The 71034-nt window shown below is 42.4% G+C and overlaps 5 protein-coding genes across 6 annotated transcripts; 1 reads left to right on the top strand and 4 right to left on the bottom strand.

Annotated features, from left to right (window-relative positions):
* The first annotated feature begins 13578 nt into the window (after window positions 1-13578).
* LOC146689041 (uncharacterized) lies at window positions 13579-16030 on the top strand. Its single transcript, XM_085437147.1, has 3 exons — window positions 13579-13795; window positions 13905-14186; window positions 14679-16030. Exons 1-3 carry the CDS (start codon window positions 13579-13581, stop codon window positions 15707-15709), a joined length of 1530 nt encoding a protein of 509 aa, XP_085293273.1. The 3' UTR covers window positions 15710-16030.
* A 75-nt stretch (window positions 16031-16105) lies between these two features.
* LOC146689040 (uncharacterized) lies at window positions 16106-19163 on the bottom strand. Its single transcript, XM_085437148.1, has 6 exons — window positions 18778-19163; window positions 18554-18654; window positions 18025-18145; window positions 17230-17777; window positions 16797-16980; window positions 16106-16542 (listed from the first exon to the last, which is right to left on the bottom strand). Exons 1-6 carry the CDS (start codon window positions 19153-19155, stop codon window positions 16228-16230), a joined length of 1647 nt encoding a protein of 548 aa, XP_085293274.1. The 5' UTR covers window positions 19156-19163; the 3' UTR covers window positions 16106-16227.
* Window positions 19164-28818: 9655 nt separating this feature from the next.
* LOC146689039 (uncharacterized) lies at window positions 28819-31790 on the bottom strand. Its single transcript, XM_085437554.1, has 2 exons — window positions 31032-31790; window positions 28819-30975 (listed from the first exon to the last, which is right to left on the bottom strand). Exons 1-2 carry the CDS (start codon window positions 31788-31790, stop codon window positions 28819-28821), a joined length of 2916 nt encoding a protein of 971 aa, XP_085293680.1.
* A 7959-nt stretch (window positions 31791-39749) lies between these two features.
* Window positions 39750-46865, bottom strand: LOC146689038 (uncharacterized). 2 transcript variants are annotated; one of them, XM_085436513.1, is made up of 9 exons: window positions 46768-46865; window positions 45810-45881; window positions 45540-45641; window positions 45225-45330; window positions 43465-43535; window positions 41399-43364; window positions 40942-41100; window positions 40807-40863; window positions 39750-40377 (listed from the first exon to the last, which is right to left on the bottom strand). In XM_085436513.1, exons 2-9 carry the CDS (start codon window positions 45864-45866, stop codon window positions 40130-40132), a joined length of 2766 nt encoding a protein of 921 aa, XP_085292639.1. In that variant the 5' UTR covers window positions 45867-45881; window positions 46768-46865; the 3' UTR covers window positions 39750-40129. The 2 variants fall into 2 exon arrangements, with proteins under 2 accessions (XP_085292639.1, XP_085292640.1); XM_085436514.1 differs by having other exon boundaries at window positions 40807-40860.
* A 157-nt stretch (window positions 46866-47022) lies between these two features.
* Window positions 47023-52553, bottom strand: LOC146689037 (uncharacterized). The gene is made up of 8 exons (XM_085437553.1): window positions 52013-52553; window positions 51194-51319; window positions 50948-51110; window positions 50637-50829; window positions 49214-49315; window positions 48255-48326; window positions 47985-48086; window positions 47023-47109 (listed from the first exon to the last, which is right to left on the bottom strand). The coding sequence occupies exons 2-8, from the start codon at window positions 51294-51296 to the stop codon at window positions 47023-47025; spliced, it is 822 nt and encodes a 273-aa protein (XP_085293679.1). The 5' UTR covers window positions 51297-51319; window positions 52013-52553.
* Window positions 52554-71034: the final 18481 nt, after the last annotated feature.

Below are 71034 nucleotides of genomic sequence, written 5' to 3'. Positions count from 1 at the left end.
TTCCCCTCTTTTATTCTCTGCTTCATCCATCCAGTCTGATATGTATGGATTCATGTGCATGTACACAGAGTGTAGATTTTCCAGCTTAAAATGATATAAAAGTCCCCATTTGGAAGCTGGAAGGGCTACTGTGACCTGATTTATATTGTGCCTCAAAGTAATGAAAAGAAGAAGAGACTGCTTTTGTAGGTTTTGTGTGTGTGTGTGTGTGTGTGTGTGTGTGTGTGTGTGTGTGTGTGTGTGTGTGTGTGTGTGTGTGTGTGTGTGTGTGCGCGCGCGTATTAGTTTATCAGTTTGGCTTTTTGGGTCGGTTGAGAGTTGTATGAAAACAAGTTTTCACAGGACTGTACAATCCTGTCAAAAGGTAAAGACTCTATTTACTTCCCAAAATATTCTACCGTCAAATTTAGGCCGTCTGTCCAATAACATGACCCAAATTTGACTAATCCTCAGCCAAATTTGGGTCATACAGGACAGGACAATGATCCCAAGCAAAGAGTCAAGGTTTGCCAGATGGACCCAAAGTCAAAACCAGATGAAATACAGGCAGGACCTTAAGAGACCTGTGCATAAACAAATCCCAGCAAGTATACATTTACACATACAGGGAGTGCAGAATTATTAGGCAAATGAGTATTTTGTCCACTTCATCCTCTTCATGCATGTTGTCTTACTCCAAGCTGTATAGGCTCGAAAGCCTACTACCAATTAAGCATATTAGGTGATGTGCATCTCTGTAATGAGAAGGGGTGTGGTCTAATGACATCAACACCCTATATCAGCTGTGCATAATTATTAGGCAACTACCTTTCCTTTGGCAAAATGGGTCAAAAGAAGGACTTGACAGGCTCAGAAAAGTCAAAAATAGTGAGATATCTTGCAGAGGGATGCAGCAGTCTCAAAATTGCAAAGCTTCTGAAGCGTGATCATCGAACAATCAAGCTGTCATGGTTCTCAAGATCTGGAGAGGTCGTGGTGTGTGTATTGTTTGTCTTAACCTCTCCCACCAGGGCGGAACTGGACCTTGGTTCCCCGCCTCTGAACCCACCCTGAACACACACCTGTGGCTCATTCACACTGATCCTGGCAGACTACTTAAGATGGCAAGAGAGGCTGCTTCCTCGCTGGATCGTCACATTACCAAGTGTCAGTGTAGTGTAACCTATGAAAATGTTCCTTTGATCCCCTAGAGTTTCCTCCTGACTTTGTTTTTTCCTCTGTGTACAGGCCTTCTAGACTCCCTGCCCGTCTTCCCTGCCGTCCGGATTTCTGTGGCTGTGTGTGAGTGAGCGTGAGCTTCTTAGTGTGGACATTTTTGAGTTACGGATCGAGTGGAAGAAGAGCGTGTGTGTACCCCCGTCTTGGACCTTCCCTTCGGACCCCGCCCTACTCCCTGGAGCCCCGTGTTATCTGTTCCACTGTATATATGTATATATTCTCACTTGGTGTCACATTTCAAATAAACCCTCACCCTCTCTCTAAACTTCAGAGTCCTGCAAGTGAGTCCTCTGCCTACTAATCTGTGACAGAACGATCCAGCCACTATGGACTCAGCGGATTCTGACCCTGTTCAACGGGCTCTCCTCACTCAGGAAGCCCTGCTGGAGCGGCACGAGAAGATGCTCCACCATATCAATAAAGAGCTCTCCGCTCTTACACAGGCTCTCGCCCAGCGCACACCCCTGGTAAGCTCGCCCTCTCCGAGCGTAAACCCATCTCCGCGTGTAAGTCCCTCTCCATCTCCGAATCCCCAGGCCGCTGCTGCACCCCCCGACCCTCCCGCTGCCTGGCTAGAGGCCCCGGGGAGGACGATGCCTAGCCCCGAGCCGTTTACAGGAGAGCTGGAAAAATGTTCGGGTTTTCTTGCCCAAGTCTCCCTGTTTTTCCGTCAGCAGAACAGGACGTATGCCAGCGACGGTGCCCGGATTGCTTTCTTTGTTCAGCTATTACGAGATCGCGCGCTCCAGTGGGCTCAGGCGCTATTGAAAACCCTGCCGAATATCTCCTACCTCGACTTCCTGACTGAATTCAAAAGCGTGTTTGAAAGGGATGGCGGGCCCTCTGCTGCTGCACAGCGTCTACTAAATCTGAAACAAGGTAAACGCACTATGGCTGACTTCTCGGTTGACTTCCGCATTCTCGCTGTAGAAACCGGGTGGAAAGAAGAGGCAGTAAAGGAGGTTCTGCTCAACAATATTGCGGAGGATTTGAAGGATGAGCTCATGACGAGGGAATTACCATCATCTCTCAGCTCATTAATGTCCCTGTGCATTCACGTTGACGAGCACCTGTGAATGCGCCGTGGGACGCGCCACTCAGTTTCCCAGAGTGCTCCGCTCAGTGTTGGGATTTTTGCCGGTAGTGCTGCTTCACCACAACAGCCGGCCTCGGTGGATGTGAGCCCCGGCGAGGCAGAGCCGATGTAGATTGGACGTGCCCGGCTTACACCAACGGAGAGGCAGCGCCGTTTCATGGCTGGTGAGTGTTTATACTGCGGCCGTCACGGACATTTCATCGCCGTCTGCCCCGCACGAGCAAAAGGGCGTGCCCGCCAGTAGAAACGGGGGTACTGGTGGGCGAAATAAACATCTCTCATTCCCCTCATCTTTTGTTACCAGCTAAGCTCACTGCTCACGCCACCACTCACTCATTCAAGGCTTTGATAGACTCAGGGGCCGAACAGAGTTTTATTGATGCATCACTCGCTAAGAAACTGGGCCTAACTATTGAACCTCTGCCCCATGCTCTTCGAGCCTCATCTCTGAATGGACAGCGTTTGCCTGATGTCACCCATGTTTCTGAACCAGTCACCCTGTGTTTGTCTGGAAATCACACTGAATTAATCAGTCTGCTTGTTTTCAAAGCTCCGCTGACGCCTCTGGTTCTGGGCTATCCATGGCTGTTGCAGCATAACCCACTGATTGATTGGCAGGCGGGCTGTGTGTCTAGATGGGGGGAGGGTTGCCATATGACTTGCTTAAAATCAGCCATTCCATCCATTGGCTCCTCCGCATCACCCCCGCAGACTCCTCCGGACCTAACAGCAGTTCCTTCAGTGTACCATGAACTAGCGGAGGTGTTTAGTAAGGATCGCGCCCGTTCCCTTCCCCCACACCGGCCTTATGATTGTGCCATTGACTTGTTACCAGGAGCTCCGTTGCCTACTAGCCGACTCTATAGCCTGTCACGGCCAGAAAGAGAAGCCATGGAGGAGTACATTACTGATGCTCTGGCTGCGGGACTCATTCGGCCATCTACCTCTCCCTTGGCATCAGGATTTTTCTTCGTGGACAAGAAGGACAAGTCCCTCCGGCCATGCGTTGACTATCGGGGCTTGAATGCAATCACTGTCAAGAATAAATACCCGCTGCCCCTGCTGACCTCAGCGTTTGAGCTTCTCCACGGGATGAAAATGTTCAGTAAACTCGACCTCCGCAGTGCTTACCATTTGGTTCGCATTAGGGCAGGGGATGAGTGGAAGACTGCCTTCAACACCCATCTGGGACATTTTGAATATCTTGTAATGCCTTTTGGATTAACAAATGCCCCGGCAGTCTTCCAAGCCCTCGTAAATGACGTCCTCAGAGACTTCCTCAACCACTTTGTTTTCGTCTACCTGGACGATATACTCATCTTCTCCAGGTCAGTGTCAGAGCACGAAAGACATGTCAAACTGGTGTTACAAAGATTGTTGCAAAACCGCCTTTTTGTCAAAGCAGAGAAGTGTGAGTTTCATGTAACCACTGTTTCTTTCCTTGGATTCATAATTGAGCAGGGAAACTTGAGACCGGATCCTGGAAAGGTCAAAGCGGTTTTGGAGTGGCCCACACCCCCAAACCGCAAACAGCTTCAACGTTTTTTGGGGTTTGCAAATTTCTATCGCCGTTTCATCCGTGACTTCAGCAAAATTGTCTCACCTCTTACTCACCTCACTTCCCCTAAGGTTCCGTTCCAGTGGGGACAGGCAGCCGCGGAGGCGTTCATTCATCTGAAACAACGGTTTGCCTCCGCTCCCATCCTCTCCCAGCCGGATCTCAACCAACCCTTCATCGTGGAGGTGGATGCTTCGGATGTGGGCGTGGGGGCCGTCCTCTCTCAGAATACTGAAGGTAAACTCCATCCATGCGCTTACTTCTCTCGTCGGCTTTCACCCGCAGAGCAAAACTACGATGTTGGCGACAGGGAGCTACTCGCCATCAAACTGGCACTTGAGGAGTGGCGGCATTGGCTAGAGGGGACGGCACAGCCTTTCATTGTGTGGACCGACCACAAGAACCTCGCCTACCTTCAGGCAGCAAAACGCCTCAACGCACGTCAAGCCAGGTGGGCGCTTTTCTTCACCCGTTTCAATTTCTCCATTACTTACAGGCCCGGGTCCCGAAATGTCAAACCAGATGCTTTATCACGTCAGTTTTCATCCTCTGAGGGGGATCGGGAGGTGGCGTCGATCTTTCCTCCGGGCTGTGTCATAGGAGGCCTCACTTGGGAGATTGAGTCAATGGTGCGGCAGGCCCAGCGTACCGAACCTGATCCGGGGACAGGACCCCCGGGGCAGCTCTACATCCCTTCGTCCGTACGATCCCAGGTGCTCCAATGGGCCCACACAGCAAGATTCTCATGTCACCCTGGAATCCAACGCACCATTGCCTTTCTGGAATGCGCCTTCTGGTGGCCATCTTTAGCCCAAGATGCCCGAGAATATGTTAAAGCCTGTACTACCTGCGCCCAAAATAAGTCACAAAACACTCCTCCCGCAGGCTTACTTCATCCACTCCCTACCCCGGGTCGACCATGGTCACACATTGCCCTCGACTTTGTTACTGGACTTCCACCTTCGGCAGGTAACACAGTAATTCTGTCTATTGTCGATCGCTTCTCTAAAGCAGCACATTTTGTAGCATTACCCAAGCTTCTGTTAAGGTTCAAAAATATTGGGGATGGACACCAGAGGAAAAACCCACAATAACAACACTGGTCCGGTCGGGTTGAGTCAAACGATGATTTAATGATCACACACGTGGGAGATGGACACTGTATGCAGACAGTCTCAGATCTCATCTCAAAAAGCACATCACCATAGTTTTATGAAATCAGGGTATTAGAACGCCCCCTCATGCGTAGTGACAGGTGTAATACAATCAATGTTGACAATTTTATTTAACACAAAGAATAACATTGTCTCCTTCCCGAGGGCAGACGCTGACTGCCCCCGTCTCCTGGAACCGTCTGTACCCTGCTAAGACACAACATGGCAGCTACAAGGACTCTTTCATTTGTTAAGACCATCAGTGTGTATTGCTCTAAATCAAGTATATAATATTAAATGAATATTGCTGGATCAGCTGCTTCTACTTAAAACATATTAAAACATGACTAAGCACAAAATCACCAAGAATAACATCTTATAAGTGCTGTGTAAGCGCGTGCGGCCTTCCAAGCTCAAAGCCTTTGCCCTCCATAGATCAGCCAGACTCGCGCTGGCTGTAGCTTTTAACCTTTAATTACCTTGAGCACAACTCTAGAATAAGCAACAAACTGCAATGTGTATGGAATGATCATGGTTACATCTGCAATGGAAAATCATGTTATTATTCTGGTACCTGTAAGAAAAGATCAAACTAAAGTTATCACCATCACTGTAATGCAAAGAATAATGTAAGGTCAAAAACTTCAATTTATGCTTAATGCAAAGCTGGTTATATACTTCTAATGAACTAATAATGCCATATTAAAATATTAAATGATAATGAGAAAAACATCCCCTCCTTATTTTACAATTCCCTCTGTTGACCTCTGGAGAATCCAGAGGTCACAAACAATTGTGTCCCTCCTTGGCCTACACATTCAGTTCCACATGCATCATTGGCATCATGGACATTGGAGTAATGACTCCAGGGTCCACTGCCCTCACAGACATACTTTTGAACATTCTTCTGGCACAAGGGATGAGACAACAACAAATAACCATAATACCCACCACAACAGACAAAGAAAACATGACCGAAGCGATAACCCCCTTCCACCGTCCGAACACTGAGGTCAGCCAGCCTTCTAACGGATTACCAACACCGGAGTGATCATGCATAGTTTCAGAAAGGCTCTTTAGGCCCTCCAGAGCCTTGGTTACCGACCCATCTGGAGCAGTATTGTTTGGAATAAAGGTGCAACACTGGTCAGCAAACATAGAACACACGCCCCCTTTTTCCGCTAACAACATATCAAGGGCCATTCTATTCTGCACTCCCATTAACGAGGTCGGACCCACCTGCTCCGCCAACCCCTCCATGCCGTCTCTGGTCAGGTTAGAGAGCCTCAGTACATTGTAATGAACATAATTAATCCTATCTACATTCTTGTTTGGGGTCACTGGAAAGAAAGCAGAAATTATTGGAATATTTTCAAACCCGGCTGCTATTTGGTCAACAAGTTTAAATTCATTTGGAACCCCCCTGGGCACTCCAATGGAGTCGATCCAGGTGGGGGAATTCATTCTAGGGTCATAAACATTTATGTCATGTATTCCTCTCTTCCTCAAAATGTGTCTTTTGCGCCTGGCTGCCAAAGTGCGCGTATTGTGTGAGGGAATTGATTTTACCTTATTTCCGATTAGCATAAGTGGCGCTCCTAGTCTCACCATCGCGCATGTCCCCACGCTCCCGAGAGGAACTCTGACCAATAGAGTCCTGTGCCCGCAATAGTAATACAGCCCGCTCCTAGCCCAAGTCCCAATTAGGGTGGCTGCATCACTCACATTGTTGGTGGTCCTCCCCGTCTGGGTGACCGAACACCAACTGGGGTCAATTTCCCCCAACCGATATTTAACTTTATCTGTGGTAAACTTAAAGCACGTATAATTATCTTTCCGGGGCATAAACGGCCCTACTTGCGTGAGCTTGCCAATAGGGGGAAATAGACTGGACAACACAGTGCAGTTCCCCGTATTCACAGCTCCTCTAGTTATTTGCAACATACAATTATAGCCCCACTGATCCTCTGGATGCAGAGGTGCAGGCTCTATAAATAAACGCGGCCTTGCCGAAGCGCAGGCTACACAATTAGCCACTTTTTGTTCTCTAGCATTTTGGGCTATCCAGTCCAGCCAGATGTTACTGTCACTGAACCCGGTAGCGCGTTCAATCAAGTCCTGAGGTTTCAGGGTGGTGTAGTCCACCGACACTACTCGCCTCTCCCTTGGTTCGTGCTCCTCTGGTATAGCTTCCGACGACCCGCTCCCTTCTCGCCCTGTAAAAGATGCAACAGAGCTGGTGGGAGTAGAAATCACATGAGTTGTCATTTCTTCTCTACCTGACAGTACGCGATTAGTTTTTTCTAGGAAATTAACCTTAATTAACCCTTTTGGATCAACCCCCGCTATTTCCACCCCCAAAATTAAATACATAGATTGTTTGCGATGCCAATTCCCCAATGATAAAGTTAACGCGTTTCCAGAGGGGCTAAAATCCCTCTGTAGTTTAAGCCCGTTTTCTGATCCTGATTCTAACGGTTCCCAATTTTGCCCAGTGTAACCCCTTACCTGGTCCCAATTACGGCACCAGCTGTCATAAGGACGATTTCCCCTCTCGCAGTGCGTACTCACTGAATAATCCCAACAGACCCACACATTGTATCCCCTCCAAGCACTGCCGACGTCCCTGCAATTAACAACATCACACAGATCAAACGTAAAGGAAGTTGTGGCGCCAATAACATAATCTAATTCTAAACCACCATATGTGCTGAGACACTCATCCTTTTTACCAGAGACCTCGCGCTTCACTCTTGCCCGCAACCTTAAATCACTATGGACCACGCATGATGTACTTGGTGTATCAAACAACGCCGGACTGGCATGGCCTCCGTGCTCAGACTGGTTTCCCGGGTCGGTCTGCAACAAACAAATCAAAAAACAAATAGCCATGATTAGCAACATAGTTAACATCAAACTCATAATAATTTTGAACATTGTGATGGCTTTTGAAACTCTTCTTTCATCACCAGTGTCTAATTGTTGTGATGGCATGGTGGTATGTGAATGTTATGGTGTAGTAAAAAGTTCAAAGCCCTTTATCAGAGCCTCTCTCTTGTTTTAGGTGTTCAGTATGGTACCGCTCCTTTTCGTTGGCGCGGCGATCTCCTCCTTGACTGCTCTTCTTTCTTCGACCTTCCGGGTAGACCACCGGTCGGCCCGTTGCACAGGTGTGAGGGTTTATTCTGCCGCTCAATTTCACCTGTGTTGGGTGGAGATTGATCCTTCCCCACCAAGCCCTCGTGCGCGGCCGCGCACTGCGTCCAGTGATACCAGGTGTCGCCTTTCCCCTTCAGTTGGACCGCTGTCGCCGTCCGAGCCGATACCTCATATGGACCAGTCCAGCGGGGCTCCTTCCACTTTCGTTTGATGACTCTCAGCCACACTGTTTTCGCGTCCGGGACCTCTCCTTCTCCTGTGGGCCCTTTACAAGCCGCCTGTTTCGTGAAACTGGACACTAGCGCCTTTAGCTCGTTCCAGTAGTCTGCGTGGGACCGGTTCCCCTTTTTGTCCCGTTCAACCGAGCCCACCGTCCAAGGTGCCGGAAACTGTCTCCCGGTTTGCAGCTCGTATGGTGTAAAACCTGTGGATTGATTAACAGAACATCTTATGGTCATCAACGCAACCGGCAGGGCTGCGACCCAATTTAGCCCTGTTTGCGCGCAGATTTTTGCCAATTTGTTTTTCAAATTTGTTTGTTGAGGGGGATCGGGAGGTGGCTTCGATCTTTCCTCCGGGCTGTGTCATAGGAGGCCTCACTTGGGAGATTGAGTCAATGGTGCGGCAGGCCCAGCGTACCGAACCTGATCCGGGGACAGGACCCCCGGGGCGGCTCTACATCCCTTCGTCCGTACGATCCCAGGTGCTCCAATGGGCCCACACAGCAAGATTCTCATGTCACCCTGGAATCCAACGCACCATTGCCTTTCTGGAACGCGCCTTCTGGTGGCCATCTTTAGCCCAAGATGCCCGAGAATATGTTAAAGCCTGTACTACCTGCGCCCAAAATAAGTCACAAAACACTCCTCCCGCAGGCTTACTTCATCCACTCCCTACCCCGGGTCGACCATGGTCACACATTGCCCTCGACTTTGTTACTGGACTTCCACCTTCGGCAGGTAACACAGTAATTCTGTCTATTGTCGATCGCTTCTCTAAAGCAGCACATTTTGTAGCATTACCCAAGCTTCCCACAGCCCTAGAGACCGCCCAGCTGCTTACCAACCACATGTTTCGCCTTCATGGAATTCCCTCTGACATCGTCTCTGATCGTGGGCCGCAGTTCACATCCAAGGTATGGAAAGAATTCTGCTCATCCATTGGTGCCCAGGTCAGTCTCTCTTCAGGGTACCATCCCCAAACCAATGGGCAGACGGAGAGGCTGAACCAGGAACTGGAAACAGCCCTGCGATGCGTGGCCTCGACAAACCAAAACACCTGGTGCTCGCATCTAGCCTGGATTGAGTACGCTCACAACAGCCACACCTCCTCCGCCACTGGAATGTCGCCTTTCGAGGCCTCGCTTGGATATCAGCCGGCCCTTCTCCCATCTGTGGAAGGTGAGCATCTCGTTCCCTCTGTGCAGCACCACCTCCGCAAATGTCGGCGACTCTGGCGAGCTACCCGTGCCGCCCTCCTTCGAACCAAGGAACAGAATCAACGGCTAGCTGACCGTCGGAGGTTGCCCGCACCCACCTACACACCGGGGCAAAAGGTATGGCTCTCCACGAGGTTCGTCCCTGTCCGCACTGAGTCTAAGAAACTCACACCCACCTTCATTGGACCCTTTACCGTCGAGGCTGTTGTTAACCCAGTCTCGGTCCGTTTGCAGCTCCCGCGTAGCATGCGTGTCCACAACGTGTTCCATGTGTCTCAGTTGAAACCACACCTGTCCAGTCCTCTGTGCCCTCCTTCCAGGCCCCCGCCACCCGCCCGGCTCATTGATGGCCTGCCCGCGTATGCCATTACGCGAATCATGGACTCGCGGCGCCGTGGACGGGGAGTTCAGTATCTGGTGGATTGGGAGGGCTATGGCCCGGAGGAACGCTCTTGGGTCCCTAGGTCAGCCATCCTTCACCCGGGTATGGTCCGGGATTTCCATCGCGCCCATCCGGACAAGCCTGGTGGGTCGCCTGGAGGCTCCCGTTGAGGGGGGGGGTACTGTCATGGTTCTCAAGATCTGGAGAGGTCGTGGTGTGTGTATTGTTTGTCTTAACCTCTCCCACCAGGGCGGAACTGGACCTTGGTTCCCCGCCTCTGAACCCACCCTGAACACACACCTGTGGCTCATTCACACTGATCCTGGCAGACTACTTAAGATGGCAAGAGAGGCTGCTTCCTCGCTGGATCGTCACATTACCAAGTGTCAGTGTAGTGTAACCTATGAAAATGTTCCTTTGATCCCCTAGAGTTTCCTCCTGACTTTGTTTTTTCCTCTGTGTACAGGCCTTCTAGACTCCCTGCCCGTCTTCCCTGCCGTCCGGATTTCTGTGGCTGTGTGTGAGTGAGTGTGAGCTTCTTAGTGTGGACATTTTTGAGTTACGGATCGAGTGGAAGAAGAGCGTGTGTGTACCCCCGTCTTGGACCTTCCCTTCGGACCCCGCCCTACTCCCTGGAGCCCCGTGTTATCTGTTCCACTGTATATATGTATATATTCTCACTTGGTGTCACATTTCAAATAAACCCTCACCCTCTCTCTAAACTTCAGAGTCCTGCGAGTGAGTCCTCTGCCTACTAATCTGTGACACAAGCGTTTCATTCAAAATAGTCAACAGGGTCGCAAGAAGCGTGTGGAAAAACCAAGGTGCAAAATAACTGCCCATGAACTGAGAAAAGTCAAGCGTGCAGCTGCCAAGATGCCACTTGCCACCAGTATGGCCATATTTCAGAGCTGCAACATCACTGGAGTGCCCAAAAGCACAAGGTGTGCAATACTCAGAGACATGGCCAAGGTAAGAAAGGCTGAAAGACGACCACCACTGAACAAGACACACAAGCTGAAACATCAAGACTGGGCCAAGAAATATCTCAAGACTGGTTTTTCTAAGGTTTTATGGACTGATGAAATGAGAGTGAGTCTTGATGGGCCAGATGGATGGGCCCGTGGCTGGATTGGTAAAGGGCAGAGAGCTCCAGTCCCACTCAGACGCCAGCAAGGTGGAGGTGGAGTACTGGTTTGGGCTGGTATCATCAAAGATGAGCTTGTGGGGCCTTTTCGGGTTGAGGATGGAGTCAAGCTCAACTCCCAGTCCTACTGCCAGTTTCTGGAAGACACCTTCTTCAAGCAGTGGTACAGGAAGAAGTCTGCATCCTTCAAGAAAAACATGATTTTCATGCAGGACAATGCTCCATCACACGCGTCCAAGTACTCCACAGCGTGGCTGGCAAGAAAGGGTATAAAAGAAGAAAAACTAATGACATGGCCTCCTTGTTCACCTGATCTGAACCCCATTGAGAACCTTTGGTCCATCATCAAATGTGTGATTTACAAGGAGGGAAAACAGTACACCTCTCTGAACAGTGTCTGGGAGGCTGTGGTTGCTGCTGCACGCAATGTTGATGGTGAACAGATCAAAACACTGACAGAATCCATGGATGGCAGGCTTTTGAGTGTCCTTGCAAAGAAAGGTGGCTATATTGGTCGCTGATTTGTTTTTGTTTTGTTTTTGAATGTCAGAAATGTATATTTGTGAATGTGGAGATGTTATATTGGTTTCACTGGTAAAAATAAATAATTGAAATGGGTATATATTTGTTTTTTGTTAAGTTGCCTAATAATTATGCACAGTAATAGTCACCTGCACACACAGATATCCCCCTAAAATAGCTAAAACTAAAAACAAACTAAAAACTACTTCCAAAAACATTCAGCTTTGATATTAATGAGTTTTTTGGGTTCATTGAGAACATGGTTGTTGTTCAATAATAAAATTATTCCTCAAAAATACAACTTGCATAATAATTCTGCACTCCCTGTATATAAATACAAACATATATTTACAAACATACAGGACTGCACAGAATCCAGTGACTACACTTATGGTATAGTCACTGAAAAAAGGATTCTACCTCTCTTCCACAGCATGTATTTTGACCCATCTCCCTCCCATCACACCCAACCAATCACAGTAGAGTGCTGTCCATACCTGAGCCTACTTCTCCAAGAGATTTCTTCTTTTAAAAAGAAAAGAGAGTTTTTCCTTCCCACTGTCGCCAAGTGCTTGCTCATAGGGGTCGTCTGACCGTTTCTCTGTATTATTGTAGGGTCTTACAATACAACCATACAACATTAAGTGCCTGATGCGACTGTTATTTTGATTTGACACTAACATTGAAAGATTTGAAAAAAGGTCATGGCTTTTGGTTAACCATCTGTGATCTAAGTCATCATTTTTTTTTTTATTAATCCTTTATTTATCCAGGTAAAAAATCTCATTGAGATTAAAAATCTCATTTCCAAGAGAGACCTGGCATCATAGCAACAAAAGTCACATACCACATAGGTATATAACATTTAAAACAAATATCATTGGTGACAACTCCAATCCAACCCTATTCCTAACTCCTCGCTATACAGTCAGGAGTGTAATTTTTTATTAAATAGTAGAATACATAAAAAAAAACTTTTCACAAGTGTTAAAATCCACAATCTATGGAGACTTGTACAACAGTTGCAACTTGTTCCAAACTCCTATTTCTTTTGCCAAGAATATGCATCAATCTTAAGGTTCACTCATACTTCCCACAACATACTTTCTATTAGCTGCGAAGTTATCTTTCAAATTCCTCATGTATACAATCAAAGGGTTTCAATCAAATCTTTTTCATTTCACATTTAGCCATGAGACTTGGCCGACAGATATCACCCCTGATGTGTCATCTAATAAATTAAGAACACTTCAACTCCTTTAAAACTGTCGACATGATGACAGTTAGCAAGTTGCTCATTGCCTTCATTTGTCATTCTGTGGAGAGCATTAGTGTTCACATGTAGTGTTTAATCATCATCTGCATCATCTGCAGTCACTTGGTATGTAGATGCAATCTTAGCCTATCAATAGCATCAAGATCAGCCAGTTCTGTGGATTGAGCTCATAATCCAATTTAATATGTTAAAGTTAAGACTTTATATTGCTTTCAATAGTTGCTTTTTCAGGTTTTTATGTCAGAGGTCTTGTATTGTATTGTACCCTATCTAGGTCATACTTTTCAGGTAGTATCCTAATGATTAGACAGACTGAGAGGAATGCATTCAGATGTTTCAAACCACAGTTTTAACGCTGATGCAAGAACTGATGCAGAGAGTAGTAGTAATAGTATTCATTTTTGATTTTAACTCTTTTTTTTCATTTGTCATAACCTTTATAAAGCTGTGCAATGTTTTTCTAACTGTAAAATAGGTTAAAAATACATGAGGCTATGTGGCTAAAAGTTTAACCTTAATAGCTGGGTTTCATTTGACGTAGACGTGACGTCGACGTAAAGCGCGAAATTTGACTGGAGGGCGGAAGTGAAAAAGATCAGCGCAAAATCACAGACAGACAGTACGCAAAATGCCTTTGTCCTGTTGTGTTTACGGATGCTCCAGTAGGTCGACCCGAGAAACTGATAAACGGTATTTTAGGGTACCAAAAATAGCCCAACGAAGAGGAGAAAAATGGAAAATTCTAACCGAAAAACGTAGGAAAAAATGGATTTTAAATTTACGTTTACAGTCGGGAGGAGCAGAGTCTGCCAATGCCCGTGTCTGCAGCGACCACTTCGTCAGAGGTAATGTTATGTTTGCAAACGAACTTATTAGCATTATGTTGTCGTTAAATTCTCGTTTACTTAGTGCTTTTAAGTTAGTAGTCTAATATTGACTTGATTGGGACTATAGGCTGCCCAAGTGCTTTGGATGACGAAGAGTCGGAGGACTGGGCTCCGACGGTCAATCTCGGCTACGAACGAAAACCCAGATCGGAATCAGTTCTCAAACGAGATAAAAGAATGAAGCTTAAGGCAGAACAGCATCGATGTGCAGAGGCGATTTTGGATATGCAACAGACGGCTGAGAGCCCGGATTTGAGCCTAGTGACAGTGGAGAACCCCGAACTGCAGCTTCCAGCTGAGAATCCACAACCAGAAGACTTCAGTATGAATGAGACATTCACTTATCCAGGTAAGATATTGTGCTGAGATGTAAAACAAACAAGAATCATGTCAAAGAGAAAAAGATGCCATTATCTGTAATGATTATGGTCCAAGTTACATATTACATGTTTGTGATTTTTTAATCACAGAGTAAATCCATACCATTTTATTCAGAAAAAAAGAAAAAGTGGCACTTATTACCGTCAGGCACACACCACAGGTTTTTGTACACTGCTGTGGTTCTTATATTGCCAGATTCCAGACAGTCTCCTTTCACAGATAAGTAAAGATATCCGTAATGTAAGGTTTCTGTGGTGAGAAACATATAAATATATTTTTTGTTTAGACGCAACATGTTTTTTTGTTGATTAAAAAAAATAATTACATTAAATTAACATAGTGAATTAAACACATTACACCAGATTCTAATAGCCCACTAAAAAACTCCTACAGTGAAAATGAGTAAAAATTGAGGTTGCCTCTATTATGCTGATTATGCTCCCCCACTGTTATATTGCAGGCTGTGCGGATGCTGGATGCCAGACAGAGCTGACGATGGATGACATCGAGAAGATGGAGGATGTTTTGAGACAGAACACAGCAGAGCTGGTTGATCTTCGGAGCAAGGCTCTGGACACACAGTTCAGCCAGGAGGCTTTTGAAAAAAATGAAGACAAGACAAAGTTCTACACAGGGCTCCCCAACTTCTTAGTTTTAATTCAGATTTTTGAACTGTGCGAGCCCTATATCACCTCGGGACCTATGTCTTTGTTGTCCAAATTTGAACAATTCATACTAGTTTTGCTGAGGCTGAGACTAAATCTGCCCCTGAAAGATTTAGCTTTCAGGTTCAATATTTCTCTGTCCACTGCTTCTAGAGTTTGGCATAAAGTAATTGACATACTTCATAAAAGGTTAGAGTTCCTAATTGAGTGGCCAGAGCGACATGTTCTTCAAGCTACGATGCCACTGAGTTTCAGACAGGCATTTGGATGTAAAGTGGCTGTGATTGTTGATTGCTTTGAAGTCTTTATTGAGAGACCATCTAATCTTCTTGCACAAGCTCAAACTTGGTCCAACTACAAGCACCATCACACTGTAAAATTTTTGATTGGTGTTGCCCCCCAAGGCTACGTCACTTACATATCTTCTGCCTGGGGAGGGAGAATTAGCGATAAGCAGATCACAATAGAGAGTGGCCTCCTAAAGAACTTGTTACCTGGAGATATTGTCCTTGCAGATCGTGGGTTCAATATTGGCGATAATGTGGGGTTTTACTGTGCTTCACTACAGACACCGGCATTCACTAAAGGGAGAAAACAGCTGTCAGCCTATGAAGTAGCAGAGACAAGGAAAATAGCCAATTTGCGTATCCATGTTGAGCGAGTCATAGGTTTAGTCAGGAGGAAATATCAAATTCTGCAGAGCAGGGCTATGCCAATAGAGAACATGTCCACAAAGCCAGGTGAGACACATGCATTGATCGACAAGATTGGGGTAATTTGTTGTGCCTTATCAAATCTCTCCGAGTCTGTTGTCCCACTGGAGTAAGGGGGGTGGGTGGTAATCAATCAGTTAAAAAAAATTAAATGTCTTGTCACTGTCACGGCTCACAGAAGGGGGTGGAGAGGAAGAGTAGTGTCCAGTATCTGCTGCTTGGCTCTGGTGATAAGTAGAACAGGGTAGAGTAATAGTAGTACCTAAGTCCTGACTCCTGATTAGTCTGTAAATGTTTTCAAATGAAATATTTTTCTCCAACTGTCATATTGTGCTGGCAGTTTGTACAGTATTATACTGTGAGATGGATTGCAATCTATTTTGTTTATTTGTTTAAAAGTCTAATCTTGTAAATAAACCACCAATGTATTATTATGCTGCCTCAATAGCATTTAATCATTGTGTAGTGTTACACAACACTTAAATGACACAATTAAATGTACAATAAAATTAAATGACAATCTGTGCTCTAATGCTACGTCAGAGCAAATACAATAGCCAGAACTCATAATGACTACCATCAGGTCATAACAATATTCAAAATGTCATTATGTTGTCGTCCTTTTATCACATTACACATGTATGTTTGTAACTTGCTGTCCCAGTATTTCTGGGAGTATACTGTTTCTAAAAAAACACTCAACTTTAGGAATCGCATCATCCCAAAACTCAAGGTCAGGCAAAATCCTTTCAACAAATATGTCATTGCGGTTCCACACAACAAAGTCACAGTACTCTGCATTTGCAATGTGAAGCTGTGCCTGAATTTGGTAATAGTAGTCATGAGTTGGGTCCAGTGTGACATTATCCCCGTCACTGATGAGGCAGAAGCCCTTCTCCCCAGCACGCATGCGCAGGTTGACCGCATCTCTCTGAGAGTGTGGGCACTAAAATCACAGTGATGAGAACAACAATCAAGATTTATCTGATGAAACAGTGAAGGATGGGTGTGGTCTGTGTTATCATAATCTCTCATTGCCCAAAACAAATGTCTATTTGAGACAGACAATAAAGCCTCATCTTATCTTAATTGAACAATAGATTAGAAATTAGAAAAGGTATTTCCTGCATTTTTACTCAGTTCACTGATTCTTATGGAAAGATGTCACACCTATGGCCTTGACTACAACAGAGTCAATACCTTAATCTCGCAGATGCCAGTTCCATGACAGTCACAAGTGACTATCCCATCAGGGGTGGACCCCATGTATGGCCACTTGGGGTTCAGCCAGAGACCGCTGTCCATACATGAGAAGCCTGCATGCTCCTGGCTCATAAGCTTCTCATATGCTCCTCTGGCTTGTGCTTCATGTTTGCATCCATAACTATAAACAGTACACATGCCAAACATGAAAAGGAAATTATTACTTAGTATTGGATGTGTAAAACAGTAAAGTGATGTATTATACAATATGCCATTACCCTAAACTATACTTAGTTCTTACCCTGTATAACCCTAGCCGTATAAGCCTATAACTAACCTCCATCTTCATAACACTTTTTTAGTTACAGTTATGGACAGTTTCATACCCCAAATCTTAACTCTGCCTTACCCTACATCAAACCCTAAATACCTTGTAGCAGCTGTGGTGAACCTATATGCCTCTGGATAGCATATGGCCTTGATCAAGCTCTTTGATGGTTGCTGGGGGTTGGTCTTAAGAACTTGTTTCAGCTTAGAGGCAGTTACGCGTCCAGCTCTTTGCCTAAACCAAATACTGCTTGCACTCTGACTTCGAGTCGCCCTCTCTACAGCCTGGACTTGGGACAGGGTGAGCTCTTCAAGCTGGAAGTCCAGGCATAGCTCTTCAAGGTCTTTGGGGGGGAGCTGCAGTGTCTCTGGTGTTCTGTACTCAGGCACAGTTTTAGGAAGCATGCTAGACTGGGGGACAAATTCTTTGTGGTAAGGTTCCCTAGACATCAGTGCTGCACTCCTTGGACAGTTTTTGCTTAAACTCTCAAAAAACCTACAGTATGTCTCTGAATCTCTCTGCACTCTTGGGCATGGAAGTGATTTCCCAACCTTTTGTGTACTTGTGCAGCCATCAATGGAACACTCAAGCTTTCGTTTTTTTGACTTTGCTGAAGAGAAGTCAATCAGAGTTACTGGGCAAGCAGGAATCTGGAAAAATTAAGCCAAAGAAGATCATTAAAATTTAAAAAGCTCTTTTCCAAAACGCTATATATGCCCGGCTTGATTAGATCTACCAGGAGCTTGAAGCCCCCGCCGGTATAGCCTACAGGGTCATTGAGGCACTCAAGCTTCCCCACCACGACAAGGTAGCAGTATAGGGGAAGATATTTTATCCTACTGTCACATGAAGTCCCAATATAACATTCTTTATCCTACATTTTGCTTTTTGGCTTACCTTTTTAACATGAGATGGCATCAGCCACTTGCACTGCTCTGATGTGCATGTCGCTCTCATTTTCACCCCAGCTTCAACTGCAAAAAGAACAGCTCCAACGTGCGAGCATGATTCTGATAGTCTGGAAATAGAGCACATAATCTTTTTAACATGAAATGCAATATTTACAGTACATTTTGATGATGCATAGCTTACTAATACTAATGTGCAATGGCACTTTATTTGAAGTAACATGTTTATTCATTAACTCTTTCTCAACAGCCTATAGAGAAATCATTATCTAGGTGATGACATGACTGAATAGTTCTACCCTCTATCTGAAAAATGCATCTGAGTGTCATGAGGGATCTAAGGCAATCACACAAATTCTTAGCTGATGAATTCTTAGCTAAAAGAAAACACTCTCTCCCCACTACTACTGAAGTACACCTGCAAAATGCTAGCAGTGCCCTATGCGTATATGTGTGTGTGTGTGTGTGTATGTGTGTGTTCTCATTGCAATAACATCCTACTTAATTAGGCTACTAACCCTGCCATACAATTGCAATGGGCTGCAATCACTTCTCCATCCTCCTTTGCAATTACCCAAGTCTTCAGAGGTGTCTCGTTAGACCTCTGAGAATGGTTTACCTTGAAACAAACAACTGTCACTCTCACGAAGTCCTAAGGATTTGGCATGTTTGTTGACGTTAAAGCCGCTAACGCTAACTGTTAGCGTGTTTAAGATAAAGCAATATAAGAACAAACACTCACCCTTGCAAACACCAAACTGTATCCATCACGGAGACGTTTTGTTCCAAGGTTGTGGACCCACCCGCTGACAAAAAAATTGTACGCCTCCAGACTCTTGAAAGCTTTCATTTGCTCCCTAGTGTAGTAAGAAGTCTGGAGGACCAAGTAGTTGGTGATATCCACAGCGTCGATAGTAGGCAAATCCTTTACTTCTGTGGTGTATTCGGACATTTTCAAAGAATACGGATCACGTCCGATATATTTTTTAACTATCTGTTTATATCTCTCCCGAGAAACGGGGTCTAAAGTTGCACAATAGCTGCTCTCCTGACTCTCCACAGTGTCCTCCATGTTTACTTCCGCCCTCCACTCAAAAATCGCGCTGCCTCCGCACGTCATCAGAACCACGTGACTGCAACCCAAGTATTGGAACATGTATTTGATTTCCCAAACATCCACCTCTCAAAGTCAAAGTATATATAAATAAATAAATGCTTGAGCTAAAATCTAATAAAATGTCCTTGTTTGTAAAATGTACCAAACTAATGCAGTTTGACATGTAGTGTTGACTCTGTTATAGACTTGTTGTTGTAGAAAATTGCATCAGCAACGTTGGAGGTGAAAAACAATTTGTGGCACTGTGACCTTATGACAAGAAAGACCTGGGTTTATTGCCTCTCATTAAAGAAGGAAATGCTGTTTAAAATGTAAGTAGAAGAATAATTATTTTCCAAACCATTTAAACTGATACGTACTACATTCTCAATCTTAGGCTTTAGAGGAATTCTGGGTTTTTTTAGCTCTTTAATATAATATTATTACACTTTCAACACCGCACTTTTCATGTGTGTATGGTCTAATCTAGACTGGGGAACCTTGGCTTAATGTTTTGAGTTGATGACCACATTCGTGTCATTCACTTCAACAGATTGCCATTGTAAGGTAAGTGTGGCCAGATAATGAAAAGTTACCCTGCGTTTGCTGTGTAGTACAGGCCTCTAAATTCACGTTTTCCACATTTAAAAACTATATGAGACAGAAAGGCCCAACCTACCAAACAGCTGAAGTCTGATATCAAGCAAAGAACTGAAAATATTTAATTTTCAAAACACAAAGTGCAAGAAGGGGTGAATCACAAAGGTAAACATGGCCTTGGCTCCATCTTTATTTTCATTGTATTGTTAGTAACAAATTAAAAATATATTTAGAAGTTATATTTCTCAGTTTCAATATTTGATATGTTGGCTTTTAAAAAGCATTTTCAAATAAATATTGCGTTGAGTTGGACTGTAAACCAGTCCAACCAAGCTTTTTATGTGAAAAGTGAAAGTGGATTTGAAAGTCTAATCTAGACTTCAAATAGATATGGCTTGTCCTACTTCTAAAATAATCACAATGTATCCCCCTATAGGGCTCATTGAGTGGTAGAGGGCAAGGTGAATAACTAGATGTCAAGGTGTTAAGTTACATAGGGTTGTGGTAAAAAAATATTTTAGGTATTTCTAAGAATAGGTTGACCCTTTAAACTTAAGAACTAAACCTTTGTGGCAATGCCTGGGCCTAAACAAGATTAAGATACCTACTGCATTTTCCATAATTTGGATAAATTTGGCCTATTATTAGTCACATCAGGTTGGTTTCCAACCCATTAACTTAACCCAGGGTTTCCCCTGCACATTCACAATGAATGAGATGGTGCTAGCAGCCTCTAATGCATCAAAATTGGTTATAAGCATACTATATTTGCTTAATAAAATTTAACAAATAGATCAAAGATCGTGGCTTTGGAAAACCATCTCTGGCCTAAGTCATCATCTGTGACAACCCCAACTCAAATCCTTAAATGTAGGCAGTCAAAATGCGTCATTTTTGGTTTTCATTAAATAAAAGGTCACACATAAAACATTCACAACTGTTCCTTTCTCCAAATTTTCGAGCTAGGTTTACAAGCTACAGTATGATGACTTAGATTTCAGAATTAAAGTCAAACAATTGGTACTTGTTCCCAACTCCAACTGTATTTATTCTGCCAGAAATATGCATCTCTCTTAAAGTTCTTTGTTCCAATTGAGAAGGAAAACCCAAAGGTGCATCTACCATAGCAAGAATAGCAACAATGATCAACCATGTATCAGACTGAGACTGGAAATGTGAAAGAAACATACCTGCATCAGCTTTGGAAGTCAGGTGAGCAGAAAATGGGAAGTACCCTTCACAAGAGCTAGAGAGAGTTCAGATGACTTCTACCGAATATTATAATCCAAAAACTTTTGATAACTTGCCACTGAATCTCAAGCAAGGTAGGCAAGTCGGAGCTGAGTAAAGCAGACAGTGGATATTCATTCTGATTGGTGTGCCTGAAAGACTCAAATCCACTATTACAGTGTTCAGTACTTGTCTCGTAGAGGACCATCCATCAGCCTTGTATAGATGTAAATGCAATTACCCAAATAACATTGTGTTATTGAGTACTAAGTGATCTCTGAAGCTGTAGGCAAAATAAAATGAAGCTGCCATGTATAGTCTACTGTGTGAATGACTGTTTAATGATGACCTGGAGGTGACATACATGTAAAAATATTCTGACACTGTGACATTGAAAACTACACTCAACATACCTTACTAACCCATTTATGTATCTCTGTAATTCACCTCTCAGGTATAGCTGATTATAAGCCACGAAATAGGCATAAGCCCATTCACAGCAAGATCTTTATGTGATGTTCGGATGTCTGGAAAAATTCAATTTCAAACTTTCATTTCAAAAACTAGGAAAAAAAAATCTTAATCCTTCTTGCTAGACAAAACATTGCACTGCTTTCGTGTGTCGGTTTTCAATCCCACTGACTCCTTGATTCAGTCTATTATATACAGCATTACAGTGAATGTATTATTCGTGCACTCGTTTGCATTACATTCAATGATACTGTGAAAATCTTTAAGTTGAATTTATTGTAAAATTAACCATCCTAACAACAAGGCTGACAACAAATTAGCTTTTAGGTCCATGACTTTCTTTGGGTCCTTGGTTAAGTTCATGTCACTCAGTGTGTTAACCCAGACATGACGTAAAAGTCACAAGACATGCACAAAAACATTTTTTAGACACTCCAGGAAAGCAAAAACGAGCTGTGACTATTACACTGACTTACTGTTGCCACTTAACTTGTTAGCAAACAGCTGGCTTTTAAGATGATTATGGGGCACAAATATTTTTTTAGAATTAATTTTTATTTTTTAAGAACTCATTAGGGAAAGATTTTATTCCTCAAGTGCCAAATGCTGCACTCTGTCCAGAAGCTATTTGCCATATGTGTTTGTCATTGCTTAATTGCTCAGGGTTGTTTGTTATCAGCTGAGCTTTTAATAACCAAAGTTGCATGATAGACAAATAATTTGAAGTTTTCCATTATAAAGATATTAGCTACAGATTCTGTGTTGACCATGGTTCATTATTTTTAAAAAATGTTAGCTCTTTAATATTAAAAAAATGTCTTTTCAGCTCTGCATATCTAAAAGAGTAGTTCTTTATTATTCATATTTTAAAACAGTCCTTGTAATCCACGTATGCTCTACTTGGCCTCAGTATAACCCTCCTTTCTGACTGGTTGCCGCTATTAAAATGACTTTGAACAGGAGGTGGGTGAGGCTGTTGTGCTCATAATCAGAGCTTTGACTGGCTGTATATAGTACAAAGCCTGTGTTTTTGTTTTGCCAGGATTACCTGGACACATAATCGACCTACTATTTGAAAAAGGGCATGTTTATGAGTGTTTAAGCTGAGCTTCTACTAGCATAGATGCTAGTACAAGCACAACAAGGGCCTATTTTTCGTTGTCCAACATGTACTGTGCTCCGAAATTTGAATGAAGAGGTTCTATATTTTGCAATTTTTGGGGGGGTCAAGATGTTCTTATTAGCCAAGTCATACTGTAGTGTTTTATTAAGAAGGTGAAAGAATATCTTTCAGGTTTTTTAAATAAATCAGTTTAAGTAACTTTATTTCGAGGATGACATTCCTGTACTCTGGTCCCTAATATATAAATATTGCATGTGCATATATTTCAAGCAGAGCTTTTTCCATTTGGCCACTGCATTATGCCTTCTTCTGAACTGCACTACAGGAGGTGCTTAAATTACAGGTCAAAAGACATTTTGTCACTAATGGAGGGCATGATTTGTGGGGGACAATGTGTTTACTTCTGCCTTGTTTATATTTACAAAAGAAAATATATTCCATGTTGATATAATTTGATGAACAACCACTTAAGGGTGTCTGTTGCTGGTGAGATATCTTTGGCACAAAGAGGCTTTGTTAACTTTTCCACACATAGAAAATTATTAATCACGTTGTCAGGAAAGTCCTTTTCTGCTGTTGCAAGCATTAGCAATCATAAATTCAAGTTGATGACTGGTGAAGTTCTAGTTTTTACTTTAGCAAGGATGTGTCAACTTGTCTTATTAGTTGATGATATAAACATTATTCTTTTTCGACAGTAAATTATTTTTATCATTACTACCATTGTAGCCATCTATCATGTTAAAGTCTGCTGTGCATATGCTAGACCAATTTTATTTCCTACCTGTTACAGTTATTTTCACCTGACGCAAGCCCTTTGTAGTGACTGAATAAGCTCTAATTATATGTTGACACAGATTCCAAGGTACCAGATGTTTTGGTGTTCAGTGTTCAGGCATGTGAGCACATTCCTGTGCCTGAAAAAAGGTAGATGTTAGTCAGCTGTCTGTCAAATTAGAAATCCCTAGAAATCCCTGATGTTGGAATTATGCTAATTTGATGCTTTTTTTTTTCAGTTAAAGGTGGGAGGTATGCAGTTGTCTATTATTGTCTTGGAATGTGATCTTGTAATTTATTAAATAATAATGATTTGCATAGCAAAATACTCTCAGAAGGCAGACTGTTTTGAGGGAACAGCATAGTCTCTAATCAAATTTCACTATATCTATAGTTCAGGCTTCAGTGCTTGAGGCAAGAATGATTAACTTAGTTTGTTATTCTTGTATTATAAACAAATATTGATTATTAACTGCAATATTGGTACCATTTTTACACTGCAATGCAATTAGGATTGGTTTTAAATACAGACCCAATATTTTGTGTCTTTTACTTTTAATAGTAAAAGAAGAAACTCCATATAATCTCCTTGAAAAGTAGAATTATTACATTCACCATGACTAAGGGAGTCTTCACATATGCTCATTTTAGTTTGGCTAAATTGGACTCAACCCCTTTAGTTGAATTTGCTTTTCAACCTGAGGAAGTAGACTTATGGATCCATTCTGGATCATTGTACGTTATACCACAAACAGACAATAAGGAAGAAAAACACTTAAACCAAAATGTATGAAAAATGTATGAAAACATGTTAATACAAAATATGTTCATATGTTACTGAAATGTGACAAATTCATTTATTACTTAATAGAAGTAATAATAATAGTTTTAACAAAAAGAACAGGCCTAGCTTAACAGATTCATGGCATTTCTAAACAGCAATGCACCATCTGCTGGCATATGGCTGCATGACACTATTGCACCAGCACTGGACAAAAATTAAAATGTAAAACAAACTGACTGAACGACTTGTAGGTCTAGTACCGACTAGTAACAATAGCGATGATTAGTCATCTAGTCATTCCTAGCTGTTCACTTTGAAGCTAGGGTTAGTGGTATCTGGGAAGTCCCTCCATTTTTTTTAAAGATTAAATAGTATACTATGTTTTGATTGAGAGATTTCTGAAAAATTTAAACGTACAGCTCTGCTATTACTTCCGACATAAATAAAGACAGAAAACTAAACAGTAATCACATTTGTAGGGTTAGTGAAGTTGGACTAGCGGGCATATAATGATGTGCTACGTGATCACTAGCTACACAGCTATGGTTAGCATAATATAAACACATTAGCACAGTGAAGCTTGAGGATAAACGCTAACCTTTTTCCACTCGATAAAAGTTAACGCGAGGGTTACTGGTGGTTAGGGACAAATGCAACAGCATGGCAGGATCCTGTAAACAGACCAAACTTCAGTCAGGAGAACTACTGAGATTATTCATCCACCATACGAGACGAGGTTAGTCATTAATATACTGCTGCGTGGGCTGGGCTGTTTTAAAAACTGAGCTTTAAAATGAATAGTGGTAGGTAAAACCAAGAGAGGAGAGGCCGACAGTGATCACTGACTGTTTTTAGGAGCTTGTTGAGATTAAATGAACAAGATACAAAACATTACAACATGTTAAAAACATGTTAATAAACGCAGAGTAGTTTGGACCCAAAAGCAGGGTCCAAACTACTCATCACTTAAAGACCGGATATCCCACCTCCAGTGAATGGTTTAATGCAGTACAGTTGTTATTATTATCACTTGTTACATCCTGTTTATGATAGTTAAATAACATTCACATAAGCAATAAAATTGTCTCTTGTAAACTGTATGTGGTGTTAAATAGACCTATACTACTGCGCTTGAATGTGGTATTTTAAGAGCCATATATCTTTTGAGGTGGTATTCATCATGAAAAGTTTGAGAACCACTGGTCTACGGTACTTTCTCCTCATGATGCTACAAGTGGGAAATTAATTCCTCGGTCCAACTGTGAACCAAGGAGAAGGTTTTTTTGACCTTATAAACTGCTTTGGACCAGAGCAACAACACTGCACTTTGGACACCTCAAAACGTAATTTTACGCCCATTCACTTTATGATGGGAATGCATTCATTTTGTTAAGAAATAGATTTTCTTTAAAATAAAATTTAAATTGCACAGTCCTGTGTGACGACAGCTTGCACCAATCCAGTGATGATCTGACCTTTTCCTTGACAACTCCAAAATGGTTAGTAATTACTATCGCTGACTTAGTGAATGAAAGATATATATCATTCTGTTACAGCTACTACAAGCTCAGTCCCTGAAGTCTACAATCCACCATCTTGAGACAATCTGGCATGTGCTTTTTACATGAAGCTGACAGCTTAGGCTGCACAGCCAGGAAAGGAGAGGCATTTTTTTAATTGCTTTTACAAAGCCCTGGAAAACCAATCAGAGACCGAAAGGTGTTGTGAATTCTGATTTTAGGCAATTGGTAATGGATGAAAACCTTAAGATCATACATCCATGATGTTCTTGGATGCATTACAAAAGCCCTAATAGTGGTTATAACCTTTAGAAACTTGCGAATTTGAAGAACATTGTTTAGTTCCGCTGTATTTTGCAAAATGGGATGCCATGTAACTACAAATCAACTATTAACCCCAAAACATGTCTAAGGTTTTGAAGAGACACTTTTAATAGAGTTGGAAGTTATAAAATGCTGACTTGACATTTGAAAGTTGTTTGGATTTTTTTGTGGTTGCAATGTTCTGTCTCCTACAAGTTTTTTTTATTAAATGTCACAATAGACAATTTTACTATGCAACCGACAAATAAAAAGGCATTATGTCTGATACACTCTACCTCGAAAAATAATGGTTAAAATCATTGCCAATTCATGTCAGCGTGTCAACATGTGATGCTAATTTCTTCATTAGTTGAAGGATCTAATAGCACAATCAAAAAAATGCATGACTGTACTGTGAACTACTATATTGTTTTCTTAAGTGTTAATGCGAAGCACATATTAAAATATAGATGCACACAAAAAGTGTGATTATCCAAAACAATATGTGCTGCCTTCCACCTCCAGCTTTTATTTGTTAATTTCACACTATTTACCAATAAAAAAAAAAATTGCCATCTATTCTTTCAGATAATGTCTGTTTTTTATGGAAATCACTGTTATAAATGGATGCCAAGTCACGTCTTACTAAATAGAAGCATTTGTATATACATTTCATGCCTCATAAAAACAACAGCATGATGTTCCTTGATTTAAAACCGGCCAATGTTGTTTGTCAGGTCAAGGGCTATAACTTCTTTTCTTTTTACTTTGGAAAATGCAGAACTCGGACATAGGACTTTAATAGCCTTTCAGTGCTTTGTCTTTTGCTTCAAAATGAGTGCCATACAATAATAATAATGATAATAATGAAGCTTCATATACTGACATTGGAAAGTAAAATCACTTCTAAAGAAAAGCAGCTTCTTCCAGTGATTCATTTGAGTCACGGGGCCCTGATAGCAAAGGTCCAGTGTCATCAAGAGGTAACACAGCTAGAAAACAAACTATTGTAACGTTCACAAGAACCAGACGGTTGGGGTCTCAGTTTGTCCGTTTATTCGGCACATAAGCCAGCGGGTTGTTAACTCAGGGGGAAGCGCTCTCGAACTACACCTCTCTTCAGCCTGGCACCCACACAGAACAACCAGGTCCCCCCCACCCCTTCCTGTACACCACCCTCACTACTTCCTGCAGCCCAACCAAACATGAATCTTAAAGGAACAACAACAGTGTGCAGAGAAAACCAACATGTCACTGTCCAGTAACACTTAACCATCGTTACACTGCCCCCCCAGCAATAAGTTCCTCGTCCCCGAGGGAACGACACAGTCTCTGAGGCGGGGCGGTAGCCTACGTTCCCTCCTTGACCTCCTGAGCCCCTGAGGAGGACGCGGAGCTTCGGGGCTTTGGGGTGAAGAGTCCGAGGGGGGGGAACGCAGCCCCGGTCGGGGGCCCCTCTGAGCAGGGTCATGGACGCTCTGTACACGTCCCTCTGGAAAGGAGGGGAGGGACTGTCCTCTGTAGGGGGCCATCCGGTCTCTGTGCAGCGCTACTATCCTCCCCCTAGGAGGCAACTGCACCCTGTAAACAACCTCCCCCACTCGCTCTAGGACGCTGCAAGGCCCCACCCAGCTGCTATCCAGTTTAGGACACCGTCCCTTCTTCCTCTTTGGGCTGTAGACCCACACCAGCTCCCCAGCACGGAAGTGCCTCCCTTTAGTGGTGATGTCGTAATTCCTCTTTTGGCGCAGGCCTGCCTTCGCCAGCTGCTCTCGGGCGTAGGAATGTGCAGAATCCAGCCGGTCCTGCAGCTTCCTTGCGTAGTCCCGGCCCGGTGGTGCCTCTGGCGCGTCCGGGGGTTTCCCAAAAGCCAACTCTGCAGGAGTTCTCAGCTCTCTCCCTAACATGAGCAGGGCAGGCGTACATTGGGTGGAGTCCTGCACTGCCGACCTGTAGGCCATGAGGGTAAGGGGAAGATGGTAATCCCAGTCCCGTTGGTGTTCTGAGGTAAGGATGGCTAGCTGCTGGGCCAGCGTCCTGTTAAACCTTTCCACCAGCCCATCGCTTTGGGGGTGAAGTGGGGTGGTGCGGGTTTTCTTAGTCCCAAGGCGTTCACACATGGCAGCAAATACCTTGGACTCAAAGTTACGCCCCTGGTCACTGTGGAGGGTCTCTGCTGTTCCAAAGCGGCTGAACATCCCCTCCACTAATACATCAGCGACCGTCTCAGCCTCCTGATCTGGGATGGCGTATGCTTCCGGCCACTTGGTAAAATAGTCCATGGCCACAAGAACATAGCGGTTTCCTCTGTCTGTGCGAGGAAATGGGCCCATGACGTCCACAGCTACTCGCTCCATTGGGGCTCCTGCTGGTTGCTGCTGAAGCTGAGCCCGGGACTGGTCTTGTGGCCCTTTGTGTGAGGAACATGCATCACAGCTGCGGCAAAAGTCCTCCACATCCCTCCGCTGTTGACCCCAGTAATAGCCCTGGCGGAGGCGGCGAAGAGTCTTGGAGACCCCAAAGTGGCCAGAGCCAGTGCTCCCATGGCAGGCTCCCAGCACAGCTGACCTCAGCGACCTTGGCACCACAACCTGCCACCTCTCCTCCCCCGTGGCAGGATCCTTCCAGGCACGCTCCAACACCCCCTCCTTCAGCCTGAGAGCTGCAAACTTGGCCCACAGCCCCCTGGTACAGATGGAAAACCCAGTGACCTCATCCCAAAGGGGTTGCTCCCCCTTCTCCAGCCACTGCAGGACCGGCAGCAGGTCTGTGTCTTGTTCCTGCCGTGCCCTCCACTCCGCTGCATCCACCACCAGAAGAACCCTGCAGGCGAGCTGTGCTGCTCCGTCTATTGTCGTGAGTTCCCGCTCTATTTCCTCTCACTTCTCACAGTAACGGCAGCCAGCTGCAGCACATGGGCGGCGAGAGAGGGCATCTGCGTTAGAATGGTGCGTCCCTGCTCTGTGCTCCACGGTGAAATTGAAGGCTTGGAGCTCCTCCAGCCAGCGAGCCACCTGTCCCTCTGGCTCCCTGAAAGACATCAGCCACTGAAGGGCAGCATGATCAGTTCTGACAACAAATGCTGTGCCGCACAGGTAGTATTTAAAGTGTCTCACCCCCGCCACCACAGCCAACAGCTCTCGTCGTGTGACACAGTAGCGCCGCTCGCTCCTGTTCAGGACCCGGCTGAAGTACGCCACCACCTTCTCCCCTTCCGGTCCAACCTGCGACAACACCGCTCCCAGCCCCACATTACTTGCATCAGTGTCCAGGACAAAAGGCAGGGCGGGGTCAGGGGGGGCAAGGACTGGGGACTCTGTCAGCGATCTGCGGAGGGTGTCGAACGCCTGCTGACAGTCCTGGGTCCAGATGAAGTCACGGTCCTTCTGCAGCAGGTGGAAGAGTGGTGCGGCTATGGAGGAAAAGCCCTTCACAAACCTCCTGTAATAAGACGCCAGTCCTGGGAAGCTTTTGAGCTGTTTCTGGTCTGCTGGTGTGGGCCACTCGGTAATGGTGTGAATTTTTTCCTCCAAAGTGCTGATGCCCTCACGACCCAGCTTGTGGCCCAGAAACTCCACCTCCCTCCTCATGAAGTGGCACTTGTCGGGATGCAGCTTCAGGCCTGCAGCCGCCACCCTCTCCAACACTTGTCTCAGGGCATCCAGGGCAGCATCAAAGGAGCTCCCGTGCACTAGAAGATCATCCAGGTAAACCAGACACCGTTGCCGTGGGACGCCAGCCAGCACACTGTCCATGAGCCTCTCGAAGGTCGCAGGAGCGTTGCAAAGGCCAAAACTCAGGACTTTGAACTGCCATAGTCCCCTGTTAGTGCAGAAGGCTGTCTTCGGTCTGGATTCCGGGGACAGTGGCACCTGCCAGTAGCCACTCCGCAGGTCCAGGGTGGAAAACCAGGAGGACCCGGCTACTAAGTCGAGGGACTCATCAATCCTGGGAAGGGGGTAAGAGTCTTTCTTCGTCACTTTGTTGAGTGGTCTGTAGTCCACACAGAAACGCATCCTAGGACTTTTTTTCTTAGGCACCATCACCACCGCGGAGGCCCACGGGCTATCAGATGGTTCTATGATGCCCGCCTTCATCATTTCACACAGCTCCCTGTCTGCAGCCTCCTGATGAGCCAGGGGCAGGCGGCGGGGGCGCACTTTAATAGGCTGGGCATCCCCGGTCTCAATGACGTGCTCTACCAAGTGTGTCAAGCCAACATCACTTTCTTTCAGGGCAAAAATGTCACTAAACTCTTTTAGTACCTGCCATAGACTCTCTTGCTGCTGTGGAGTCAGCCCCTCACAGTTCTTTGACCAGATACTCCTCACTGCTGAGAGCCTCTCCTCCTCCTCCTCCTCCGCTCGCTGTTCTGCTGGCGGGTCTGCAGGGGTCTCTGCGGTGGAGGTGGACGCCGCGGCAGATGCTGTGCAGACCGGGGGAGGAATAAGCGGCACCTTCTTCCCATCAGGGAGTACGAGGAGGCCTTTGCCTAAGTCCAGTACACCACCAATGGCTCGTAAAAAATCCAGCCCAAGGATGCAGGCGTCCTGCACGTCAGCCACCCAGGCAGCATAAGACACACCGAGGTCCCCCACCTTGAACTGGAACACTCCCTTCCCTCTCATTGGGGCCAGATCACCGGTCACAGTCTTAAGTTGCACGTTAGTCGGTTGTACAGCAGCTCCGGTTGGGACAATATCGGGTCGGACCAGCGTTGCATTGGATCCCGTGTCCAGCAGGGCCGTACAGGACACCCCCGCAATCGTCACTGGAACATGGCAAAAGCCGCCAACCTGGGTCCAGCCCACCGTGATGGCCGCACCGGGTGGAGGTGGCGGTGGTGTGGGGATGTCGTTCTCCCAGGCCCGTGTACTCCCGCCTACACGGGCCCGTGGGCGTTTCCCTGAACCGCTGCAAGCTTGGGGCACTGCCTGATGAGGTGTCCGACTTGTCCACATCCCCAGCAGCTCTGAGGTCGGCGGTGTGGGCCAGCCCGAGGGGAAGGCGACTGCAGCGAAGCTGTCTGCACCAAACTGCACAGGCCCGCTGGCGTCTCCATCTGTTCCACAGGTGCTGACACAGCCCTCACCACGTGTGCGTCGTCAGCGCCCCCAGAGGATCCTGCAAGCATCTCCCTCTCCAACGCTAGCTCCAGGGCTGCACTGAGTGTGGCCGGCCGAGCAAGCTGAGTTTGCATGCGGAGCTCTTTAGGGCTCAGGGCCTGCAGGAACTGGTCCCGAGCTAACTCCGCCTGCACTGATGGTGGCATGCTGTCATACGCCCTCCGGCAAAGGCACTCGACTTCATGGGCCAAAATGCGGAGGGGCTCACCTGGCAATCTGCGTCTGTTGTGGAACTCCGACCTCAGCAGCACTGGTTGGTTATACTGCCCGAAGCGCCTCTGAAGTGCTCCGACCAGAGCATTATAATCTCCCCTCTGCTCCTCGGTCAGCAGCAGCAGGCATGCAGCTGCATCCTCACACAGGCACAAAGCCAATTGGAGAGCTTTATGTTCCTCAGACCAGCCAGCTGCAACAGCTAACAGCTCGAACTGTGCGATAAACACTTCCCATGGCGTCTTGCCGCTGAACTTAGGCGTTTTTATATTCGCTGCAGCTTGCTGGGCGCCGCCATGTTTGTTTACATCACGTGACGGCGCGCCAAGCGAGGTCGACTCCTTCCCGCCGGAATCGCGGCCGCTGTGCGAACAGTTCCCGAGCCTAGTCAAACCTGGAGAAAATCCAGCCTCGGCAGACAGCCGCAGCGCCGTTTCCCTCACTCCATGGGCGGGCGAGCGCGGACGAACCTCCCTCTCCTCCGTCTCCTTCTTAATCCTGCCCGGCAACATCCTCGTCTCGTAACGGCAAGCGTCGCCGGCAACAGGGTCTCGGGCGTTCTGGGGTTCTTTTTTCTTTCTTCACTTCTGACACCAATGTAACGTTCACAAGAACCAGACGGTTGGGGTCTCAGTTTGTCCGTTTATTCGGCACATAAGCCAGCGGGTTGTTAACTCAGGGGGAAGCGCTCTCGAACTACACCTCTCTTCAGCCTGGCACCCACACAGAACAACCAGGTCCCCCCCACCCCTTCCTGTACACCACCCTCACTACTTCCTGCAGCCCAACCAAACATGAATCTTAAAGGAACAACAACAGTGTGCAGAGAAAACCAACATGTCACTGTCCAGTAACACTTAACCATCGTTACACTATTGTGTAATGGTCAGATGTGATAGGTTGTCTGAAGTATAACATTAGCTTTGGATTTGCTCTGTTTGCTAACAAATCCTGAAATTAACCAATGAGTGATTAATTAAACCATAAAAATATCCATAGCAAGTAAATAGCAAGCAAAATTTATTTTAGCAAGTAAAATTTATTTTACTTGCTATTTGGTCACATTGCTTGAAAAAAAGATGCTCAATTTAGGGGGAGCACAAAAACCTATTGTTTATTTTCTAGGCTGTCAGACTTAATCATAGTTGAAGGAAATTATCTGACAGCCAATCCACCCCTGAAAAAGCCATCACAAGCAATTATCAAACAGGGTTAAAAACCAGATACAAACTACAACAATTTGATCAGGAGTTTTTGCTTCATTGACTATTTTTTATTTATTTATTTTTTAAATCAAGGTCTTTAGAGAGTCAAGGTGTACATTCAATTGTATGACCATTTCTTTTGTGCTTTCTAAATCATTCTGTTCTGTGAAAATATTTTCTATTATCCCAAGCCTGAGAGATTTTTTGGACCTCTTACTTTAAAGAGGTACTATTAAGTCTGGAATGGCTGTTACCAAAACCACCTAAAATGTTAGTTGTGGATTTAGGTGGTCTACAAATCAGAATGCAGAATTAGGCTCATTACATGCTGCATAATCTAAGTCAAGCATGTTTTGATGAAACACTGAAATTTTATTGTTTTATTACGCTTTAATGCCAGAGATCCAAAGGTATTGAGGGGTACAGATGAGGATATCCCAGATTGTTGCATCTTGTGGATGCAGTAACTCAAGAAATAAGTCACCTGAGATTTTCAAATTGATAACATAGGTGCATCTACTAAAACATTTGAATGATTTTGAATCTCAGTTACCTGAATCTCAATGTCAGAGTAAGTTTTCTGAAAATCTTGTGAATGTGATAACTTGAGAACAAGGCAATGTAGGATTTTGAAATTGACACCATAGGTGTGTCTGTTAGGAGTTTGAGGGGCGCACTGGCAGTATTGTTTACATTGTTGTGGAGGAATTTTTGAGTCATTTCTAGCGTTGCTTCAGTTCTTTCAGGTTCACAGGTATTTGTTTATGCATAGCTATCTTAAGGTCCTGCCACAGCATTTCAATCATTTTGAGGTCTGGACTTTGACCACTATTGAATACCTCAATTCTTTTATTTATTCTTTTTTTTTTTAGCTATTGTGCTTTAGATTTGCTGGTATTCTTTTAATCATTGACTTATTGCACAAGGACCAAGGCATCTCATGTTTGGATGTTATGCCTTCTTCTGTAGTAAGCAGGGAGCGAGGAACACTGTCACATGCCACAGAGTGCTGCAGCTATTAGCACTGTTATCTCACAGCAGAAAGGTTCTGGGTTGAACCTTTATGTGGCTTTTCCGATGGTGCTCCCTGTATCTGTGTGAGTTTATATGGGTGCTGTGATGTTTTTCTATAGTTCAAAGACATCAGTGCATATGTAGAAATTGATAAATGTGGCTTGTAGTGAAAAGAAAATATTATCTAGGCAAAGTAGAAAGGTTTGTTTACACCTTATGACCACTGAGACCCAGGTGACTAGGGGCAGATACATTTATTGCATCCAACTCCACTAGCACCCAGCAGGATTTGTCCCTGCAGGAGATAATTGTTTGAGCCTTCAGTTTGTTGGAAATCTTGTATAAAACTGTACAGCATGAATTCCACTGGGTTAAGTGGAGGCATGACTCTGAATAGATAATGCCCTGAAAAAATGTCCATGCCCAAGAAGTCAAGTCCAAAATAACACTGCATAAAATTCCCAGTAAAAGTGTGAGGCAAGCTTATAACCACAAGGCTAAAACAATCCTAACTAAGACAGGTATAGTTCAAAGTTTATTCATGAAATGTATAGTTCAAAAACCAAGCATGCAAATTTCATGTTTGTGCTGAAATTGGACAAATACTGATTTTCAACAGTGCTTTTCAGAGACACAGTCCATGCCAACACATCCTTACATATTGTGTAAAAACATAAGAGCATTAATAATGCAATTTAATAAATTATGAATAACTGATAATAGCAGTATTGCTTGCCCTACAATTGCTTTGCAGAGTCCTTAACAAGATATACAATTAATACTGCATTCACATTGTGGTTTGTTCTTTCTAATATACTTTATTTATTTATAACCTTCATAAACTAGTGTAAAGAAGAGCATGGTCCTGGCACTGAGCCTTCTGAAAAATGTAGTCCTTCATTAGCTGCTTTTTTGATATGAAAAGTCAAAAATGCTTTTAGGAAAAGGGGTCAGTACAGAAAGCTGATAAAATGTTATTTCAAAAACCATGTGTTCAGCCACATTTAATCCACTTGCCTCCAAAACAGTTCAGTTCACATGGGTTATAGGGTGGAAGGCAGGTCAATTTCATGTTTCTGAGGCTGTTCCAGAGGGGTCTTTTGGAGCACTGTGGAAGTGCCCGGGAAAGCTATTACCACCTACTGTTTGCCACCTACCTACATTTAAGAGTAAAATCTACATGAATGTCAGAACCTGGGGTAAAAATCTGTGTTGTAACAAGGTGATAAATATTACTTATATAGGGAGTGTTTTTAACATTATAGTTCTCTGTAATATCAATTCTTAACTAGAGCAGTGAGCTTGACAAAAGTTGCGATAATCAGATTCATGCAATCTATCTTAAGTTCCACAGATATTTGGAGGACTAGCGAGTGATATTTTGGAAAAACACTCAACTCTGATAATGGTTTTGAGAGCCCACTGTGTATCATTAGTACTGATTTGCATCAAGAGTGCTCAAACACCAGAAGAAAAACACCCCATATTATTTATTTATTTATTTTGGTTCTGGTTTTCATCATGAACACATCCATTGAGCTAAAACATTAGCCCGTTCAGGCACTTGAGCAAAGAGAAGAATAAAGAATGGATGTCTGGACTCACTCACAAATTCCACGTGCTTTGCACAAGACAGGACAAACAGAGTGCAGCACTTCACCTTTGTCAGCATTTTCTTTTGTTGTGTGTTCAACCATTGTTTTATATGTACAAAAAACAGAGAGGCTGCCTATTGCTTTCTTTTAACTGCATGCTGACAGGGCTTTTGCATGTGCATCCTCTTGGGACAGAGCTCTCCAGCTAGGTGGTGTTTTACAGACTTTGCAACTGAACAGCTCTAAACCCCAGGGGCTCTCAAGCAGACACAAATCTCTCTGACATCGTTTGTTTCCTTTTTACATACAGTATAGGATACACGCATTTGGAAACTTGACCGATATCTCATAATGCATCTTGGATTTTAAGCAGTAATTATTTTGAAAATCACAACATTATTCTGCCTGTCATACTGATTTAAATGTTCAGATTGTTGGTTTCCGTTACACAAATTAGACACTGCTTGAAAATGACATGCTGCATTTGCACAGCTTTTGGCTCCCTTGGGTTTACATTAGTTCAGTTTGTATGTCACACAGTCTTCCAATTCCTGCTGCAAATCCAGCACAAAATACTTGATCACAGTGCAGCCAGCACAGTAATATGGGAATTTGTGTCATGATTTCAGCAGGAAAGAGAGAGAGATTAATGTGGAAAAAATCATGCTGGAAGCACGGGAGAGTACACCGCTGAGTGCTCTTTATGTACTCAGTGCCATGCTTAGTTCAGTGGCGTTCTTAATGTCACCACTAGCTTCCTGAAAGAGTTTTAACATAGACGTGCACAGGACTACTGAAACAGCGTTTCGTGAAATATTGTGTTTGAAATATTTCAAGTCATGTTTTCTTTCAATCTCCTTATCTTGGATCGCTTTCCATATGCATGGCGTCGTATCATGCTGTTTGGCTGCCACTGTATAAACATAGCCTATGATCTGCAACACAGCTGTAATGCTTTAGAGGAAAACATGTTTTGGAAAATAGTGAATGCAAAGGTTTTATTTTACACTGAACACCAAATAGAAAACAGGCTTCAGACTTCCGCTTCCCGATAAAAGTATCTTGCAGGATGTATTAAATCATTCTTTCGTTAAATGGTTCACCAAAACATTTTATGAGGAAAAGTGAATGACATGCAGGTTTACAAGACAAGACTTGGAAAAAAAAATCCATGACATTTTAAGTAAAACTGACATATCAGACGGGGACCCCGAGAATAACAAGCGCCACTGTTCCTTTTTAAAATCTACAGGTCAACAACTTAGAGTTAGAGTTATACATTAGAGCGATCCTGAATCTCTTTTTATTTTAAATTATGTTCAGTATTCCTTTTCTTCAACTGCTACATAGCAGCCTTGTAGCAAATACTATGAATAGTGCAGACAAATGTTTTACAGTTAATGCAAAAATTAAGAAGCCTTCATGGCAGCTATTCATAGCTGACAAATAAGCGTTCAATGATGATAATAATAATAGTACATATAAAATTAGTTTTAATGAATATAAATTTAACATATCAATACACACTGCTTGTAACCAGAAAAATAAAATATTCAAAAATATTGATCATAAGTTTCATTTAAAAGCTGATTTGTGTAATGTTGTGTAATGTGTCTACTACAATATGTGTGTACATATGTTATACTCACCATAATAATTACACATAGATTTACAGCAATTTCATTACATTTGTTTAACATTAATTTAGTCCACTCCACAGTGGACAGCATTTTAAAAAAATACTTGAATAATAAATGAAATGAAATAGAAACAAATTTACCTTATTACCCTTACTAAATTTCCTTTCACATTGTACCTTTATTTTTGACAATGAATTTCTTGACAATGAATACTAGAGATGCATCGATTGCCCAGCCAGTGCCCTGACTGGTAACTGGCCACTCAGCCTCACATATGATCCAGCTCTTTTCATGCATGTAACCAAACACCCAGTATCATTGCTACTATCAGACCAAGCAGCTGGAAAATGAGCTGATCAGAGGTAACCTATTATTAGATTAGCTCATTTTAATTTGTTGAAATATAATGCTAAAACTAAAAGCTATGGTAGACTTTTAGCTTTTTTTTTTCTTTGCTTGTTTAGTTCCAATCATAAACAATGACAATGTTCCCGCACCAATTGTAACCATTATTTGTTTTTCAACCATATGGTAAAAAATGGTAAATGGCCTGTATTTGTAAAGCGCTTTTCTAGTCCCTAAGGACCCCAAAGCGCTTTACACAACCAGTCATCCACCCATTCACACACACATTCACACACTGGTGATGGCAAGCTATATTGTAGCCACAGCCACCCTGGGGCGCACTGGCAGAGGCGAGGCTGCCGGACACTGGTGCCACCGGGCCCTCTGACCACCACCAGTAGGCAATGGCTCATTATCTCCATTATAGTCTGGAGATAATGAGCATCTCCAGACTATGCACAAATAATTTAGAAGTGAGAACTAAATGATCCATTAGATAATCTGGCCTGAACACCTGATCTACACACATCTAAAAAGGGAATTGCAGATGAGAAAAACAACAATGAAGTTTTTACCTGGGAATTCAAGACTACAAACTCGTCACATTTAGCAGATAATAAAGTCACTGATTGGTAAGGTTAACTAGCCCAATAGCTAGAGGTTACTTTGAACTGAGAATTGTCAGTTGCTAATTAGTGTACTGGAATTGTCTACTGACACAAGTGCATTGAATTCTTTTTCATGTGTTAATTGCCCTTTTGGTTTTAATAATAACAGCTTTCTCACGTTCTACTGTGCTTTAAGTGGTTAACAGATTTAAAGCATCAAGACATCTTTCATAGACGGACTAAAACCCAGAGTTATTTATTTGGCTCACTGCATTTCTTTTTCCAAATTTGCCCGGAAAACATCCGATAAGTGACCTGTGAATGCATCTTTGCTAATTCACTATGAGTAGAATGTGTGGTCAAAGATGGACATTACAAAGATGCACACACCACTGCTCTTTTATTCTGCTTGATCTTTCACAATTTCCACCCTGGTTGCTAATTATGCAAAGTGACCCATTTCATCAATATGATTGTGTAGCACATATGAAGTGAACTCAGCTATGTTGAAGAGAGAAATTGAAAGAAGTAACTATGACAGCTATAAAAACACCACTAACCAATATGTTTCAGCAATGGATGTGTCATTTTTATTTTAATATTGATGTTAACATTCTCTTATACTGCTCTTCAGTACATTTAAATTATCATCCAACCACAGTCCCTCATTTGCATACTGTGTGAGAGGCGTTTGAGTGGCTTTTCTTTGTCAGATGCTAAAATGCTGTTGCCTTCAGATCGATTTCATCATTAAGTCGTCCTGTATTAAGTGGACGACCTTGATGAAGTATGATGTTTCGTATACTAGAAAAGCAAAATGAATTACTTCTTCAATTTAGGCCTTTCCAACATTTCTCCATTATAAGATGCACAATAACAACACAGCAAATAAGCCCAGACGCGCTGTCAGAGCTTTCATTTTCTTGTCATCTCGGAACCCCTGCAGGGAGCTTCAGGAGGAGATGCAGCAATTAATGACTTTTTTGGTCATTTAGACGAGGATGCAGCTGAATTTATGTTGCTCGGTGGGATGACAAGTGTGTCTCCGTGTGCCATAGTTACTTTAGCCCATTACTTGTGATATGAGAAAATAAAGTGTAATACCACAGTGACAGCAAAGCCCAGTATTATATGTCACAGTCAGTTTAAATTTGGCTGCAGGCTGGGCTTTGACAGAGCGTTGTGTAAGTCGACTGTAACACTTTTGATCCAGGTGGTTGCTGCACAAGCAACTCAGCACATTTACTCAATTCCCACTGTAATAATCTACATGTACTGGTGCTTAACTTATATGTTTGTGCTTTGTGTCATCGTTTTTAATATTATTTGAAAGGGATATACAGCCCTAAAAAAATGAATATGTTAGAACGGTTGCAAACATATCCAGCTGGTAAAAAGACAAATGACAATTGCTTTATAGATGTTTCTTGTTGCTTGATGCTCTTCCTAGTGAAAAGCATCCACCACCAAATAAAACTTAGTAGAGCTAGTAGCTAGCGTGTCAGTGCTAATCCTGATGTCAATGCTAGCTAGCTAGGGCATTGTTTGGGGCATTGTTCTGTGCTTATGTGTTAAATTTTACATGACATATAAACTTACTACAGGTGTAACAACACTATGATATCCCCCAAGGGAGACATTTTTTGGGCCCTTAGCATCACTTTCTCTCTCCTTCTCTCTTGCTCTCATAGACAAACACACACACACACACACACATACGGGTCTATGTGGTATGGCGGGACTATACTACGTCAATCCGCCCGGTGGTGGTTTAAGTGGACTACCCTTTTGAAAGGACTTAGAGCCAAGGGAGCGAGGTTAAAGTGTTCGAAAAAATCTGAAAAAAATTTGGGTCACTTCAGACCTCATACACTCCCTATAGAAGTCTAGATACACTGATACACACCAACCAGACTCTATTGTGTTTTCTGGAGACATTGTCCACTTGACAACAATGTGTTTTATGAGGTCCAAAAAAAACAATATTGGGTCTTTAAAGGGACAATGATGTAATATGTAAATAGCTCATCATTACCATGAATACACATCTGACAGGACACAGGATTACTGGAACATCATTTTATTAGTGTTCTTGGATCTGAACATTAATTTTAACCATAAATAAAAAAAGAAATCTATGGACAAAAATGCCCACGCTTCCCACAGAAATATAAAAATATAGAAAACAGAAAAATTAAAAACATTTAAAATGAATTTTAATAGTTTAAAGGTAAATATTAAGGGGAGAAAATATGCATTTATAATTTTTTATTTTAAATATAACCCGTCAAAAAAAACCCTAAATAAATTAAATGTAAAAATTATGAAATACAAACTACTTCTGTATTTAACAAGAACTTTTTTTTCTTTAAACAGAACATCAGTGTTAACAACAATTGGCAATCTGACCAAGATGTAAAACCACAGCTCTCTAAACAGTTATTTTAGTTCATTTTTTTCTGCCTTTTTGCAGTTAATCCTCTGTTTCTTACAAAATCTCTTATGTTTTGAACTGTTCTTCCTGCCAACACCGGATCTTCTACCAATTTGCAATGACTGCATTCATTTTTGGTGGCTAGTTTCCCTTCGTTTATGTGGTCTTTAAAATGCCTCATCACTGCAGCAACCTCAGCCTTGGACCACATGTTTTTGGGAGCTCTTCGGGAATTGTGGGATTGAGCAGCATTTTTCTCTGGAAGATATATAAAGTAGTAGTAGTTAAAACAAACAAAAAACCAAACAAAAAAAACAAAAAACATTTGGTGGTTAAAAGAATGGATGCTACCCTGTACTAACTTCTGAAATGTGTTGCTACCATCAATATCAAAACGAGCTAAAATTCTCTTTGAAAATTTATCAAATTTCTAAAATGAGACATTTAGTGTTCCGCTGTGAATAAAAGACTGAATAAAAAGTTGAATAAAAGTCTCTTGATGCATGCTCAATCATCCAGGTAAGTAAATCCCAAAACGTTGATTCTGTTAATCTGGACGTAGCGTTTTCAGTGGGAGAAACATTTTGTCACTCATCCAAGTGACTTTTTGCCACCACTCTGCAGTTTGCCATATGTTGCAAAGTGATGAAACAATAATAAGCTTAGAGAACCAACTGCACCCCTTACCTTCAGAGGGAGCAGCAGTCTCACTTGCTGCAGGCATTGTGAGTGGTCCTTCATCTGCTGATTACACAATTTGATTAAGTTTTAATATTTGTAACAAACATTTTATCCACAGAAACCAAGCTAGTGGTAACTTACCACAATCTACAGTGTCTTGGAGCTGCGCTGTGTTTGTGGAATCAGCTACTGCATGTACAGGCTCACTGGTGCCACACGCCAACATTGTGAGTGCTGTGTCATCATCATCTGATTCACTCTCACTGTCCTTTGTTTCAGCATCACTTAATGCAATTTCATCTGAGAAATTGTGGGAAAACCCCCCCAAAAAACCAAACACAAACCCCCCAAAAACCTCACATTAACAACGAGATATGACAAAATACAGAACAAATACTGGAAATTATAGTACATAGTTTTACTATTTAAGGCCACCACTCTGCAGTTTGCCAAATGTTGCAAAGTGATGAAACAATAGACTTCAAGAACCTTAAATCATGGACATTTAACAGAATGGTCTGTGCTTTTAGGTTTTAATTCGGTTGATAAAGCATAATATTCAACTACTGCCCTAATATTTGCTCCTTTCAATACAAACCTTCTATTTTGATCTCATCCAGTGATTTCCCCTGGATCTGGGAAAGTTGTCCTTTTTCCAGTGTTAAAAGCAGTTTGGAAATCTTGGCCAGCTGTGTTGTGGGAACTGGTAATCTGTAGAATTCGCGGTGAACGCGGATATCATGACCCAGGAAATCTGCAACCTGATCAAGTTCGTTGTTTTTCAAATTAAGGACTTGTGAGAGTGTGGCAACATGTTTTCTGAGCTGTGTCGATCTTAGATACTCAGGCTGCTTTGCTCCACACTGGTGTGCATGAACACGCAAGGAGTCCATTCCTCTGTAATGACTCATTGATCGGGGTCTTGCAAAGAGGTAGATATTAGTGGCACAAATACCACAGTCAGGCCTCCTACTAACCAGTAGTGACAGAGCATCCAGCATGCTTGGTGTTAGCAGAACTGGAACATTTCTGTCCCTTTTTCCCATTATTTCTATTCTACAGAAATAGTTACAGAGTCTCTGTTCCATTTCTGAGAGCCCCATGGCAACATCTGTGTGGAGTGCTGTTTTGTCTCTTTCAAGAAAACTTTTGAGGCGCATCTTTGAAACCTCTCCAGAACGTCTTCGGTTGAACACAATGATTTGTGAGAGTGTAACTTGTGCAAGTTGGGCATAATTCTGAGCTGTGGCTTCGTTCTCCAAGCTGCAAAAGGCACTTTCTGCAGATTTTTGAAGGTAGTGATGGAGAATCCGAACATCTTCTGTAAAGGGCAATGTTGATGGCTTGTTAAACTTTGCCTCACTCAATGTGTTCAAGGCACGGTGAGACACCATCTCAGACCATTTGGAGACATACAACTTCTTGAACGCATCAGTGGACTTGATTAGGGCTTCATCCTCTGTCATGAGGGCACGACAATGGATAATGTCAGACATTTTATGCAGTGTATGTCCCAGTTTCAGCGCAAGGCTTGGAGTTTTGTATGACAGTGTCTCTTCATCAAAACCTGAAACTTTCTTTACTGCTTGCACAACTCTCTGGAAATTAGCAGGCTTAATAGCTTCTTCCATGTTATGCACTGAGAATTCTGTGCGCAGACACAACAACAAACGTCCCGCTTCACGAAGCTTCTGTCGTATATAATCATACTTTGTAGGGTCTTGTCCATGTTTATTGTAGAGGGACTGGGCAAACTGAATAACAGTAAAGTCATTTCGCACAGCTGAGGCAATCTCATCTTGTTTCATAACAGCAAGAACCTTCCAGACTCCACTTGACACCTGCGGATAACACTGAGACTCCAGAGTTAAAGCCAGGCCGAGTACTTTGGTTCTTCCAGGTTCTTTATCCGTGTCATCTTTTGGTTTGTTAGGACATCTGCGGACATGTCTCCAAAGATCCTTGCGAACATACATCCCTTGACAATAAAAGCAATGAGCAAACTTTCCCTCTACTGCTTTAATCTTGGGTCTTCTCTTCACTTTCAGTGGTCCCACTCCACCATGCAAAACTGCAGCATTATGCTTAAAATTTCCCTTATTTCTCAATTTCTCTAACAGACTTTTACGCTCGTTTGAGTCTCTAGGCAGGGAAAATGCATGCACAACATCAGGAGCCGTTTTGTGCGTTTTCAGGTGGCGGGAAATTTTAGCTTGTGGTTTGCCACAAAAATAGCAGTAATTTCTTTTACTTAAAGTCATTTTTTCTGATTCAGTTTCGCAAAGCTCACTTTTATCTTGTGGCTTGTCCTTTGTCAAGTTGTGGATTAAATTCGTTGAATCTGATTGTTCATGCGCTTTGGAGATGTCATCTTGGCATAGCAGACCTTTTGATGTGCTTGGCAATAATGAGATGTCTTCATCTGAATCTTCATCATATGACTCTGAATCTGGCACATATTCTTCTTCTGATATGCTGTGGTTGCCATCATCATCGCTTGATATTTGATCCAGAACTGAATGTGGCAATCCATCCTCCCCTGAATATTCAGAAATTTCTTCTTTCTGGAATGTAAGAACAAAAGTTTTTTTAATTGATCAATACTTTAGACAGGTAAAAAATAAACTGAAAAAAAGTCAAGCCAAATATGAATGGGATACACACCTGTGTTGACTGGTGGCAATTCTGATTTGCCAATTTTGCAAGGCAAGATTTGTGCCAGACCCCTAAACAAACTGAAACACATTTTGATAGACTTAATTTAGCTTTGCAGTTCTATTTAAGTGAAGTAGTTTTTTGTCAAAGCATTGCAGTAATGTCAAATGCTGAAAAAACAAAAAAAAACAAAACTGTTCACATTAAGGATATTTTAATGACTACACATACACTGCTAATCCCCCTCCCCCCCCCAAAAAAGGACATCCCAGATGTGAATGAAGGAATTATTCTTATTAAATACTTTGTTCTTTAGGTAGTTGAGTGGCATGAAAGTGTGTAGTTGAATGTGTGTGGCCTCCAGATGCCTGTACGACTTCCCTACAATGCCTGGGCATGCTCGGGATGAGGTGGCGGATGGTCTCCTGAAGGATCTCCTCCAAGACCTGGACTAAAGCATCTGCCAACCCCTGGACAGTTTGTGGTGGATGGAGTGAGACATGATGTCCCAGATGTGCTCAATTGGATTCAGGTCTGGGGAACAGGCGGGCCAGTCCATAGCATCAATGCCTTTGTCATGGAGGAACTGCTGACATACTCCAGCCACATGAGGCCCAGTGTCGTCTCGCATTAGGTGGACCCCAGGGCCAAATGCACCAGCATGTGGTCTCACAAAGGGTCCGAGGACCTCATCTTGTTACCCAATGACAGTCAGGCTCTCTGGCAGGCACAGAAATGCCACCCCTCACCATTACTGACCCACTGCCAATATGATCATGCTGGAGGATGTTGCAGGCAGCAGAACATTCCCCACGGCATCTCCAGACTGTCACGTGCTCAGTTTGAACCTCCTTTCAGCTGTGAGGAGCATAGGGTGCCCGTGCTGAAGTTGCCAAACTTTGTGTTTTCTGGCAAATGCCAAACATCCTGCATGGTGTTGGACTGCAAGCTCAATCCCCACCTGTGGATGCTGGACCCTCAAGCCACCCTCATGAAGTCAGTTTCTGACCATTTGAGCAGACAGATGCACATTTGTGGCCTGTTTGAGGTCATTTTGCAGGGCTCCTCTTGTTCCTCCTTGCACAAAGGTGGAGGTAGCGGTCCTGCTGCTGGGTTGTTGCCCTCCTATGGCCTACTCCACATCCAGGTAGCACCTCCATGCTCTGGACACTACACTAACAGACACAGCAAACCTTCTTGCCACAGCTCACATTGATGTGCTACGCTAGATGAGCTGCACTACCTGAGCCCCTTGTGTGGGTTGTAGACTGTCTCATGCTACCACTAAAATGAAATCACCGCCAGCATTCAAAAGTGACCATAACATCAGCCAGAAAGCATAGGTGCTGAGAAGTGGTCTGTGGTCACCACCTGCAGAACCAGTCCTTTATTATGGTGAATTGACTATAATTTCCACTTGTTGTCTACTCTATTTGCAAAACAGCATGTGAAACTGGTTGTCAGTGTTACTTCCTAAGTGAACAGTTTGATTTCACAGAAGTGTGACTGACTTGGAGTAACATCGCATTGTTTAAGTGTTCCCTTTATTATTTTGAGCAGTTTATGTTATGGAATGGGGAATTGAGGACAATCCCAAGTATACCATTTTTACAAGGTCCTGCACCAATGAGGTAATACTGCATTTCTTTAATTAGACGTGACCACCCATTAATTAAAAAGGGAGCAGTGTTCATTTCAGCACGTCTTAACTTGTTGAACTCTATTAATGCTTTTTACTATACACTGTACCTATTCGCTAAATGTCTCACCTTTGCACTTAAAGCCAAGCCACTTGAGGGAGGAAACCGGTCCCACACACTGAATGCACTTGTCCAAAGATGATATTGTTGTGCACACCAGACGATGATTGTGACACTGTTAGCAAAATATTGCAACATTTATTTGTTTTGGACAGTTGGAAAGGTGTGTTTTCAATTCAGTTGCAGATATCAACTAATAAACTTCGTCCATGTAAATCACATCACACCCAGGTGACTGCCAAACACACACACACACAGCATCCATAAAGAATGATGATAGATTAAATTATTAGTTCATTAAGTGGTACACTGGATTATATTTACCCTTTCAGGCTCTGGATGTTTCAGGTCCAGATCATTGTTTGGAAAGCTGTTTGGTTGCGGCTTTAGGCAGCTCACAGTCTTCTGAATCTGGCTGGTCTCAGTCTTCGTGTGTAACAGATAGAGAATGAAGACAAAAGAACAGTAATCTGACAGTTACTAAAAATGCATCACTCAAGAGGATGAATAGACCATTTCACTATCGGCAAATAGCGTAAGGTACACATCGTGCATGAGAAACATTCATTAAAATCTGTCCTAGGTCAATGTTACCTCTTCAAAATCTTGCACTGAAGAAGAATGCATGGCTTCTGAGCCTTGCTGAGGCATTTCTTCATCAAGATCCTGCAACAAAGAAAAGATGGCACAAAGATTAGACCAAGTGCTCTTCTTGCAACTGTACTGGGCAGTCCTGTGCTTCTGTCTTTAATTTGCATGTGTGTGTGTGTGTGGGGGGGGGGGGGGGGGGGGGGGGGGGCTTTCCACTCAAGAAATGTTTTCTTCTGAAAAAAATACTGGCTACAATAATTAACAACTGATTCCTTTGCAATCATCCATCCTCTTCCACTTATCCTTATCAGGATTGTGGGGTAGCAGTTTTGGGGCCTATACCAGCTACCATAGGGCAGTACAACCTGGACAGATCGCCAGTCTAACATGGAAGGACAAGCATTTGCATTCACACCAAAGGGCAGTTTTGAATCACCAGTTAACCTAACCCCATAAGCTACATCTTTGGACTGTGGGAAGAAGCCAGAGTACACAGCCAGAGAGAGCCCATGCATTACAGCAGTAAAAAGTGCCTAAAACAAGTTAAGAAGTTGTATAGTACTATCTATCTTAATGTTCAAGCCTGAGTTTCAAAAAATTTCAACATAGAAACAAAGCACATGCAGTCAGCTCTGCATGCTGTAGGTCAAACTGTCAAGACATACGAGAAGACCCCTCCTAAAACCAGAGTGATGTCACCATGAAGCAAACTTTGACGGAGTCCCCCAATAACAGTGTAGTCCTCCTAAGTCACATTTGGGTGGTTAACACACACACACACACACACTCAGATGTTATCCAGACTTGCACTTTGAAACAATGAAAAGGACCTACAAGCCACGGTCCATGTAAATCACATCACACCCAGGTGACTGCCAAACACACACACACACAGCATCCATAAAGAATGATGATAGATTAAATTATTAGTTCATTAAGTGGTACACTGGATTATATTTACCCTTTCAGGCTCTGGATGTTTCAGGTCCAGATCATTGTTTGGAAAGCTGTTTGGTTGTGGCTTTAGGCAGCTCACAGTCTTCTGAATCTGGCTGGTCTCAGTCTTCGTGTGTAACAGATAGAGAATGAAGACAAAAGAACAGTAATCTGACAGTTACTAAAAATGCATCACTCAAGAGGATGAATAGACCATTTCACTATCGGCAAATAGCGTAAGGTACACATCGTGCATGAGAAACATTCATTAAAATCTGTCCTAGGTCAATGTTACCTCTTCAAAATCTTGCACTGAAGAAGAATGCATGGCTTCTGAGCCTTGCTGAGGCATTTCTTCATCAAGATCCTGCAACAAAGAAAAGATGGCACAAAGATTAGACCAAGTGCTCTTCTTGCAACTGTACTGGGCAGTCCTGTGCTTCTGTCTTTAATTTGCATGTGTGTGTGTGTGTGTGTGGGGGGGGGGGGCTTTCCACTCAAGAAATGTTTTCTTCTGAAAAAAATACTGGCTACAATAATTAACAACTGATTCCTTTGCAATCATCCATCCTCTTCCACTTATCCTTATCAGGATTGTGGGGTAGCAGTTTTGGGGCCTATACCAGCTACCATAGGGCAGTACAACCTGGACAGATCGCCAGTCTAACATGGAAGGACAAGCATTTGCATTCACACCAAAGGGCAGTTTTGAATCACCAGTTAACCTAACCCCATAAGCTACATCTTTGGACTGTGGGAAGAAGCCAGAGTACACAGCCAGAGAGAGCCCATGCATTACAGCAGTAAAAAGTGCCTAAAACAAGTTAAGAAGTTGTATAGTACTATCTATCTTAATGTTCAAGCCTGAGTTTCAAAAAATTTCAACATAGAAACAAAGCACATGCAGTCAGCTCTGCATGCTGTAGGTCAAACTGTCAAGACATACGAGAAGACCCCTCCTAAAACCAGAGTGATGTCACCATGAAGCAAACTTTGACGGAGTCCCCCAATAACAGTGTGGTCCTCCTAAGTCACATTTGGGTGGTTAACACACACACACACACACACTCAGATGTTATCCAGACTTGCACTTTGAAACAATGAAAAGGACCTACAAGCCACGGTCCATGTAAATCACATCACACCCAGGTGACTGCCAAACACACACACACACGGCATCCATAAAGAATGATGATAGATTAAATTATTAGTTCATTAAGTGGTACACTGGATTATATTTACCCTTTCAGGCTCTGGATGTTTCAGGTCCAGATCATTGTTTGGAAAGCTGTTTGGTTGCGGCTTTAGGCAGCTCACAGTCTTCTGAATCTGGCTGGTCTCAGTCTTCGTGTGTAACAGATAGAGAATGAAGACAAAAGAACAGTAATCTGACAGTTACTAAAAATGCATCACTCAAGAGGATGAATAGACCATTTCACTATCGGCAAATAGCGTAAGGTACACATCGTGCATGAGAAACATTCATTAAAATCTGTCCTAGGTCAATGTTACCTCTTCAAAATCTTGCACTGAAGAAGAATGCATGGCTTCTGAGCCTTGCTGAGGCATTTCTTCATCAAGATCCTGCAACAAAGAAAAGATGGCACAAAGATTAGACCAAGTGCTCTTCTTGCAACTGTACTGGGCAGTCCTGTGCTTCTGTCTTTAATTTGCATGTGTGTGTGTGTGTGTGTGTGTGTGTGTGTGGGGGGGGGGGGGGCTTTCCACTCAAGAAATGTTTTCTTCTGAAAAAAATACTGGCTACAATAATTAACAACTGATTCCTTTGCAATCATCCATCCTCTTCCACTTATCCTTATCAGGATTGTGGGGTAGCAGTTTTGGGGCCTATACCAGCTACCATAGGGCAGTACAACCTGGACAGATCGCCAGTCTAACATGGAAGGACAAGCATTTGCATTCACACCAAAGGGCAGTTTTGAATCACCAGTTAACCTAACCCCATAAGCTACATCTTTGGACTGTGGGAAGAAGCCAGAGTACACAGCCAGAGAGAGCCCATGCATTACAGCAGTAAAAAGTGCCTAAAACAAGTTAAGAAGTTGTATAGTACTATCTATCTTAATGTTCAAGCCTGAGTTTCAAAAAATTTCAACATAGAAACAAAGCACATGCAGTCAGCTCTGCATGCTGTAGGTCAAACTGTCAAGACATACGAGAAGACCCCTCCTAAAACCAGAGTGATGTCACCATGAAGCAAACTTTGACGGAGTCCCCCAATAACAGTGTGGTCCTCCTAAGTCACATTTGGGTGGTTAACACACACACACACACACTCAGATGTTATCCAGACTTGCACTTTGAAACAATGAAAAGGACCTACAAGCCACGGTCCATGTAAATCACATCACACCCAGGTGACTGCCAAACACACACACACACAGCATCCATAAAGAATGATGATAGATTAAATTATTAGTTCATTAAGTGGTACATTGGATTATATTTACCCTTTCAGGCTCTGGATGTTTCAGGTCCAGATCATTGTTTGGAAAGCTGTTTGGTTGCGGCTTTAGGCAGCTCACAGTCTTCTGAATCTGGCTGGTCTCAGTCTTCGTGTGTAACAGATAGAGAATGAATATACAGTGCATTTTTGAAGAGGCTTTTGAAACATTAAATAAACTGTATGAGAAAGATAAGTTTCAAGCTATTGTCTTTAAAATATTCACTGTCATGTATAGAGAATTTAAGGCCCTATGATTAAGAGACAAATAGTCAGTGTGATTTCTTTATTTTTTAAGCCATTGCTAAAGGAGTAAAACAATCACCTGTAGCAGCAACGAACTGTCACTAGGGCCCATTTATCTTCAAGGGACAAAATTTAAAATGAATCTAACTAAAGAGGCTACACAGCAAAATCTCCAGTGTTAAATTAACACTAGAGAGTGTCTATATGGGTCCACACAACACTGTTGAGTGTTGAATTAACACTTTTGACAGTGTTATATGTTTAAAAGTAACCTAGTCAGTTTTGAAGATTAACAAAGACTAACACTGAGCAGTGCTGATTTTCTAACACTGGAATATTTCTAACATTTTGAGTTATTTTCCAGTGTTAGAAAATCAGCACTGCTCAGTGTTAGCCATTGTTAATCTTCAAAACTGACTAGGTTACTTTTAAACATATAACACTGTCAAAAGTGTTAATTTAACACTCAACAGTGTTGTATTTAACACTCAGAGGTGTGGACCCTTATAGACACTCTCCAGTGTTAATTTAACACTGGAGATTTTGCTGTGTAGAATCACATTAAACATCAATCACTGTTAAAATTTAGAAACCGAAAGCCATTTTTTATTTCTGCATACCTGCTGATATTTTTTTAGTGCTTTTAGAGGGCTTTGATGTGGCAGCCATCACAATTGCCTGTTTTCCATTAGTACCTACCCCTGTTTTTCCAGTAGGTTATAGTACCATGTAGTTTTTCAGTAACTACTGCACCAAGGTTCCAAGTGATCCAAAGTGATCAGAAAATTTGACATAGACTGAATGCCACCAGGTGGCTGGTCAATGGTGTCACTCGATAAGTTATGAGTGCGCCTCCTTCGTGAAAATCCAAGCCATCATTTTTGAAACTCTGAAATGTTTGAAATAGCGACCAAAATTAACAGCGTGATCCCTGAATTGAACACTAAAGTATAGACTGAGCAGCAGGCATTTTGTCACCTTGACGTCCATGCTTGCTGTGGCATTTATATCACTGGATGCTCGGCTGCATTGCTATAGTTACCCCAGGCACAGTAGGTGATACTCAATTTCAGTGAAAAACTAGATGCCCTAAGTCACGTTAAGCCAATTTGAGTAGGTACAAATGTAAAAATGGCTTAGGGTATGCAATTTATCAGTTCCAAAAAGTACAATTGTAGAAATACCTTGCATCTCCAGAGCCAATCCGAGTCACCATAATTATAGTCTATTTCTTCGCCTGGACTTATGTCTCTGCTTGCAAATAAGCATAGATGGGGCTTTCCATTGATATTTAATATTTTCATCTTAGCACTTGGACTGATGTGGTTGTCGTTGACAAGTCTGCCTAATGACCCATCTTCTTGAGATGCATCCACACTGTGGGGTTAGGCAAAAAAGTATTAGCTTAACTAGTTAGTTAGGAAGCTTTTTTTTTCATAAATCAAAAGCAATGTGTCATTTAATCTTAATCAAACTACACTGATATAATACGCACCACCAGAGTTTTCCATCAAACTTGAATTCAAACATGAACACCTTCAGGCTGTCATGATAAACTCTGTGTCTCCGCTCACATTCTTCTTTTGTTATGAGTTTACCTCTGTATTCCAAAAGAAAGTCTCCTTTTTGGAATGGAACAGTCGTGAAAATGCCCCGACCTGAATTGCAGAGGCATACCAAGTGAGTGACAAAAGACAAAGTGACAAACTCCAAATCTAATCCAAACTAAAGACCAACTTACCTTTGAAGGCATTTATGTAGTGGATATCAAGTCCCAGTTTGTCCCTTCCAGCAGAAACATGACAGACTGCATCCTCCCGTGGAGGAATGCGTCTCCTTCGCATGTTCTCCTGTACGTTTTGATTGGCTGTATTACCAAAGCATATAAAGTATTACGATTATCGTCATCATTGTCATCATCATCAGTAGTAGCAGAACTAGCAGTAGTGTAGTTTACAGCATAAACACAGCTGACTTATTCATAGTGCTAATTTATGCCTTCTTTTAAAATGTTAAAGGCCTAGTACTCAAAATGGCGACATGTGACATTTCTGTAATGGCGACTGCAGAGAGTGATACAAGTACTGAGAAAGCTTAGGCATCAAAACTGTAAGAAGTTTTTTCTTCAGGCATATAAATAAATACACGACTAAATACACTTATACCCTTGCTTTTATTTTAGGGCTGTCAGCAGAATGACAGACATTGGACAAACTGCCCGAAATTAGCTAACAGCGACATCAGGGATTTTGACTCAGACTGCGCTGGTTTAATTGTTAATCGCGTTAGTCGCGATGTCGGCATTAACACGTTTAAGCCACAATAATGCTTTAACACCGAGTAAATCCTAACACGGGTTAGCCCGCTTTATCGCGTTGACGCGGTTAGTCGTCAGCCCTATTTTATTTACTCAATGACAAACGCTGGGGCCGTTTTACTTCTTCAAAGACTCACTAACAGTCTATAAAGCATAAATTAAACCAGTTTAATATAGGCCTGTGCACCTATAATTTCATATAGTATTAAAGTCATGGTGCATTTTACATTAAAAAAGGCTTACCTTTGTGTTTTTAATCCGTCTTCGTATTGCCGTCGACATACACTTGTTAAAGGGCACGCGCGCGAAAGTTGTGGCGCCGTTTCCTGTAGGTACCGCCTATATATATAGCCTACCAATCACAATGACTTCCGGCCGTGTGTATTGAAAATGTGTATTAAATTGCAGTACCTACACACATCCACTCTAACTCGAAACGTCGCTGTGCAATACACTGGAATACACAAAAATCAGGTGAGGGGTATAGGTGGACTTTTAAGAAAATCAGAAAATCTTTTAATTATAGTTTAATAAATGAATTTACACTACAGTTTAAGCAAATACAGGTCAAAAGATAAATAATGACCTCATAAGAAGTAGAAAAAATTATTATTTAGACACTTAAAAATGCATTTACAAGTCATGTTTTAGGGGGACACATGAATACACAGCAAAAAGTCGAAATGTCCCCGGAGCCCAGGTACAGCGCAGGTCAAATGTCAATCCATACCACATAGACGCACTCACACACACACACACACACACACACACACACACACACACACACACACACAGTGAGTGCAAAAAATAACAGCACATAGCAATAATCACATAACATAATTCCAGCTTTTGATCAGCACCATGGACAACAGCCACAGTCAGAGGTCTGGGAAATTGACACATTTATCTATGCTATAAATTCACACTATCTTCTTCAACTAGGCTACCACAAGCCCAAACCATATTTAGCTTTGCTAAAGTAACATAAAGACAACTATAAGGTCTATAAGTATGGCACAAAAGAGAGAAGCCGGTTAACCACAGGTCCTAACATACTGACTGGACAGGGTCAGTGTATAACAAGCACACTCATTTATAGAATTCATTATTCAACAGATGTTTCCAGTGGACCAGCTTCTATATATATCACACACCCATATTACACAACGAGTGCATATAAGTGGCAACAATGTTTCAATCCTAAAACCCTCAAGTTACCCACATGTCAGAACTTCATCACTGACCACACTGCTCAAATCTAAAGTCCTGGTTGTATCCTCATCCTGCTCTCCTCTCTGCTTCCTATTCTGTGCACCGCTTCTGACTTTGCTCACTAAACATAATTTAAAATGCTGACAACTACTCTATAAGACAGTCGCAGAAGAACAAATTGTTTCATAGGTGAGATTAACAAGACCCCGTGCATTTTGCACAGATGACACGGAGCAAGGTAATAAAGTTCAAATACAATATATTATCCAGCACGACGCTACACCATCAAAGGTTTTCAGGTAAGCAACATATTTTTAATCAATGGGGTGTAAAAACCACTAAGTAAATATTTGAAGCTAAAATTCAATTCATAAGGAAAATGAATATGGCCTAAAACATGATAGGCTTTGGTTCACTTAAACATATAGTGGTACTCTTACAATATGTCCGATACTATAACACTGTGAATATAGGCATCCAATGTAATGTAGAGGAGGGTCTCCTTTAATAATCACGTTGAATGGTCTCCACTTACCTCTGTGTCCCTGGCCCCGTTAGACATTACACCTTTGGAATTTACTATTATTAGTCACAAGTTGTAAACAGTAAAACAATTACAGTAAAATTTTAAAATGTCATCATATTCAATCAGTCCACAACTTACATTACACAACTAAGTATGCAGTTTGCATACTATGCCACAGGAAAGTTTATGAATGGAAGGATGTGAATTCTGATAGACACAATTAGTCAAGCAGCTAAAGGCCACGAGACACATTTATCTATGCTCACAACTTAAGAGTTTTTTCATGCATTAAACATTTTCAATTAACTTTGTTTTTTAAGAACACTTCTTATGTTAAGGCTACATTCACACATACATGGATATTTTTGAAATTGGAACACCCCACTTTTGTTTTGAAAAATGTCTTGGTCCACATGAAAATGGAAAAAAAACCCCAAAAAACAAGGAGCATGCCAAGTTAAAAGGTACAGATATATAACCAATACAATATTGACCTTTAGCCTACGAAGATAAACCAAGGCATACACCTTTTACCTTGCAAGACAAACTCTTTATTTTCCTTATCCACATCTAAATATGGAAATAGTTTCAGAAAATCTTCATCCTTGGAGGACTTTTTCTAAAGCTCCGTTTTCAGTGACCTAAAAAACACAGTTTAAATGTGAACGAAAGACCAAGATGCACAGAAAAAGCTATGTATCCGTGCACATGTGGACAAGCCCTGAGTCACCATTATTACTAACTCTGAAGTGGCACCTTGTCAAGTGCATTTAAGCTGTGATACTGTATGTTCACATACTGAATGTTGAATAAATGTGCTCACTACCTACACATAGTGACTTGAATGTTTGAGTAGCTCAAATTGTTTTGCTAGTTTATTTAGAAAACGTTGGCAGGAGAGACAATGATTTAAGAAAAAAAAGTAAAGCATGACCATAAAATCAAAAATTAAGCTCATTACAGATAATTAGGTTTACAAAACCTGATGTACAGAATAATCAAATCAAATCAAATCAAATCACTTTTTATTGTCACATCACATGTGCAGGTACATTGGTACAGCACATGTGAGTGAAATTCTTGTGTGCGAGCTTCACAAGCAACAGAGTTGTGCAGAATATAAAATAAACCAGAATATCACTGAAGACTGGAGAGTTGATGTCTTTAAATTTAGAGCATTTAACTAAATCGTGATAATGAAGAATATCCCGCCCTGACTGCTGCTCCTCCAATGTCCTGCCAGTAATGGCCAGCAACGTGTATACGAAAGCATCGAGAACACCTGAAGGAGCCAGCAAAGAGACATGAGCTGAGGAAGTAAGATGACAGATGTCTTTTTGATCAAGTAGGTAATCTGACAGCAATAGATAATTCAAGTACCGTCTTGCTATTTGAGGAAAAAAGATGAGCTGAAGATGAGCGTGAAATAGTTCCAGTTTACACACTACAGATTAATCCTACCTACATGTAGAACTATTTAACATGGGTGCAGAAGAACTGTAGGTTGATCCAAAATAACCTTTAAATGTAATGTTGAGAAGTCGCCTGTTTTTCTGATGATTTTTTTTTATGTTATTGAAATTATATGAGTTTTAATATGTGTTGGCTGTCAAACAGGGTATCAGACAAGTAAAATACCATTAGCAATATCATTTTTACAATTTGCTCTCTTGTGTCTTTTTTTCTTCTTCAAACCTATTCCCGTATTTGGTACTCTGAGTTAAACATGTACAGCACTTGAAAGTGGAAGATAAAACGCAGTGTTGTGTGAAGGGGTCTCCTCTGCACCAGTTAAACATAACAGATCTATTGCTCCGGATTGTAAATAAAAGAAATACTCAGATGGGAATTTGCTCAGATACTGCAATTAGAGCAGTGTGAACTTCAAATCAGAAAATAAATGGAAAAGTGAGAGGTTTAAAACTACACATTTCAAAACACTACACTCTGTACAATAATTAGCACTTAGACCCCCGGAGAGCGGTCATTTTGGTTTTCTACCTTAGACCCCCGCGGAGTCATCATTTTGCGTTTCTACCTTTAAAAGCCGGAGAGCAGTCAGTCAAATGCTGGAGTCATTCATATGTATATTAGGTCGTTACCTAGGAATTCTGGAGGGAGGGGAGTGGGGGTGAGTGATTGAGGGGGTGGGGGAGTGGAGTGTTTCAGTTTGCCATCTTAGGGAGAAATCAACACATGTCCTTTGTATGTCCTTTGTTGCTGACATTTATTGATGAAAACAGTACAAAAAACCAACCATTTGTACACATATTTACAAATAATGATAAAAAGTGAGTGAGTACATTTCAACATTTTCAGCAATCACTCACAATCCTGGCACTGCCACGGTATCTGTCGTCTGCATTTACCACATGTGTACCTGTAGCAGTGAACACATCGCACAGTGGCCTGATTTTTTTTGCATCTGTGTTTGACCTGACACGTGGCCCTTTTTCCAGGGCTCGGTGTGGAGGGTTGTGTCCTCCACAAGGGTCGACTTCCGTCAGGATCATTTCCAACGCCTGCTGAGTAGTGAGTCTTCTCTGCATTTTCTTTCCTTGGAGAGGAGGTCCGTACACCACAGAATTCTTCAGGGCAATGAAGGGTTAGGCTAAGTGCAGTGAGATTTACAGGGGTTTACAGGGTTCCATCGGTAAATGACTGCTGGTCAGCAAACCTGGGAAACCCACAGATAATTGGAACTATGGCACGAAACCGCTTCCAAGACATCATGCAACACCTACGCTTTGATGACAAGTCCACCCGCAGTGATCGAGCAAAGACTGATAAGTTCGCTGCAATTTCCAGTGTGTGGGGATCATTTGTCACCAACTGCATCACGTGCTACAACCCTGGTCTACATATCACCGTTGATGAACAGCTTTTCCCATCAAAGACTCGGTGCTGTTTCCTGCAGTATATTGCAAGTAAACCGGACAAGTTTGGGATCAAGTTTTGGGTGGCCTGCGACCTAAAATCCAAGTACATTTGCAATGTCTTCCCATATCTTGGCAAGGACCCCAATCGTCCCACTGGGGAGAGACTTTCTGAAAATGTAGTAATGAGGCTGATGGAACCATTCCTAGACAAGGGCAGAAATGTTACCACGGACAATTTTTTCACATCGCTTTCACTGGCACAAAAACTTCTTAGACGGAAAACCACCATCCTCGGCACAGTCAACAGGATTCGCAGGGAAATTCCTCAATCCACTAGACAGACAGATCGCAATGTATTCACCACTCAGGTATGTTGCAGGTCTTTTGTGGTTCTATGTTTATGTGTTTCATTGTGTGTAAAAGGGCTATGAAAATAACAATTTATCTTATTTCTTAGGTGTTTTCAACCTCTGCTGCCACGCTGACGGCGTATGCGGCCAAACGGAAGAAGACAGTCTATATTCTTAGCAGCATGCACAGCGTGGTTCAGACTGATAACACTACCAAAAGGAAGCCAAACACTGTCACCCTTTACAACAAAACAAAGTGTGGCGTGGATGTGATGGACCAGATGGTTCGGGAGTACACTGTCCGCAAAGGAACACGGCGCTGGCCAGTTGCCGTGTTTTATAACATGATTGACATGGCAGCACTGAATGCACATGTGCTGTATCAAGCATGCACCGGGACGAAGGAAAGACGGGTGGACTTCCTGGTGGAGCTTGCAAGGGAGTTGGCTCGCTCTCATGTAGCTGCGAAGAAGGCAAGAAAAGATCAGTTGCTTCGGACACAACCCTCCACACCGAGCCCTGGAAAAAGGGCCACGTGTCAGGTCAAACACAGATGCAAAAAAAATCAGGCCACTGTGCGATGTGTTCACTGCTACAGGTACACATGTGGTAAATGCAGACGACAGATACCGTGGCAGTGCCAGGATTGTGAGTGATTGCTGAAAATGTTGAAATGTACTCACTCACTTTTTATCATTATTTGTAAATATGTGTACAAATGGTTGGTTTTTTGTACTGTTTTCATCAATAAATGTCAGCAACAAAGGACATACAAAGGACATGTGTTGATTTCTCCCTAAGATGGCAAACTGAAACACTCCACTCCCCCACCCCCTCAATCACTCACCCCCACTCCCCTCCCTCCAGAATTCCTAGGTAACGACCTAATATACATATGAATGACTAGCCAATTTAGCTTCCACTTCCAGCATTTGACTGCTCTCCGGCTTTTAAAGGTAGAACGGTAGAAGCCTGGAAATCCCAGTGTTAGACCCCGGAGGACCAATTCTGAGGTTACACAAAGGCCTTGTTAATCTTTTTGTGCAAGGTAATCATAATAAAAATGATAAACTATTCTTACACATCACCTAATTAAAAATGTTGTACACTTTGTTTCATATGTATGTACTCTTGGTGATCAATAGCAGTATATCCATCAAGGTACAGTAGACCAGTACATCTTCTATATTACTGCTCATGCAGCACATATCCATCCATCCATCCATCCATCCATCCATGTCAATCACCTACTCCACTCAAACCTCAGTTGTTAACAAGACCTCAAGATATTTGATCTAATCCCCATCTCCGTTCTCAGGGTGGCTACCTGGGCCTGGCCACAGTCTTTGTCCTATTCCTCCTCTTCCTTCATCTACATCCTCGCCTTTACACACAGCTGCAGACAACTCTGGTGAATGATGGAGGTCAAAAATTCACCACCCTTTGCCCCTTGGCTGCACCTAGAGAATCTGCCAATAAAAGTTGAAAACAGAATAGTGAGGGTTAGGCAAGTCACGTGTTCACCAGGAAAGAGTTATTTCTAAGTAAGCTCTCAGTATGACCTATGAACAGTGGACCTGATGCGCCATACTGCAACCCAGAAGGACAGAAGGATGTACACCCTTGAGATGATAAAGGTGGTCCAATGCTTCACAGCTAGGTGAAACACAAGACTGTTTTCTGGTCCTGCTGTTTTTAAAAAAGCAGACCAGAACCTCGGCCCCAGGGAACCTCGGCCCCAGTTTGCCAAGTCAGAAGCACTGGACGGCTGGTTGACATATCTCTGTCAATCCGGATGCTAGTTGACAGATGCACATCAACCAAAATAGCTTCACAGAGCCCTGAGGAACTCTGAGAGAATCTCATAAATTTCCTGGACCCAGTAACACAACACAAATTAGAATGAAGGGTAAATTTAACTGGGAAAGAATAAGATAAAATATATAAATTAAAGTTGAAAATAAAATAACTGTACAACAAAATACACAATATAGAACTAAATAAGAATGTATGAAGAAATATAAATAAATATATACGCAATAACAGCAGCTGTACAAGTATTAACTGGAAATGAAGAATGTAGTGACCAGTGTTGTGTAATCCACATTATGTCTTGTGCAGTGCAAATATGCTTAAAGTGATTTAAGTGATGAAGTGAAAACAATGTCCAGAATGTCCAGTGTGTGTGTAAGAACTATATGTGTGGGTCAGTACTGTGTGGTGGTGTGATTGAGAGACCGTATCGCCTGCAGGAAGAAGCTCCTCCACAGTCTCTCTGTGTTGGTCTTCAGGGAGCGGAATCGCTTTCCTGACCTCAACAGAGAGAACAGTCTGTTGTTGGGATGGCTGAGGTCCTTCACGATCTTCCTGGCCTTGGTCCGGCACTGCCTGCTGTAGATTGAGTGCAGGTCAGGGAGCTCGGAGCGGATGGTGCGCTCAACTGACCGCACAACCCTCTGTAGAGTTCCTGAGCACCTTGGAGGGCAGTTGGAAGTCTCTCAAGCGTCTGAGGTGGTAGAGACGCTGACGGGCCTTTTTCACCACGGTGTTGATGTGACAGGACCATGACAGGTCCTGCGTGATGTGAACTCCGAGGTATTTGAAGCTGTCCACTCTCTCCACTGGGCACTCGTTGATGACAGGGGTCTGGTAGTTCCTCTCCTGCTTAGTGCTGAAGTCCACTATCAGCTACTTTGTCTTACTGACGTTTAGAAGGAGGTTGTTCCTCTGGCACCAGTTCTCCAGATTCCTAATCTCCTTCAGGTAGGCCGTCTCGTTGTTATCAGAGATCAGGCCCACCACGACGGTGTCGTCAGCAAACTTGATGATGGTGGTGGAGCTGGTAGTGGCCACACAGTCATATGTGTACAAAGAGTACAGCAGGGGGCTCAGAACACACCCCTGGGGGGCTCCAGTGCTGAGAGTGGTGGAGGCTGAGACATGTCCGCCCATCCTTACTGCCTGTGGTCTGCCAGTTAGGAAGTTGGAGATCCACTGACACATAGATGAGCTGAGTCCCAGATGCTCCAGCTTGGTGGTGAGTGTGGAGGGAATTTTGGTATTAAATGCAGAGCTGTAGTCTATGAAGAGCATTTTAACATAATTCCCCCTTCTAGTGTCCAAGTGAGTGAGTGATGTGTGGAGGAGATGAGAGATGGCATCGTCTGTAGAACGATTTGGACGGTAAGCGAACTGTAGTGGGTCCAGTGTGTCTGGTAGTGAAGAAATGATGAAGTCTCTGACCAGGCGTTCAAAGCACTTCATCACTACTGAGGTGAGGGCTACAGGGCGATAGTCATTGAGAGAAGCAGGGTGGGGTTTCTTCGGGACAGGAACAATGATGGACTCTTTGAAGCATGTGGGGCTCACCGACTGAGATAAAGAGATGTTGAATATCTCAGTGAACACAGGAGCTAGCTGGTATGCGCAGTCTCTGAGGATATGACCTGGGATGCCGTCTGGTCCTGCTGCTTTCCTGGTGTTCACTCTCTTGAAGGCTCTCCTTACTTCATGCTCGGAGATGACGAGGACGTTTCCGGTGCTGGCAGTATCTTCCTGTCTGCAGCCGTTAGCGCCGCTAGCACTAGCATTGTTGGAGTCCTTAGCTGCAGCCTCGAAGTGAGCATAGAAAGTATTCAGCTCATCTGCCAGAGTCACGGCCGCGTTTGTCATACCGGTTGTTGGTGCTTTATAGTCCATTATTGTCCTTAGTCCCCGCCACAGGCTCCTAGAGTCACTCTGTTGGAGTTGTGACTCTAGTTTCCTCCCGTAGCGCTGCTTCGCCTCTTTCACCGCCCTCCGCACGTTATATGACGCGGCTTTGTACAGGTCCATGTCCCCCGTCGTGAGTCCCGTGTTGTAGGCAGCGGTGCGGGATCTCAGAGCGTCGCGGATGGTTTTATCCACCCAAGTTAAAATAAAAATAAACAAGTATGGGTATCCGAGTAAATGGAACTGTATGGGAGAATAACATTTTAAAGGCAGATTAAAAAGAGGTGTACCCATTTTAGTTATTCGACTGTGCTGCACCGTGCCCTAAGATAGCTGGGATAGGCTCCAGCAGGGGGCAATTTTAGCCCATTTTTGGGTTTGTTCCAGCTCGCCTCTCCCCTACTCTGGCTCTAGCGCCGTTGCTGCCAGAGCGCTGGTGGCTGAGACCCAGCGGAGCGGAGGTGTTAGTGCGTGGCTTAAAACAGGACATATTAACTGCATTTAACCTTCAGTTACTCTTTATATAGTTAGGTAGGAGTCAGACCATGTTTCTTTTTAGCTGATAAACATTACACCAGGTAACCTGCAGTATTGGAAACGTGTTTTCCAACGTTTGCTACCCTACAATCCGTCCTACTCTGTAGTAAAATCAGTGACATTTGACCGTCCAGTTGCTCCCATTGAAATTTATATAGCCTATTTAAAATCTAAAACTTAAAATTGTCCGTAGCCTAAAGTTGTTACCACTGTCCTGTTTGAAATGGAATGAGAGAAGCTGGTTATTTTGTCATATGTGCCGGAGCCAGGAGCCACATTCAGGCAAAAGTGTAAGAACAAATGATCCGTCAATAAAGGATAATGTTGGATCAGTGTTTCAATATTTATATCTTTTATTAGATGTACATGTGGTTTGGTTATTTACCTTTTGGTTGAAAATAGACTGAGAGAGGATTTCTTTTTATTAGTGATCTTAATAATATTTTTCTTCATATTAATGTAATTTTTTCATCTAATTGAATACAATCTATTTGTGTATGATTGTCAGTCCAAAGAGGGAGAGAAGAAAGAGGGGAACGTAAGGAGAAAGTGTAAGGTCAGGAAGAAACAGGTAAGAAAACAGGCAGGGAACAGTGACAGGCAAAACGAACTGTTAAACTGCTTGAGAGAGTTGACCACCAAAAAGTGATAGACAGATTTGCCAACTTCAAGGTGAGGCCACATAGGTTAAAATAAAAGAAATAAATCTGCAGAGCCATAGTAGTATCTGCAGTAAAGATAGTTTCATACATTGTACCACAGGCAAAGTTGCCTCCATTTTTATAATTTTATTTTCAATATTTTGTACATTTCAATGACTCTCTTTTTAGAGTGTATGTTGTGTATTTTTTGTGTATTGAGTGTATTGTATTATACATACCCATTAAAAGTGAATCTCTGTCCAAAAAATGCACTCAGTTTACTTTTTACTCACTATGATCATCATTAATCATTTTCCCCCAGTAATTAAGGTTAGGATATGAATTTTTTTTTTATTCCAATCCATTCTTCTTTTGCAGCATTTAAATAACCTTTATCTGATTTGATGGTTTTGTCAAAGACTTTTAAAAAAAAGTGTTTTGCTTTTCTTTCACAAATGTGGGGATTAAATTGTGTTAAAATGTACAAAACAATGATGTCATGTTTTGTGACGAGGACCCAGGCACAGAGAGACTTGATGAATTTAAGAATCTTTTGATTTAAAATAGAAATTTGCTGACCTGCATAGAGATGGTGAAATTTTGATGACTGATAATGGAGATGAAGACTACAGACGATGAGGACAGGGAGGAACAGGGGTTTAAATGCACCAAGGAGACAGTCAGAGGGAACTTGGGACAACTGGAGACATTTAAGGATGCAGGGACTGACAGAGACAGGGAAGAAGTCTCATCGTGACGAGTAAAGTTTATCTTGCCTGGCTGGGCAACTCTCTGGGTGCTCAGCACCCCCAAAGATCTGATCGCCCCTGGGCTCCAGCACCCCCCGTGACTCTGAAAAGGATAAACGGAAGTGGATAGATGAATATTTAGAGAAAGTAGCAGCACACCAAAGACATGAGAAAAAAAAACCCTGAAATAAATGTTTTTAAACAGCTAAGATGTTTTTCCCACTAACTTATTAAGATGTCACTGATCAATTGATATTATCCATCAGTTTCCATGACAGCTAACAGAACATCTGCTTAAAAGAAACAACACATACAAGGTCACTCCAATTACAAATAGTTTGATCTGGCTAAGACAAATACAAATCATGTTAGATTATTATTATTATTATCAAAGTGATTTTTAGTTTTTGGTAGATGACCAGGCCCATCTGGTAAGAACTATATCTTTTGGTAAATGTTTAACAGACCCACGTTTTAACTATGCTGAAAATTATTCAAAGACAATAGCAGACAGTGTTGAAAACTTTATTTATACCTAACTCACCTCCCTCTGTCTCTTTCCGGCTCTTCCTTTATCACAGTCTAGTTTCTCTGTAACGCTGCTGGCTGTAATGTGAACTGTCAGTGAAAAATAGAAAATTGTTGAAGGCCATTACTTCCAAGTCATTAGTTAAAGGTGGGTGGGCTGTGCAGTCTTATGAAATAATATGCGCAGCTCTTCAAGTCATTCTCCTTGCCATGGAATGGGTCACTGCAGCACAATTGTGAGTGATGGCCTTACAAGACAACTGTACTCTAATCTGAATCAGTATGAATGGGAAAGAGAGAGGGCACTTGTAGTGGGTCCAAAATATTATAGTAAATTTTCATTTGTTGCATATAAAAAAAAATGAGTTTAAGTGCCTGTTATTCTTATTTTACAATAAGTTAGACCTCAGCGTGTGCCACAAAAAAAAAAGTATATGAATCTGTGCTGCTGTATTGCTAAAAAATTCCAATCTTTTTCCATTTGTTCTTACTTTACTGGAACGTGGATTGTTAGCAGTGAAACATTTAGAAATTACTGACCAAATTATGATTATTTTTATTATTTTTTAACCAGAGCAGAAGAGCTGATTGCATCAAAAAATCTTTAGCATGCAAATTTTGCAGGTTTTTTTATTTTAAATCAAAGACCTGCATGTCGAGTTATTGTAATCTTATTGTGCTCTTGAAATGTTTATTCTCGTGGTGACTTGGCTCATTGTCCACAAGGTTGCATGCATTAGCATCAAGTTCACAGGTTTGATAACCACCAAATTAGTGTCACCTGAACTCTATTAACCCCATTCAGTGTGATAGCCTTGCTGGGTGACAGTTGGTATAGGAGTGCTGTTGATGGACCACAGTAAAACACTAAAATCTTAAATGTTTAATGTAAGCTGACCATGAAACTGTGAGGCTAAATAATATTCCTTCTGACTGTGTGCTCCTTTTCAGTTGTAGTTATTCCTGTTTTCAGTATTGGGTATAACACAGCGGAATACTGCAATTATTTATTTTTTGTGGCAGGTACCATAACCTGTTTTTTTGTGAAATTCAGGTTGTTTACTAATCTTTTATTATTAAAACGTTGCAGCATTTCCTTGTTCCTGTCAGAAATTGTGATGTTTCTGTTAAGACGGAGAGTTTTTCAGAGTTCATCCAATGCTAGTGCTCCAAAACTTTAATTGCTAGCTTTTTGTGTTATCAGTCCAAGGAAATGTGAAAAAAAAGAAAGTGCAACAGTATGAGACTGGACAAAATGGGAGAGTTCTAAGGTGAAAACCACTACTGACCAAAAACAACACAAAGAGTCATTTCATATTTGCCAAGACTTATTGGGGGTTACAGAAAACATGATCCCCCTAATAAATTTGAAAATACAAACAAATGTTTTGAAAGGTCCTGTTACATCTGACATAAAACTAACATGAAAAGAACATCATACCAACAGTCAAACAGAGTGATTGTCAGTGGAAGCTTTGCTCCGTCAGGATCTGGATGATTTGCTGGAATTGATGGAACCTTGAATTCTACTGTCTATCAGAAAATCCTGAAGGAGAATATCCAACTAATTTGTACCCTGAAGCTCTAACCTTCTTGTGTTATTCAGCACAACAATACCAAAAATAAATACCAACAAGTCCTCCCTGAATGCTTTAAAAAGAACCATTCAGAGTGGAGTGGTAGAGTGGAAGTACAAAGAAGAGTGGGCCAAAATTCTTCCACAGCGATGTGAAAGACTCATGGCCAGTTATCACAAATGCTTGATTGCAGTTCTGGCTGCCAAAGGTGTCACAACCAGTTATTAGGTTTCAGAGCCAGGTAGGTTTTGTCAAGCATAAAAAAAAAAATTTGATGATTTGAAAATTGTATTTGTGAAAAAAATTCTAAGAAATCAAGAAGGGAGCATTTACCGTTTCACAATGGTGTGCGTGTACAGCAAGCTATACAAACTCTGGAGAAGCAGTTTCCATCCAAACTCCTGGGTGCAGATAACCAACATGCACATGCTCAATGTAATGTTTTAATTTCTGGTAACACAAAACTATTTGAATCTTGTATCTCTCCAGATAACATTTAAAACGTTTTAGATAAAGTAAAACTGTATGTAATAGGTTATGTTTAAAAGTGTGTTTCCACTGTGGCACTAACTATAGTTTAATAGATAAACATTTACACATCTTCTCACAACCCCCACCTTAACAACACCATGTTACATAAAGAGAAACTTAATATGAGTGCTCATCTAATGTGAATATGATTACATAATACAGACTGCAGTCAGAAACCCTGAGAAAGCCAAAATGCACAACTACAATCAAAGGCTACGTAGAAGTTGTATACCACATTGAGCAACAAGAGACTGAATTGTTTGGACAATCTGAAGTAATATTGCTGCCTTTTGTAGAGTTATACATTGTGTGTTCCATAAAGTTTACACGACTCAACAAATTAAGAGAAATCATAAATATTCAGTGTCATCTTGTCTGAACAAATGCTAAACAAAAACACTTTAAGTCACCACAGCAGGATGCAAATCCTCCCCTCCCCAAAGTATTCATTTAAAGATCATAAATTCAGCATTTAGTCAGACGAAAGCAGCCAGCCAGTGGCTCACGCTGTGCATTGTGGTAGGGGGGTGAAGACTGCACAGCGACAGCTTGTCGTTGTTTTTTCCTGCCTAATTGTGGTTTACTAACTGATATGTAGAACAGACATCTCTTGCTCAGCCCTGCTCTTGTTTTTCGAGGAGATAAAGCAGAGCTGTAAATGCAGCTCTATAAATCAATTGATGGTGGCAAAAAGCTGCTCAGTGTCTCTTAATGGGAAAAAGAAATAAGTGATTTTGAGGTAACGTAATATTAAGAGCCGTATGAAGAAACATGTTCACTTAAAGCAACCATTCTGTTCTCTATACAGCCATTTATAGTTTGGACAGCAGGCTGTGTGATCTGAAGACATGGCACCCAACCTCATGTGCTGTCAATATATTTCACTTGGGATTTCTGTGAAGGTTTTTATTATTATTAACAGCTAACAAGAATGCTATAAAATGTGGAAGGCTATAGAGCTCCAAGGCTTCAGATCTTCCTGGGTCCCCCTCAGGCAAAACAGAATGAAAGTCTGCATAGGCAAGCCAGTGTATGATCGCGGCAGTTTAAGAAACTGTCATCTATGTGATGATTAATCAGACAGGTTTAGCAGGTCTTTGAATATGCTCGAGAAGGAGCAAAACACGGCGGTAACAAATGCCAGCCTGCCTTTCCCCATCAGGCAGTGTGTTAAACTGTTTACAGTGAAAAATGCTAAAGGTTTATTTGAGGATGTTTATCTGAGTATGAATTCAACGCTTTAATGAGGTTTATACCGAACCGTCATGTGACAGAGGAACAGAGAAGGATGCAGGCTTGGGCCCTGGGGTTTTACTTCCTTTTGTCATCTCTGTTCCTCTGATCTCTGAAGTCTGTGCCTGCAGAGCTTCCACCTTGTGTTTCGTCTTTGTGGCATTTTCAGCAAGAGGACTGATGGGTGAAGGATTGAATGTAATAATTGGAGCTTTTAGCTTATTTGCAGTAAAAACCTTCATACATGGCCCAATTCAAGACTGATTAGAATAAGTTGTTTCTAAGGCTCACACTTGAAGAAACAATTTCGTGCCTATTGTGAGGAGGTGAGGGGGGTGGGAGTGTGGGTGTGTGCGTGTGTGTGGGGGGCGGGGGTATTCTTCAAATGCTGTTGCTGAATATGTCAGTATTTGAAAGTTAGCACAGCAGTATTCACTTGGAGAGGGAAATAATTGGCTGCACTGTGCAAAAGCGTACATGTCAGTCTTCCTTGGTGCAGCCGTGGATTTGAAAATGCCTGTGAACTGTGCCTATTTCAACACGGACTTTGTTTAGATGCAGGTGTACTCAATATACAATGAATCTCTTAATGAAAATCTACAACCAGAGAGCAACTTTTCCATCGTTTTTCCTCAGTGGAACTTTCCTTTTAATCGTTACTTGATTTTGTTTATGCGTGCAACTGCTAATACTTGCCCAGCGCTGAGACTTCCATTAGTGCCATTTACATTTCTATGATGATAATTTGCCATGATTTAATGCCCATATGAGGACATTAAAGGATAATGTCAAAAGAGATGCTGATATGGGGAATGACAGGTTGCAGTATTTTGATCCCAGATGGTAAATCACCCTTTGCTGACTTGTCTCACTCACTTCCTCTGATGTTTTTTCACGCTTCCTTGGTGCTTCTCACTGTAGGGGAGAAAAGAAGGGGAATAGCTGATAACATTTTTTATTTATTTTTTTTGCTTTATGCAAAAGCAGAACGAAAACTGTATGAGAGTGAATGTGGACATTCTGTGTGAGCCGCTGGCTCCTGTTTTCCTTTAGAAGAGACAAAAGACAAATGCTTTTGAAGCATACATTAGTTTTGAAAAATGAAACTTTTCTCATTCTTATTATATCAACCTGAAATATGAATTCAACCAGCCTTTTCCTTCTCAGTGGCAAACTGTCAGCGGATACCGTTTTTAATATCCACCTACACATTAATAATACAAATTACAATCACCGCGGGTATTGAAGCATAAATGAAGATATGGCCCCCATAGGTTTCACTGAAAGCAGAATTTATTATTTTTCAACATAGTTCCAATTGCTCCTCAATGGCACTTTCTCACCTAAAAGTGCACGGTGACTTTCCACAGCTTGTCATACTGTCATATAGGGAAAGTACTCACAGCAGCAGCAGCAGGACAGGAAGACACTAATAAGGTGACAAAATACAGAGCCAAGCATTTTCTAGTGTGAAAATGCTGCCACCATGATTTCTTGTGGAAAAGAAAATTAATGTGCCGCACTATTCCAATCCTGAATCTTATCTGTCCCCTCAGAATTTTTCAATAGTTATTGCAAACTAAATTGTTGGATTTCTCCGGGCTTTTTAGCGACAACAACAACAAAAAAAAGTCAATGTGATATGCTCTCTATTTGCAGCTAATGCATAATGATTGGGAAAAAATGCAAGCGCAGTAATATTCATCTTGTTTTGACCAATGGCTTTTTCAGTGGTTTATTTCTGAGAAGCGAATGCTCAGCCGTACGGAAAACTGTGTGCTCATTGTGCTAATGAACCTGTTTTCAGTGGCACCCATAACTGTCACTTTGATTCACAGCTGTCTCTAGCTTGGCACAGAAAATAAACATTCTATACAAAGAAAGGCATAAGAGAGAACTTCTCTAAAGGGCTATATGAAACACCTGTGCAGCCCACTTCACCATCCATTAGATATAAACTACTCTCAGATGGCCTATTCTCAATTGGACAAGATCATTAGTTTTGCTTGAGCCCCTATCACTACATAGACTTAACCGTTACCTCACAAGGGACTCCCACCTGCAGTCGCGTACATTGCTTCTTGTTTCCCGTAGCCTCCTTCGCTTTTTACATTTCTTCCCCCTTTCATCAAACTTTCATCCTTTACCTCTCTTTTTAAAGCATTCTCTTCATTTCCACTATATATCCTGTCATCTTTTACCAAAAACCGACTAATTTGTCTTTCAGTTTCCTCATCCTCATCTTTGTTGTCCTATTTTTTTTCTATGTACAGCTTTCTGCTCTACTCAATCCCCTTTCTCCTCCCCTCATCCTGAATTCACTCTATTTGTTCCCCGCTCCATCATCTCTGCCTCACTGTTTCCTACCTCCCCCCTGTTCCCTTTTCAACCCATCCACTATTTTCTCCTGTCCTCTCCGCCTTGCTAAACAGAGTCCCACATTATCCCCCTCCTGCTTCTATCAGGGGTAGCTAGCCTGTCAGCCCCAAGCCTTAGTTAATCACTCAGGCAGTCGGGCAGCACGCTGCTAGCTCCCTGGACACTAATAGCAAGACAAGCAGAGAGCAAAAGAAGGGAGGGGGGTTGGGCAGACTCATTAGGAATACAGGTATTTAAGGAAATGGTCCATTTCGAATCAAAAGATAATTTGTCTTTTGCTCAAGCAAAGGCTTTTTTTTTGTCATACAGACTGGAGTTATATTAGGTTAGATACAAATGTGTTGTGCTGCTGGCTATGCTGAGTCTGGCTGTTGACATTATCAATTTTAGGCTTGATAAATACTTCCTGTGTTTAGATGGCATATTTTATTCCCAAAAGAGAGGCTGGGTTTGCTACCCGAAAGCGTTTTTTTTGTGCTGACTCCATGTTGCTGCCGGACCGACGGGGCAGGACTCGATAAAGTTGAAATATGACCTCCATTTGCACAATGACATTGCTTCAAATAGAAAAAGGTTGCTGTCAGGTCTCTGAGCTGATCAATGCCTTTCAACAAATCCCTCATCGCCCATTTTGTGTTTGCATGGCCAAATCAATATGAGTACAAATAAAAAATTCATACCCACCAGGCAAATGAAACTAAGAGGTGGATGATAATACTTTAAATGAAATAAGACGAGGTCTACACGATGATATCTCGTCTCACCTTTGATAGATATGTTCCTCAGTTTCAAAGTTTGAAGCCATAACAAAGGATGCATTAAATAAAATCTCGAAGTAAAACACAGCTAGAGTCTTTCTATCAAATTTGCAAGGCCATTTATTGGTCATCTTGCATAAATCTTATTCATTTAAAACTGTAATGTGTGCATGAGCTTTATTTCCATTAACTTTTAGCCATAAATTGATGCAAAGTACTCTGTGTTGCACCATTTGCATTTTAAATCACTGTTTGCAACACATGTCAATTAAGACAAGCAAAACACAGTAAAAATGAAGAGCCCAGCATGTGATGCGGAGCAGTGGAGGAAAAGCAATGTGTCATTTGGTGGTCTTAGTTCTAAAATCATGAAAAGAATTTATTCTGTACCAAAAAAGTAACTGCTAAATTGAAAAATAACAACGCCAATCTATTCGGTAAGGCCAAAGAAAAAGCCCTTGCTGAGATTAAGAATGAGAAAAAATGAAATTGTCAAACTACAAAAGACAAGTAAAAGGAAAACTAGTTCATACAAATAAAAGCCAACCATTATTCTCAATCCCACCTATGGCAATGCCACTAACAATAACACACACACACACTCATACACACACACACAGAAATATATATTAAAAGGTGTGCTATGAGGGAGGGAGAGGAGGAGTGGAGAGTGAAGGACAAAACTGCTGCTCTACTGCCACCCCAAATGCATAAAAAGTGAAGATGAAGGCTGTGAACTGTTCATTTCCCCAGCTTTTTTATATATATACACTTGCCATACACGCTACACCTGTTCAGCTGCTCATTAACACAAATATCTAAACATCCAAGGCAGCAACCTAATGTATTTAGAGATGTAGACATGGTCAAAAAGACCTGTGGAAGATAAGATAAGACAACCTTTATTAGTCCCATATGTGGAAAATTTGTGGGAAGTTCAAACTAAGCATCAGAATGGCCAGCAAAAAAAAATTGAGTGACTTTGAACCTGACGTGGTTGTTGGTGGCAGACGGTGAGGTCGGAGTATTTCAGAAACTGCTGATCTGTTGGCGTTTTCCCACACAACCATCTCTAGGGTCTATAGCAAATGGTCTGAAAAAGAGAAAATATCGAGTGAGCAGCAGTTTTGTGGGTGAAACTGCCGTGTTGATGTCAGAAGTCAGAGGAGAATGACGAGACAGCACTGAGCCCCATAGCAAGGCAACAGTAACTCAAATCACCAAGAGCATCCGTGAATGTGCAACACATCAAACTCTGAAGCAGCTAAGCTGCAGTAGTAGAAGAGCAGTACTGGGTGCACCTTCTGACAGCCAAGAACAGGAAACCGAGGCTATAATTTTCACAGACTCGCCAAAATTGGACAATAAAAGATTGAATAAAATATTGCCTGGTCTGATGAGTCTTAATTTCTGCTGTGACATTCAGATTGCAGTGTCAGAATTTGGTGTAAACAACATGAAAGCATGAATCCATTTCCTGCCATTTATTATCAATTCAGGCTGCTGCTGGTGGTGATGGTGCAGTAGTGTGGGGGATGTTTTCTTGGCATAATTAAGGTTTCTTATTACTGACTGACTATCACTTAAATGCCACAGCCTACCTGGATATTGCTGCTGATCATGTCCATCCTTCTTCTGACGACTAATTCATGTC

Source organism: Copadichromis virginalis, linkage group LG17 (assembly GCF_057382275.1).
Source record: "Copadichromis virginalis isolate Kocher_CV1m ecotype Utaka linkage group LG17, C_Virginalis_male_GT1.1, whole genome shotgun sequence".
NCBI lineage: Eukaryota > Metazoa > Chordata > Actinopteri > Cichliformes > Cichlidae > Copadichromis > Copadichromis virginalis.
The sequence above is the reverse complement of the archived record's forward strand: the minus strand, read 5'-3'. Positions and strand labels throughout refer to the sequence as shown.

Excerpts from the sequence above, each read along its gene's own strand:
- LOC146689041 (XM_085437147.1), top strand. The coding sequence starts at position 13,579 with ATGCCTTTGTCCTGTTGTGTTTACGGATGCTCCAGTAGGTCGACCCGA. Across the intron at positions 13,796-13,904 it reads CAGCGACCACTTCGTCAGAG|GCTGCCCAAGTGCTTTGGAT; the intron begins GTAATGTTATGT and ends TTGGGACTATAG. Across the intron at positions 14,187-14,678 it reads TGAGACATTCACTTATCCAG|GCTGTGCGGATGCTGGATGC; the intron begins GTAAGATATTGT and ends GTTATATTGCAG.
- LOC146689040 (XM_085437148.1), bottom strand. The coding sequence starts at position 19,155 with ATGACGTGCGGAGGCAGCGCGATTTTTGAGTGGAGGGCGGAAGTAAAC. Across the intron at positions 18,655-18,777 it reads ACAGTTTGGTGTTTGCAAGG|GTAAACCATTCTCAGAGGTC; the intron begins GTGAGTGTTTGT and ends GTTTGTTTCAAG. Across the intron at positions 16,543-16,796 it reads CTGGCATCTGCGAGATTAAG|TGCCCACACTCTCAGAGAGA; the intron begins GTATTGACTCTG and ends CTGTGATTTTAG.
- LOC146689039 (XM_085437554.1), bottom strand. The coding sequence starts at position 31,790 with ATGTTGCCGGGCAGGATTAAGAAGGAGACGGAGGAGAGGGAGGTTCGT. Across the intron at positions 30,976-31,031 it reads GCGCTGACGACGCACACGTG|TTTGGTGCAGACAGCTTCGC; the intron begins GTGAGGGCTGTG and ends GGGCCTGTGCAG.
- LOC146689038 (XM_085436513.1), bottom strand. The coding sequence starts at position 45,866 with ATGCCTCAGCAAGGCTCAGAAGCCATGCATTCTTCTTCAGTGCAAGAT. Across the intron at positions 43,365-43,464 it reads ATTGCCACCAGTCAACACAG|AAAGAAGAAATTTCTGAATA; the intron begins GTGTGTATCCCA and ends CTTACATTCCAG. Across the intron at positions 40,864-40,941 it reads CCAAGACACTGTAGATTGTG|CAGATGAAGGACCACTCACA; the intron begins GTAAGTTACCAC and ends TTGTGTAATCAG.
- LOC146689037 (XM_085437553.1), bottom strand. The coding sequence starts at position 51,296 with ATGCGAAGGAGACGCATTCCTCCACGGGAGGATGCAGTCTGTCATGTT. Across the intron at positions 51,111-51,193 it reads CTACATAAATGCCTTCAAAG|GTCGGGGCATTTTCACGACT; the intron begins GTAAGTTGGTCT and ends TCTGCAATTCAG. Across the intron at positions 48,087-48,254 it reads CAGTGCAAGATTTTGAAGAG|ACTGAGACCAGCCAGATTCA; the intron begins GTAACATTGACC and ends TTACACACGAAG.